General features: G+C 38.2%; 1 protein-coding gene across 1 annotated transcript; it reads left to right on the top strand.

Annotated features, from left to right (window-relative positions):
• The first annotated feature begins 26,030 nt into the window (after nt 1–26,030).
• On the top strand, nt 26,031–52,018 carry TRIQK (triple QxxK/R motif containing). Its single transcript, XM_036337688.1, has 4 exons — nt 26,031–26,074; nt 32,300–32,381; nt 41,575–41,660; nt 48,956–52,018. Exons 1-4 carry the CDS (start codon nt 26,060–26,062, stop codon nt 49,067–49,069), a joined length of 297 nt encoding a protein of 98 aa, XP_036193581.1. The 5' UTR covers nt 26,031–26,059; the 3' UTR covers nt 49,070–52,018.
• Nucleotides 52,019–72,089: the final 20,071 nt, after the last annotated feature.

Below are 72,089 nucleotides of genomic sequence, written 5' to 3'. Positions count from 1 at the left end.
CAGAATCCAACTGTGGCCTCCTGGTTCATAGGTCTGTGCCAACCACTGAGCAACACAGGCTGGGCAAGACCTCTCATACCACTGCTGGAATATTGGCTGTGAGAACACATCCTCCAGCAAAACTAACTCATACACAAACTAGAACCTGGCTACCTGGGCAGTATTTTGTCTCAACACCTTTTTGAAATCTGATGCTCTGAGGGGTGACATCTTTCTCCACTCATGGTTTTCATGAGAAGGGATTTTCCCTAAATGCACCCCCAAAAAACAGAGCCGGAAGGATACCAAAATAGCACCTTTGTTTCTGCCACAATGTTTCCTTTATCCGATTTCTTTCTCTTTCATCTCATTCCTGTCCCAAATGATTTCTAATCCTGGAAATGGACTTCAGGCTCGTCAAGTTCAAAAGCAGTGTGTCTTCAATCAATTTTTGTCATGTGCCCCACCTACACTGTACCACCTACAAGGTATTCAAGTGACTGAGATCTGTTCCTAGCCTACCTTTACCGCTAAGATGATGTCTAGTCTCATACTTTTTGTACAGATATATTCTAAACGTAAAGAAAAATAAAGCAAGTCACACCGAAGAATTTTTCGTGAGGATAGGATTATGTCTACTGATTTAAAATCTCTCAATGCTATCAATACTGCAGGATACAGTGAAAAGCAAGACATTTGTCTCGTTGAATTAGCAAGTGGGCAGTATTTTGTTTTAAAGAAGGGACATTGCTTTGTAAAGTGTATTTTGTTCGTTTGTTGTGTACTTTGTTTATTTAAACTCTAGTTTAAATTATTTATGGTGATGCTTTATACTTTATGTTATAGTCTGAATAAAAGGAGGCCTCACTGATGTTCTTTGCGATTAACTCTTTGCTAAGAAGCAGTCATGATCACTATTATCAGGGAGGCTTTCCAGAATAAGTAAAAGAATTAGCATGCTTTTAGCATACATTATACATACCGAATTCAGTGCTAAAGAATATGAATCTCTATGCATAGCCCAGGGAAGTTTTGTTTTATTTCATTATTTTTTTCGTTGAGAAAAGATGTTTTTGTTTTCTGATGCACAAGGTGTTTTGTGGATAACACTCATTAGGGTTAATGGCATTAAGATGCAAAAAATCTCTCCTGCTTTGTGAGAAGAGCAGGCCTCATAATATTTCCAGGAGGAATACTCTGAAACCTTCATAAAACATTTATATCATTTGGATAAAAAAAAAAGAACAGAGAAACCTCCTTTAATAAAACATTTGCCCCTATTACACTAGGCTGCCATGAGCATTTTACTGAAGAATCATACAATAAATTTACATTACATGTACATTTTGCAAACAATGAGAGCACACCAATACCTTCATGTTAAAGACAATTGCCTCTGCACAATGAAAGTGAGGATTTTGATAAAAACTTGCATATTTCTTCATTCTCCTTGTTTATGTGTATGCCGTTCCTGGTTTGGGTTCTAAAACCAATGTTAAGCTATCTGAGTCTCCAATGAACATGATAAAGAAGAAGAGAAAGCTTATTTTTATTTAATTTTCTGAGTGCGGGGGAAGTAAAACTATAAAACTAAAAATTTATAATGGGGAAAGAGTAAATAAACACTCACAGATTAACCACACACTAAATTTATTTTGTAGTATGATTTTGACGATATGTTAAATGTGATTTAGCTGAAATTTTAGCAATCTGAAAAGAATTTTCAAATGATATTAAGTACTTTTTGGAGTCTCTAAATAAAAAATAAAATGTAAAAGATTACAACAAACTTTATGTATTATTGCATATGCATATATGCATAATTTCATAGGTTCTAACAAAATCTTTCTGGTCAGTTTTTTGGTAGAACAGTATTCAGTTCATATTTATGTATCTTGAGTGACATATCCCACTCTTCTTGAGGAAATGTTAAAGTGTTAAACATCTATGTTCTCCACAAGTAAATAACACATTATATGGTTACATTATGACCAGATTATATCTATTAGTTACTGCTGTGTACCATGTAAATCTCTAGACTCCCCTGGGAAGTGAGAAAATCACTTCAGACTTCAATAACTAACCATCAGTTATTGCTCTGGGCAATAATAAAGCTGAATGCAATTACCTAAAGTGAAGTTAGCAGTGTAACAAATGAAACACAGATTTTTCTTCCTCTCAAAATAAATGTGGCATCTCCTCACCCCACACTATTGTGTGTTATAATAGGATCTTCATTGTCCGAATAGTCTATCTGATATTTGAAATATATGGGATTAAAATTATTAAATTACTTTTCATGGCATCAGTTCATTGGTGCTCAAAACATTAACAGAATCACCAAAAACACAAAAACAAAAATAAAAAATAGCCAATGAGTTCTACAAAACTGCAAAATGTAAAACATTTCCTTTACATAATAGACTCGTGTCTTTAAAAATATTGAGTTTTACCAATAAAAATGTTAAGACTTTTTCCTACTCTGTTTACGTAGCACAATGACCAGGATGAAAAATGATAAAATCATTTTCAGAGTTGGCTGTACATGGGCGTACATGGCTAAAGTGTTTAATGAAACGAATATTAAAAAGAGAGAAGTGGTTCGGAATAATTGCTAATGTGTAAGTTTTACTCAGACTTTATTTTTTTCTATAGCACTACTTATCCAAAATTGATCTTTAATTTATTATTTGTATGTATTCCCTATTTGTCACAACAGAATGCAATTATACTGAAAGAGATTTCCCAGTAGAAAGTTAACCCTGCTGTTTCACATTTTGTTTAACCATTTTTTATGGATAATTGTAGTCTGTGTTTTGGCATAGGCCATTCCGAAACAGTAGAGGTCCTGGCGATTTGGCTGTTAGCGTACATTTGGTGGTGAGTATAACCTTTCATTAGCCCTGTATTCAAATAGCACTGCCAAAGTATTTTTCATGTTCTTTGCTCATTTCTGTTTATAATAAATCCTTGGAAGCTTGAAGCTGACATCTGTTTTCTGAAGTAATCCTTTCTCTTTCCTCTATGTGGGCACATACTGACTTATTATTGCAGGGCTGTTTATTAGAGTTGGGCTGCTAGCAATTATTATTATTAAAGAAAAATGGATTGTTTTGTGGGGGGAAACACACAGGAAAACTGCATGCATACTGTTACAAAAGGATATGTAAAAATTGGCACCTACGCACCCTAACAGCATCTGCTTAACTGCATATTTATATTCTGCAGTTTTATTATATGTTGAGTAATTTGAGGGGTGTTTAATTTCATGGACCACACACGATTTGAGAATGAAATTCATGTAACAGAGTAAAATCTTTATTGAATTTGCTTGTCTGAAAACCCTCTGTTAATTCCTTTATCTCATTCAAATTGGTTCCTCCTGTCTCTCCCTCCTTCCCAATCTCTCTTCCTCCTGTCCTTCTTCCTTTCATCAGCATGTATTGATCACATACTGTACTGTGTTCCAGGATCTGTAAGCTGACAAAGGCAGTTCAGAGGTCAGTAAGACATGGTCCCACACCACAAGAAGCTCACCATCTAATGAGGAAGAGAGACACATTAACAAAAATGTCCATTATTTTTAAGTTACTGAATAAAGCTTTAATTAGGATGTTTCCTGGTGCATGCGTGTGTGCGTGCGCACATGCGCGCGCACACACACACACACACACACACACACACGGTAATCATTTTAATGCATAAAGTTCAAATGATCTTTGCCCTCTCACCAAAATTCTTGGCTCAAGGTGTACAGGATAAGATCGATACATCCAATTTCAAGAGTCCAAAATCAGTCTATATTTCCTCCCACTCATTTCTCCCCCCCCAACCCCGCTTTTTTTAGAGAGAGAGGGAGAGAGTGGTCGATTTGTTGTTCCATTTATTTATGCAATCATTGGTTGATTCTTGTATGTGCCCTGACCAGGAATTGAACCTGCCAACTTGGCGTATCCAGATGATACTCCAACCAACTGAGTTACCTGGCTAGGGCTCTCCCACTCATTTCTGATTCCTACCTAATTCCCCTGGCTTAGAATAAAATTCTTGCCTTAATAATAGTTCTGCAGTAGGTATTTACTCGATCACTCTCTGTATAGTTTTCTGAAGGCTTACAAATATTCTTTCTCCCCTCAACTTTCCATCATACACTTTTCTCTTCTGCTCTTAGCGTCCTATCTAATAAAAGGGTAATATGCAAATTAACCATCACTCCATCACAAAAGATGGTGGCGCCCAGTCCTCTCAGGCCTGCCGGAGTCTCCCAGTCCCAGGGGGGCAGTTGCTGAGAGTGGGCAGCATGAGTGGTGATGAGGCAAGCATTCCACCCTGGCCGCGGATGGGCCTCTGGGCAGAGGGCACGGAGTGGCTGGGGGGTGGGGGGATGATGAGGCAAACGTTCCACCCTGGCCGCGGATGGGCCTCTGGGCTGCAGAGAGCCTCTGGGCAGTGGGCGCGGAGCTGCCAGGCCCCATGCAGAGCTACTGGTACACGGATTTGTGCACAGGGCTACTAGTTTGCCTATATTTGGTTTTGGTGTATTTGCGGTTTCAAGTAGAAGGATAGTTGGAAGATAATGGGCTTTATATTCAGATTAAATTTGAATCCTATCCTTCCTAAATAGTAGTGTGCTACTTGAGTCAAGTTTTCTAACCTCTCAGTTCTCAGTTGCTTCATCTATACATAGGGTTATTTCCCACGGTACAGTTTTGGGACAATGGTTCAATGACCGATGTTTGTAAAGTACAGCCTAGGATTAGGCACATAGTAAATGCTTAATTGATGGTGTTGCTCTTTCTTCTTCTCTTCTCCTCTCCCACAAGTTGTGTCCACACCAGACCTACGTTGCTAGAATCTCCACTACCCCATCCCTTCCACTGTACTTATACACTTACTTACAACTCACCTTACGTTACACATAAAATACCTGCCCGTTTCACAAAATAAAGATGTTTTAATGTTATCATGGTAGTTCTCAAGTTTCTTGACAGTCTTTGATGAATTATCAAGTACAGAAGTTTAAAAAGCATTGATTTAGTTTTATTTTCTACCTTTTTTACTGTGCTAACACTAACTCCTTAGAAATTTTCCAATCACTACCAGTAGAATGCATTCTTATCCAACAACCTTATCCACCAATTGTCTTTCTTAAACTTCATGTAAATACTCACAATGAAGCTTAAAACTATTTCTCTTTCTCACAACGTTTTTATTATAACACTAAAAAATTAATAGAGAGACCAAAATTAATATGGAAAGGGAATTACAATATATCAATATTAAGTAGGCTGAATATTTAATATTTGATTACATAATGTAATTATTAATCATTCATTCTTTATCTCACAAACTCCTATTTTTAACTGTGCTGAAGAGCTTTATTCAGTATCAAAGCATATCGGAGGCAAAAAGCAAACTAGTCTTCTGATTTCTATATTGAGATATATTGCTGTAATACATTCTTTAAATATGACAAAAGATTGATGAACCCACAAAAGATTTGTTTCAATTATTCTTATTTACAATTATTTTCCATCATATCTTCCTTGTGGTGACATATACAAGATAGGTGGCCAGGAGAGAGGGTAGGGATGATAACACAATGTTCAAAAATCAAAATAAAAAGACTGAAATCATGGATAGTATTCTTTGTTAAAATAAATGTTTATTTTTAAATTAGAGTTAACATACAATATTATATTACTTTTAGGTGTACATCATTGTGATTAGACATTTATATAACTTATGAAGTGATTACCCCAATAAATCTGTTACCCATCTGACACCATACATAGTTATTACGAAATTATTAACTATATCCTATATGCTATATTTTACATCTCCATGACTATTTTGTAACTGCCAATTTGTACTTCTTAATCCATTCCACTTTTTCACCCAGCCCCTCAACCCCCGTCCCATCTGGTAAACATCAAAATATTTTCTGTGTCTATGGTTGTTTCTCTTTCATTTATTTATTTTGGTTTATAGATTCCACATATAAGTGAGCTTGGTACTTGCCTTTCTCTCCTTATTTCACTAAGCACAGTTCCCTCTAGGTCCATCTATGTTGTTGTAGATGGCAAGATTTCATCCTTTTGATGGCTGAGTCATATTCCCTTGTATATATGCACCACTTCTTCTTTAACCATCAATCTATTGATGGGCACATAGGTTGCTTCCATATCTTGGCTATCCTATATAATAAAAGGCTAATATGCAAATAGACCAAACGGCCAAACAACTGAACACCTGGTCGTTATGACGTGTGCTGACCACCAAGGGGGTGCACGTGGAACATGGTGGGTGCTGGCAGCAGGCGGCAAAGCACGGAACATGGCAGGCGTCGGCCGCGGTGGGATGGTGGAGCAGGTGAGTGGGGGCACCAGACCAAGTCGAGGCACTGGTCACCGTCACAGGGCGAGCCTCTGGTTGTTACTGAAAATTCTTTGCTCCTGCATGCCGCGGTCCTGCCCGGTGCTTGCACCTGCTGCCGGTGCCATCAGCAGGTGTGAGTGGCAGCTGCCGGCCCCAATCGCCCCTCAGGGTTTCTCCACCTCCCCCTGCTGCTGAGAATGATCGAGCCAGCAGCTGCCTCTTGCACCCACTCCCAGCACTGGAGCCACTGCTCACACTCGCTAATGGCGCCTGGCGCCGGTCCGGATCTCTTGGCGCCATCAGTGGGTGCGAACAGCTGTTGGCCCTGATCACCCCTGAGGGCTTCTCCACCTCCCTCTGCTCCTGAGGGGCAATTGGGGCACAGCCACCACTTGCACCCACTGATGGCACCGGCCCCGCTCGCACCCGCTGCTGGCACCAGCCCCAATCACTTCATACCATCAGCAGGTGCAAGCGGGCCCGGTGCCATCAGCACATGGGAGTGGTGGTGGCAGAAGAGGGTCTGCTGGCAGACAGGGGACTGGGGCCGCAGAGGGAAGAGCCAGGCAGGGGCACAGAGGATGGGCCAAGACCCACCCCTGTGCCCACCGCAGCCTCACGGCCCACAGTTCCTTTCAAGGTGCATGAATTCATAAGAAAATAATATAGGGTATAATCAATGGACCAGATTTTGAAGACTAGAAAAATAGAACAGAAAGAAAAAGTACAGACATGGAACACACTCAGGCTGGGGAAGCAGACAGCGCCTAGATCAGGCAAACTCTGCAGGCTATGGAAAGGACTTCGTATTTAATTCCAAGTGCAATGGAAAGTCATTGAACAATTTTAACCAGGGAAATGATATAATCTGATTTCTATTGTTATGAGCTCATTCAGGGAGATTCCTGGAAAATGTTATTCTGAACTCAAGTTCAGGACACCGACATTCCCAGTATCCTACCAACTAAATGTTTTCTGAAATGCGGGAAACAGGACAAGTAGCTCAACAGAGCGGCAACACTATGCATCTGTTCAAGGGCTTTGCGGAGGAGGAAATAATGTGAAATCCTAGAGGTGGGAGGAGGGGTGCAACAATTCAGGATCTTCCGGGACCCAGAAGTACTGCAAGGAAAGACACACGGATGGACTAAGATAACTCTTATGCCCAAGACTGGAATTGCATTAAGACTTTTAACTGAACATAGGTTGGAGAACCCTCCTCCTGGTGCCTCCTCACAGCTGCTGGTTACACATCACCTATTCACAGGAAGCCAACCTGTGTCCCTACTATTTAGATTTTCAATCACACGAATAATTCAGGAAACCTGGCCTAGCCCGCAGAGTTGAATAAAGACGTGCGTAGGTGAGGGAAAACATTTGTGCTCTCAAAGAGACCAAACGGAACCTTTAAAGGAGATGGGCCCTATGAACTAAAATGGCAACATGCAAATATGAGGACTTCTAAATGAATAAAGGTAAAAACAGGAATAAATGATCTAGCAAAAAATAAGAAAAAGGAAAGAAAAGAAGCAATAAAGTAAACATTTATTCTTCTAAATATCAGCCTGGAAAGAAAAATATGTTTTGTGATTATTTTATATGAAACAATAGAAACAAAGGGATTTTTAAAAAGGTGAAAACAAAGGAGTGAGCAAATAGATACCAGGGATATATAGACACAGCAAGAGCAGTCACGCCTACGAGAGATTCAACTGAGATCCAAGGACACAAAAAGTTTGAAAGTGAAAGTATGGGCAAATGTTTATTGCTTTAACAACCTTTTAATCTGAATAAAAATAAATAAAAATAGAGGAACATTCACCTCAGTAAATTAGAAAAAATAAGATTGAAATGAGAAAACTGTAGGCAGAGCATAACAAATAAAAAATTGAAAGCAAGTTATATAGAAAGACCACTAAAATAGCTAAGTCCCCTAATGAGCCTGATTAAAAAGTTATAAGAGTAAAAATACATATGATTTGAATATTAAAAACAGAATCAGAGATATGTAAGCAAACAAAGATTTAAAAGAAAAAAATTGCAACTTTTGGCAACAAATTTGAGAACTTAGAGGAAATGCATGTTTTTCTAGCAAAATTTAAGTTATTATCAACCCAAGAGGTAGACAGGATCAGTAGATCAGTGACAATAAAATAAGTTGGAAACCATATGTAAAAGGGCATCACACTCAAAAGAACTTCAATATGCTGTGTAACTTTTCTGTGCTTAGGTTTTCTCATCCGTAAAATATAGATAATTATGTGTACCTTATAGAGTTTCTGTGATAATTAACTAAGTTAATATACCTAAAGTGCTTATAACAGTCTGTAATATGTTACTCTTCATATAAATGTTAGCTACGTCTATATTAAAGATATAATCGAAAGCTATTTTAATGATTCATGCCATAGAAAAGATGGAAAATCCCTCATTGAAGTAATCCTTTGATCACTATAAGACAAACAGAAAAATGTAGGCCAATTTTACTTATAAATAAAGTTATAATTCAAGGATATTAGGAAATTGACTATAGCAAATTAAAAATAATCATACATTATTATAAAATATAGTTTATGTCAGGAAAGGTAGGATGAGCTTATATTTATAAATTAATTTCATTAATGAATTAAAGGAGGAAGTCCTTATGAATATATATAATTACATGCTTTAAAAAATTTGGTCAAATTTAGCTGCCCTTCTTAATTTTTAAAAACTGAAATTGAAAGAAAATAAATATAAAAGAGGAAAACTTTCAGCAACAACTACTATTCTAAATCAGGGGTCCTCAGACTTTTTAAACAGGGGGCCAGTTCACTGTCCCTCAGACAGTTGGAGGGCCAGACTATAGTTTTAAAAAAAACTATGAACAAATTCCTATGCACACTGCACATATATTATTTTGAAGTAAAAAGACAAAACGGGAACAAATGCAATATTTGTATTTGCATGTGGCCCGCGGGCCATAGTTTGAGGACCCGGTTCTAAATAGTGAGACTCTATATTCTAAAATCAGTAATAAAATAGGTATTCTCCTTGTTATCATTCTTTTTAGCCACACACAACGTTGTCCATGAACCTCTATGTTTTATTATTATCATCAGCACTTAAAACTGTATAGCACTAACTCTGGCCAGTGTGCTCAGTGGTTAGAGCATTGGCCAGTGCACCAAAGGATCTTTGGTTCAATTCCTGGTCAAGGGTGTGCACCTAGGTTGCAGGTTTGATCCCTGGCCACCCAGTTGGGGCTCATGCTGGAGACAACCAATCAATGTATCTCTCTCATATCAATGTTTCTCTCTCTGTCCCCCTCCCTCCCACCCACCCTTTTACTCTCTCTAAAAATCAATGGAAAAATATACTTGGGTGATGATTAACAGCAACACTAAAAAAAAACTATATACCACCCTGTATATTTGCTTTGTTTTGTTTGTTGTCCGTCATATTGACCTCTAAAATCGAAATTCCATTAGGAGGAGTTTTTTTTTCTTGTTGTTCTCTGCTAACTCCTCTGAGCCTTGAACAGTGCAGAAGAATTACATAAATTTGAAATTTAATTTAAGTAATTTATTTCATTATTCTTTTGAGGTAAGAACTAATGCAATAAGATAAGAAAACCGGGTAAGAAAAGACAAAATTGCCTCTTTCTTCTGATAATTGCATATATCAAGAAAACCTAAGAAACCAAGATAAAAATTTTAAAAATATTATAATTAATGAGCTCTTTGGTAGGAGTTGGATCCTTTCGTCCAGCAATTTAAATCTGGGGAGGAATTTATACCTCCCCAGTGGTAGAGAGAACTGGAATTGAGTTCTTCTGTTAATAGTAACAGAAAATTATACATAGGCTGGTGCTTCTGAGATCCTCTCACTCATATTTCTCAATTCTATGACCCAGCAATAAATTCAATTTTATGGCTTTAGTTAATGAAAGTCAGTTTTTGTTACTTAACATCAATACATCCTACTTGGTGTGATAATAAAAGTAGACTTCAGTGTTTTCCTTTCATTTATAAACCTATAATATACACAGATCTTTGGCAAATCTGACCAAAAAAAAAAAAAATTACGGAGAAAACACAAAGAGAAATCATAGGAAATAAAGCATCACAGCAAACTTGACTAGCGTTCTTAGAGACACAGATGTTCTGGTTAATTTAATTTTGTTATTGACAAATATAAGAGAAGTTTCCAACATTTGAAAAAATCTTTATAAAATATATTCCATTTTGTTGTTTTAAAGAGCAATGTAAAAAGCATAATATCTGGTTTCTTTAGTAATGCCAGCGTTGTTTCACTCTTACCACATTCTGACAAATCCTGAATATTGTTATACCAATATTCTTCTATGTTTAACCTAAGCTAATTTAAACATTGTTTTTTGGAGTTTAATTACTTAGAAAGATGCAGAAAGACTACTTTGCAATACTCATATTCCTATGACTAGCTGGCTAGGGTCCATTTTACAGATCAGTAAACTGTTTTCAGAACAACTTGCTAGGGCAAGCTATTTCATAAGGATCTGTTCAGGGGTAGAAATTCATTATTCACTGTTTTCAGCTTGTTTTCTTCCCACTCTTGATAGAGTTTTAGGATGTATTCCTGTGCATATTCAGCATTTTCTGCTGGATGATTAACCAGATCCCAAGGTGTCGAGCTCCAGAATTCTGAATGCATGCTTCAAACATCTGGAGCTACACATATAGGAATATACAGCTGTGTTTATTTCAATGATTACACATTTACATGACTATAATACATTTACTTAAATGTATAATCTCATATATGTGAGAATATTCAAACAAATGTTTTTGCTGTACTTATTTAAATATGCAATTGAAAAATAATTCAAATAATTCACCACTTTTATTTAATCTTACAGTATTTATTTATATAATGTACTTCTTAATATATATGTTAGCTCTTTATTTTTAGTCTAAAGCCAAATATTTTTTAAAGAAACAGTGGGGTTTTAAGTCATATAAGTAAAAAAAGAAATTTAGATAGAGGTATTCGTAGTTAGCAAGCTTTCAGAAGAATCTGGAATGTTTCTTTTACTACAATAATTTTATAGTATGGTTAATATTCGAATCTCAAAGCAATTCTCCAAAGGTATTTTTGTTTTTCTTCCTTTCTTACTACACTGTATCTAACAAGGTAAATACTTCAGGGTATTGGTTTAATATACAGTGGGACCTTGACTTATGAGTGTCCCGACTAACGAGTTTTTTGAGATACCAGCTGTCTCTCGGCTGATTTTTTGCTTTGAGTTGATAGAGTAATTTGAGTTAAGGAGCTCCTTAACGAGCTCCGTCTCCGAACGAATTAAACTCTAAGTTCATAAGTCAAGGCCCCACTGTAGTTGGAAAAGAGTTTCACTATTTTAACTCCACACCCCCCAATCTGGTGATCACTAAGATAACCTCATTTAACTGTACCTTTGTGTCTCTGAGAGGAACTGGAGACCAGCAAATGATTTAGGAGGAGAGAAAATACACCTCCTACTCGGATTCAAGTCCTGGAAGATTTCAGAGAACCTTCTAGTTAGTCTCTTTGCTCTTTTGTATAGTATTCCCTTTCTTAAGGCATGTTTTTTAAAGCTATACTGGACTGGCCTAAAAGGAAAGCGACATGTGAGCAAGAGAAAAATTAAATTGGAAGTTGTATGCGCTTTTGAAATATTTTTAAATTTAATGCACCACAAGTATAAAAATAATGACTCCAGGCACTTTTCCATTAGTTAAATTATTGAATAAAGGTAACTCTTCTGAACCTCAGTTTCATCATTTGTAGCCTGTGGATAATAGTATATCTCGTTGGGTGTTGTGAGGGTGACATGAGTACAACGTGTACACGATTCAATTGTCAAATGTTTTCCAACGGATTTTGTAGATGTGAGATTAGACTCCTGGGCCTTCCTCCAACCCTCAGTTGCTGGTCATGTTTCAGGAACCACCTTTCCTGTGGTGATGCATCTTCAAGGCTTGAATGGGTGGGAGCCTGCGGACTTGCATCCAGGGTGCTCCCTGGAGACTGGATGATGACAAGCGCTCAATGATGGAAGGAACGTATTTTCGTGTTTTATACTTATAACACAAGTAGGTGTCATTTTTTTAAAATATATTTTTATTGATTTCAGAGAGGAAGAGAGAGGGAGAGAGAGAGAGAGACATCAATGATGAGAGAATCATGGACCTGCAGCCTCCTGCACGCCCCACACTGGGGCTGGAGCCTGCAACCCAGGCACGTGCCCCGACCGCCTGGTTCATAGGGCGATGCTTAACCACTGAGCCACACCGGCTGGGCGGTGTCCTTATCTTAAATTTCTACAGTCTCATTTCCGGGTCGGTCTCTGAGCCTAGGATTCAGGTCCAAAATACGCTCAGGCCTCAGGGAAGACGCATTGGCGTCCTCCAGGACGGCCCAGAGGCGGGAGAGAGACCGGCCAATGGGAGCGCGGGCTGAGGACTGGCCCCGCCCCCGCCCCTGGAGCCCCGCCCCCTTCCGTCCCGCTCTCCGGGGGTGGAAGTGTGCCTGCCGCCGGCTCGTGCAGCCACTGCCTCTCAGTGACAGGACCCTCCCTGGGCACCGTTTGCAGCCGGTGCCGAAGTGTGTCGGCCCTCGCCTCGGCTGAGCTGAGGTGTGTGTGTCCGGCGAGGGCGAGGCTGGGAGGCGGGCAGGCCCTGCCCGGAAGCTCGGGGTCCGGGACTGAAGGCGGGCGCACCTCCTCGGCGGGCCCCCAAAGCGTCTTAGAGACGACCTCTCCGCTCCCGGGGGCGGCGCGGGGCGGGCTGGGCTGAGGGGGCGTCGGGGAGAGGAGGAACCGGGCCTCGGGACACCCCGGGGGGATGGTGGCGACTTAGGGACCGCGGGTGGGAGTAACCGGCGCGGACTCGGGGCCGAGGTGGGCGTGGCCGCCACGGTTGCTAAGGAACGCGCGGCTTCCGCTCTGCCTGCGTGGAGGGGCGGGGCCTGCTGGGCTCTGGCAGCCGGGCCCCGCCCACCTCCCCAGGCCGGCTGGCCGGCTCCTTTGTGTTGTCGGGTCATTGGCGTCGGTTTATTTTATTTTTCCCTTCTCTGGGGTCTAGAGTTCAAGCTCAAAGGCCTTCTTTTGCCATTTTACGCCCCTCCACACTCCTCCCCGCCTTCCTTTCTTAATCAACAAGTATCTGCCGACCAAGACCTGTGCAGAGAGGAGCTGTAGGTAGCGAGAGGTGGTTTTATTGGGGGGCAGGGGGGTGATGATGGGGTTTAGGGGTGTCTTTTCCGGGTGCTGGATGAACCCCTGAGCCCACAGGGTGTTGGTGCCCACGTGGGTGACTAGGACCAGGAGCAGAGTAGGCCTGGTTTCTACTCTCCGGAATTCTTTTCTTGCTGCTGCCCCTTTGTGTCAAAGAGCTTTTCGGGAAGTTGAGGCAATGCATTCGTGGACAATATATGTGTGATCTCCCTTTCGGTTCCTGCTGTGGGGAGGGGTGATAGTAGCTTCATTGGCCCATATTAAATGATTAACTTTGAGATGGTAACCACAAATAACTACCTCTTCTTTGCTCGCGTCACCTGGCCCCATCTGATTCGGCAGAACAAACATTCCCGAGAGAGAACAAAGGAGCTAAAAGTCTGCTGCTCCTTCCTTCTGCTCGGCTTCCTGGATGCATCTCCAAGAAGGAAGCCTTTACAGCATGTTGACACCGGGAAGGACGGTGGCCCAGAGCAGGAAGCTGGCCGGGCTAGGGAATGTCGGTCCTCGGGCCAGAAAGCACAGGATGGTTCTCGATCAAGTGAGGATGCTCGTGTGCCCTTGGTTCCTAAGATGCAAGGGGGACAATGGGTTGTGAAAGTAGCTTCAAAGCAATCATCTACACAGATGTAACGTGTTATTGATTACACGTTTAACCTCTCCATTAGTCTGTATAATCTGAATGTGTAAACACACGCGATTGTGATCCATGTGCTTATAGCATTTCTCAAACTTCATCTTGGAGTTATTCAGAAATGGGGAAGAAAGCCACTCATCCCGCCATTGTTGATCGGTTCTGGTTAGGGAGCACCAGGAATGTTCCGCATGACACCTTTCCCCCCTTGACGTCACTAGTTTTTTTATTCAAGAATATGCATACCCCGAAAGTTTTGGAAAACAGTACTTTGTAATCCAGTGATGAATAGTCTTTTCAGTAACGTATACCACTTTGAGATGCCAAGGAAAGCTAGTGACTCTACTCTTAGACACAATTTGAAGAGTAGGTGGAAGCTAGATTAAGAACATGTGTTTTCTATCAAGTTCGTAAGACATAAGGAAATTACTCTTTCCTTTACTCCACAGAGAGACTGGGTAACATGTCCAAAGCTACATAGCCAGGAGCAGAATTGGGTATTTTTTTCTCTACCATAGTTTATCTTAGTTCAAGGTCTTCAGCCAATCCCCAGTCTGTTTTTTGTTTCTTTTTTAAAAACATTTAACAGCCCTAGCTGGTTTGGCTCAGTGGATAGAGCTTAGGCTCCTCCCGGGCCCCGGCCCTGGTCAGGGCTCGTGCAGGAGGCAACCAATTGATGTGTTTCTCTCACATCGATATTTCTCTCTGTCTCTCCCACTCTCTCTAAAAATGAATGGAAAAATATCCTCGGCTGAGGATTAAAAAACAAACAAAGCAAAAAACAAACAAACATTTAACAAACAGGAACTACCAATGTTCAATTGTTAATCGTCTTTCAAAACCATGTCAGCTGTATTTTATTCCAAAATGCCCTTTGATTATTCTCTGAAACCATATTTCTATATTTAAGAAAGTGAAGAGAGAATGTATCAAATACTTTGGGAAAAGATTAAATTGTATTTTTGAAGTAAACATTAAATACATAAATTTTCTCTTTAATCGAAGTCCGTTCTGGCCAAAGGAAAGTTGGTTACATTTAGTATTTGCCACCGGAATATCCTTACCTGACTCCTAAAACTCTTAAATTTAAGTGGACAATCTTACATAACATTTTAACTTCCTGTGCCTAAAAACATATTAGGGATTGTTCCAGTGTGGCTCTTTTCCTGATTTCTGTTTTAAAATAGAAGACTAAAAATAGTTTTTTTTCTTTGCTGAAGTTCCTTTATCCAGCTTTATCAATAAAAGTGGGCATCAGTAAATATGTCATTAAATAATTGTTTCTTTAACACATAATTTTATTCAAACGGTTTAGTTTGTTAAAAGATAAACTGAGACATATTGAAAATGTTGAGAGTTTATTTGAGCAAAAATTGGTTTGACTTGGGTAGCATTCAGTCTGCAGATAGGAAGAGAGCTCTGAGGGGCTGTACAAAATGAGAGCCTTCTGCGTAGAGGGGAGTGGGAACAAGGGATTTGTACTGGCCAACACATGGGTTGGTCATTGCAAGTTACTCTCCTTTGGGAGCTGGCAGGGGCCTCTCAGGCAGATTACCTAACTAGTTAGTGCTGATCAGGTGATTCCTGATAAGAGGGTTTAAGATTCCATTTCTGGGAGAGCTGAACTTGTATTTGTCTTGGTTTGGTGATGTGGGGCTTAGCATGAGCAACCCCATTTTGGGCCTGTTGTCTTGTTTTACCAAGTATTTAACTCTTCCTTTCTTTACTCCATTTCTGGTGGAGAACGTGGAGTAGGGACAAATAGATGACAGAATTACAGTTTTCCGGGGATTAGTAACTAATAGCTCTTTTCTTCTCTTGGGTTTGTGAACAAACAGGTGGAGTTTGCCATATCAGTTTTGTTACCAAAGAGCCCATTGGGCGTATTGTTTTAGATGGGAGACTAGATGGGAGAACCAGTAACTCCTGCCCTCTACTGCTTCCACTCCCTTTCTCAGAACCTAGACTTGATCCAGCTGAGAGGAAATTTCGTTGTGCAGAACAGATACACTCACCGAGAGTTTGGCTCTGAATTGTCGGGGCTGGGAGTGGGGGATTGGGGGGAGTGGGGAAGGCGGGGCGAGCGAGCAAACCTTTAGTGTTTACAGGTTTATAATCTCTACCTATTGGAATAATATGGACCAATGGATTTCTGCCACCAGTCTGATCATTCATGTTGGGAAGCTGTGAATAAGGAGTGGACGGTCAAGACTGCTCCAGCTTTCCATCCTGGGTGATACCTCTGGGCCATTTGAAATATGTGGAGGTGATCTTAAATAACAATGTCTTCAAAACACTTTACTGGCTTTGAGACCCTGCAGTTTAGGGACGCTAAATATTTATGTTGATTTATGTTGAGATCCACCAGCTCAAAGAATTTTCTCCTACTTCAAGGCCAAAAACATCTCTGTTAAGGACCACACTTCTAGTGGAAGTTCCTTCATGTAGAAACACGAAGCTAGTCTTTCCCCCCTAATCAGTCAGTCTCTCTCTCTTTCTCTCTCTCTCTCTCCAGATAGATAGGTAGATAGATAGATAGATAGATAGATGATAGATAGATAGATATAGATATAGATATAGATATAGATATAGATATAGATATAGATATAGATATCTCCATGTTTTTGATATCAGTAGATTTGGCTCTAAGTGTGAAGGACTTAGTGAACATTCTGCTTAGAATATAGTTATTTTTATTCTTTCAGAATGGCTAAAATGATAATTGAAAATAGTAATACACATTTTATCATATCTGATATCCTCAGGATACTTTTTACTTAACAGATAAGGATCATAGAGCCTTAGAGCCAAGTTTTTTTTTATACATATTACTTACATGTAATCCTCTTGTATACAATAGAAATGGTAAGTCTGTTTACAACAATAGAGATAGATGTATGTTTTCATGAAAAAGAAAATGTGATTTCTTAGCTTACCTCTTACTTTTGAAATGTTAAACTCTGTACTGGGAGGTTTAACTAATACTGTTTTGTTGAATCAAAAGGTGGAAACAGTTTCATAAATGATAGGAGCTTGTGTTGTGTCTAATAAACTGTTGCCTAACCTAAGGTCATGAAATTTTACTACTATATTTGCTTTTAAGCATTTAATATGTTCAGCCTTTGCATCTAGGTCTCTGATTTTTTTTTTTTTGAGTTGATTTTTTGTCCTAAATTTTGTAGATGCTGTGAAGTAAGAGTTCAACTTCATTCTTTTGCAGCACATTTTTAAAAGAAGACTATGCTTTTATATTATGATGCTTGACCTGGATTATTATCACTATTTAATATTAGTCTACAAATGATAAGCTATTATTTAATGGTATGATTAGAATGAGTAAAACTTGTGCTTTCAAATATTTGGGGTTATGTTTTGAGTTGGTATTATTATTATTATTATTATTACATAGTGTTTGGAACCATTTAAATTTGATATTCAACTAGTTGAGAGCAGATGTAGCATAAACAAGAAATAATTTCGTGGCTGTCACATGATAGTTATTTAGTAAATATTCATTGAACAAAAATGAGTAAATCATACATTATTTGATTGTTTTCCTAGTTGCTCTTTAAATGAACATTTAGTTTAAAAATTAACATATACTGAAAAGTTTATGTTTGAATAAATATCGTTATTTTTATAGGTCAGCTCTGTACACCTTGCAATATAGAAAATCAATTTGTATCGGTCTCTGTACATTCATATTCACCTTTAAAATACTGTGGAAGCATCTTTCACTACCTTTCAGATATTTGCTATACAGTGTACCGTTCGTAAAGTATAATGTGCAAAAATAACATTACTATTTATTACAGTAGAAAGGGGTCTTCGCTTAAGTAAATTTGGGACACACTGGATTACATAAATTTAAAGAGGGTTTTCTCTTATAGCACAGCTCAAAGCCTTTTTATGAAAGTGTGTCTTGTGAAAAAAGGGGCATATTATGCAACATTTTCCAAGTATTTCTGGCCGTAGAAACAATCCAATTGACCATGGAACAGAATTAGCACACCTGAAAAGAGCTTTTGGAAAATGCTACCACAGTGATTCTATTTTGTGGACAATTAGGGAACTGCAGATGATCCATTTAATGTTGATGTTATATTCTGAATTCCAGTAAGAGACGGCAACTAAGAGTATTGTTACTGGTATCTGGAGTTGAATTTGCGAGGAATGGGAGCACAGCTTCCTCGGTAAAAATCTTGCCTTTGGAAACACCTTAGCCCTTGGCAGCTTTCCACAGCTCAGACCTGGCAGTGTCAAGAACACAACGCAAGGTGTGTGTATTTGCTTTAACGTTTGGCGAAAGGTTGTTTGACTTGTGGTTTGTTTTATTTGACTTTGTTTTTCTTGTTTTGGTTTGTTTGCTTCTGGCTTCAGAATGTTGTTTTTTCTTATGAAAAGCAGTATAACAGTGTAAAGATGATTTTACTTGTATTATTTTGTCGTCTTTGGCCTTAAGAAAAGATGAAATACTGCTATTTGTGACAACATGGATGGATCTTGGGAATATCATGCTAAGCAAAATAAATCAGAACCAAAATGTAAGAACCATCAAATTTCACTCCTGTGGCTATAAACCTGAAAGCAACAAACGAGTAAACAAGAAAAACAAACAAGAACTCATGGGCACAGACAGTATGATGGTTGCCAGAGGGAAGGGAGGTGGTGTACTAAAGGGTAAAGGGGGTCAGAAGTATGATAAAGAAGATGATTTGACTTTGGGTGGTGGGCACACAATGCAGTATGCATATTATTGTTAGAAATGTATTATAGAAACCTATATAGCCCTAACAGGTTTGGCTCAGTGGATAGCATTGGCCTGCAGACTGAGGGTCCTAGGTTCGATTCTAGTCAAGGGAATGTACCTTGGTTGCAGGCACATCCCCAGTAGGGGGAGTGCAGGAGGCAGCTGATAGATGTTTCTCTCTCATCAATGTTTATCCTATCTAATAAAAGAGAAACATGGTAATTAGCGTACGACCGCTACCCTTCCCATTGGCTAATCAGGGCAATATGCAAATTAACTGCCAGCCAAGATGGCGGCCGGCAGCCAGGCAGCTTGAAACTAACATGAGGCTTGCTTGCTTCAGTGACGGAGGAAACCAACGTTCCCCGCCTGCCGCTGCAGGCCTCTGAGCCTGCAGTTTGAAACATTGTTACAAATATAGAAGCTAAACAAAACCCCAGAAACCTGGTTTAGTCCGCCGGGCTTCAGCCAGCAGGATTGCAACATTGTAAGCAAAGGCCAGAAACCTACTTTTAGCAGTGGAGGCCTAAGAGCTGGAGCCAAGCCTCAAAGCTAAAGCTGGCCCAGAATAAAAAAGAAAAAAAGGAGCGGTTGGGAACTTCAGTCACTCCCAGCCTGAAAACAGCCCTCAGCCCCTCACCCAGGCTGGCCAGGCACCCCAGTGGGGACCCCCACCCTGATCCGGGATACCCTTCAGGGCAAACCAGCCGGCCCCCACCCGTGCACCAGGCCTCTACCCTATACAGTAAAAGGGTAATATGCCTCCCAGCACCGGGATCAGCGTGACGGGGCAGCACCCAAACCCCCTGATCGCCCTGCGGCTCTGTGTGTAACGGGGCGGGGCCACAACCTCCCTATCCACCCTGCTCTGTTCATGACAGGGGAAGGCGCCCCAACCCCCTGATCAGCCCTGCTCTGTGCCTTATAGGGGGGAGCTCCCCAACCCCCTGATTGCCCTGCGGCTCTGTGTGTGACAGGGTGCGGCGCCCCAACCCCCCCCCCGCCCCCCCGGGTAGAGCCATAACCTCCCCATCGGCCCTGCCCTGAGTGTGAGAGTGGCGGCGCCCCAACCCCCTGATTGGCCCTGCTCTGTGGGTGATAGAGGGCAGCGCCCCAACCCCCTGATGGGCCCTGCTCTGTGCATGACAGGGGGCAGCACCCCAACCCCCTGATTGGCCCTGCTCTGTGTGTGACAGGGGGTGGCGCCACAACCTCCCCATCGACCCTGCCTTGAGTGTGACAGGGGGCGGTGCCCCAACCCCCCAATCGGCCCTACCCTGAGCGTGACTGAGGGTGGCATTGCAACCTCCCCATCGCCCTGCTCTGTGTATGACAGGGGGCGGCGCCCCAAATCCCCAATCAGCCCTGCTCTGAGCCTGACCAGGGGCTGCACCTAGGGATTGGGCCTGCCCTCTGCCACCCGGGAGCAGGCCTAAGCCAGCAGGTCGTTATCTCCCGAGGGGTCCCAGACTGCGAGAGGGCGCAGGCCGGGCTGAGGGAGCCCCCCCCACCCCCGAGTGCACAAATTTTTGTGCACCGGGCCTCTAGTATATATATAAAACTCACTCTCTATCCCTCTCCCTTCCTCTCTGTAAAAAAATCAATAAAATATATTAAAAAAGAAAGAAACCTATATAATCTTATTAACAAATGTTACCCCAATAAATTTAATAAAAAAACAAAAAAATAAAAAGTGACAGAACCAGAAAGGAAAAGAGTTAATTAGGCTCATATTCTCATAAAAGAAAATTTATGGTAATATTTTAAAACTCAAATTGTTTTTATTTTTTATAATAATTTAGCATAACATGAATGTTTAAGTTAACTGTCTTATGGAGAATATTTACTTAAAATTGTGTATCTACTATATGCCATATTGTTTGGATTCTTCAGTGAATGAAACAAAGATCCCTGCTCCTGTGTTACTACATTCTAGTGGAAGGAAGTTAGAAAATAAACAGTAGACTAAATGTAATATGAAGAAAAGCCTTTTACTTTTAAGCTAATAGTTGATAGGTCTAAGGTAAATTGCTTTTCTATTGTAACACCGATAATCTAATTGTTCAGTCATTTGTAGTGCCTACATCAAATTACAAAAAAGATGAAATATTGATTGCTGTAAAATGGTTATTTTAAATAATTAATTTGAGATTAAATATTATTGACCATTACGTTGAAGAAATCTCCTTCTTTCCTCCCTCATACACTGAAGTTTCAGCATTCCAAGAAAGCAATTAAATGTCATTTATCATTTGTAAAATAGCATGTATGTATAATTACAGGCCTAGGTGGTCCATAGTTAAAACAGAATGAAATTAAATTTAAAAAATGTCTTAGGACATATTTTTCCTATGAAGGACACACTTAAGTGCAGTCTTAGCCCTTTAAAATAACTGCAAATGCTCATGATTAAGTGATTTAATTTTTTTGTTTTGTTTGTTTGTTTGCAATATAGAGAGAGGTGTGTCTTTGTGTGTGAGTGAGAAAAAGAGGCAGGGGGAGAAGGAGGATGAAATATGCCCTAGATGCCTTTGTTTCAGTAGCTTTTCAGTCCTGCCACTGGAATTGAGAAAATGGACTAAACATTTACATTTATGTTTAAAATAGAGGATGCTATTTTTCTCTGCCTTATGCTTCTTCCTCTTTCTTTAAGCTACGGGAGTGTCACCATACTGCATATTCCTTTATGTAGGCATAGCTAGTGTACTAGTCTGAACACCTCTACTTGGATAACCCATCTCGCATTAATCCACTTTTTGTGTGTGTGTGTGTGTGTGTGTGTGTGTGTGTGTGTGTGTTTTATTGGTGAATGCTTTTAGGAGTTGAATAATGAATATGGTTTATGGACTTAATTACTGAAGTAGTAATTATGTGGTAGAGAAAAAATTAAAATGTTCAATCACAAGGTCATTAACAAAGAATGAAAAATAATCAAGGGCAAAAGAAGAAAGAAGGTTTTAAGATAAAATCCAAACTTGAGTATTAGAACCACTTCATTGAGTGAGGCATAGGAATGATTTTTGCAGAGGATAGAACCTGTACTAACAGAAGAGTCCAGTTCTGTTAGTAACAATTTTTTTTGTACTTAAATACAGTGACATGAGCATATTTGAATGGGCTGTAATAAAGTTTTGGAAAAAGTGGATATAAGAAAAGCCACACAATTGTAGTTAAAAAATCAACAGTGGTATGTGTGGCACATTACAGAGAATACTCTTTTGGTCTTTGTTCATTATTTCAGGCAGGTTTTACATGGAGTAAGAGTTGTTTACTTTCATGAAATCCCACTTTCTGATCTAAGGTAAACAGGACAGTTTCAAAGATAGGGGCTCACAGTCATTCATAGCCTTTTTACTGCATTCATTTTTAAATGCCTTATTTCAAACAATGTTCTGGTTTATGATTTTCCTATGTTTTCCCTTTTAAAAAGAGGCAGATGGTATGAAAACTGGACTCCCTTATTTAAAGGGAGTGTTGATATTTATAACAGGCTTATCTCCAACAAGATTTATTTTTTTGCAGCTGTTTTAGGTTGGAAAAAAATATTATATTAAAGCCATGGCTTGTTTTTCTTTCTGTAGCTGGGGAGGTGGGGATTGTTAGAATGTGAAAGAGTGATGTTTGATTTTTCATGTGAATACAGTGTAAACAGTTTTTTCTTTTGCTTCTGTCTGTGAATTTTTCTGTTTGTATGCTGTTTTCTCACTGAGCTATTTCCTAGATATATCACAGTTGAGAAATAATTTACTCATCATTTTCATTTTATCAATGTATTCTAGGTATGCAGGAGATTTTCATTCTGAGTTAGCCTATGTTATTGAATAAACCACTTTCTAATTTTCCATTTTGATAATTTAGTCATTTTCGTTCTTGAGCATCTGTTACATTGGGAAATTAACATTTTCTGTTCTCTTATATAATTACACTAGAGGCCCGGTGCACGAAATTCGTGCACTCGGTGGGGGGGTGTCCCTCAGCCTGGCCTGCACCCTCTCACAGTCTGGGAGCCCTTGGGGGATGTCCAACTGATGGCATAGGCCTGCTTCCTGCGGGGAGTGGCCCTAAGCTCGCAGTTGGACATCCTTAGTGCTGCTGTGGAGGTGGGAGAGGCTCCCACCACCGCCGCTGCGCTCACCAGCCGTGAGCCCAGCTTCTGGCTGAGCGGTGCTCCCCCTGTGGGAACACACTGACCACCAGGGGGCAGCTCCTGCATTGAGCAGGATTGGGTCAAAACCATCTCTCCGACATCCTCCAAGGGGTCCTGATTGCGAGAGGGCACAGGCCAGGCCGAGGGACCCCACTGGTGCACGATTGAGGCCAGGGAGGGACTGAGGGAGGACTCCAGGGCGTGTCCAGCCTGTCTTGCTCAGTCCAGATTGGCTGAACCCCAGCAGCAAGCTAACCTACTGGTCAAAGCGTCTGTCCCCTGGTGGGCAGTGCATGTGATAATGATTGGTCGACTGATCAACTCTCTGCCCCCTGGTGGTCAGTGCACATCATAGCGAGTGGTTGAGTGGCCTTAGCATATCATTAGCATATTACACTTTGATTGGTTGAACAGACCACTGGACACTTAGCATATTAGACTTTTATTATATAGGATTATTTACTATAAGATATAATTTTCTTCTTTTTATTTTCTATTCTTTGCCTCTATATTTTATCACAAATGATGCTATTTCTCTGGATATGTTTTAGAACAGCCATGGGCAAACTACGGCCCGTTTGAAATGAATAAAACTAAAAAAAAAAAAAAGACCATACCCTTTTATGTAATGATGTTTACTTTGAATTTATATTAGTTCACACAAACACTCCATCCATGCTTTTGTTCCAGCCTTCCGGTCCAGTTTAAGAACCCATTGTGGCCCTCGAGTCAAAAAGTTTGCCCACCCCTGTTTTAAAAACTTTATTATTTAACTGAAAATTAATTATACTTTATGCTCTAAACTTAATGCATGGAGCTATTTCTTTGACCACAAGATAGCACTAGGATGAATATCTGTGCCTGTACACACATACTATCTTTGTATTTATATGTTCTGTATATGTGCGTACACATAACAAATTTTCTAGAGTATTTTTATAATAAATATATTGATTTATTGTGAATATATGTGATAATGGATTCATGTAGAGACAACTTATATAGCTTGCATGTCAAATTAAATAGTTTCACTATTTACAGATATTACCTTCCTGAATATGAAATATGATTATGTCAGACTTGTGTATTTTTCCTTTTTAATAATGGAAACCAAAAATATTATTTAAAAGTTTATGTTGCTTTTTAGCGCTCACATCTAAATTATTTACAGTATCATCATGAAGACTAGAATATTGCTTAAATCTATGAAACCTACCATTAGGTTTCAGGTGTGTATTAGCTTCTATTGCCACATAACAAATTATCATAAACTTAGTAAGCCCGGACTGGTTTGGCTCAGTGGATAGAGCCTTGGCCTGCGGACTGAAGGGTCCCGGGTTCGATTCCGGTCAAGGGCATGTACCTTGGTTGCGGGCACATCCCCAGGAGGGAGTGTGCAGGAGGCAGTTGGTCGATGTTTCTCTCTCATCGATGTTTCTAACTCTCTATCCCTCTCCCTTCCTCTCTGTAAAAAAATCAATAAAATATATTTTAAAAAAAAAACCTTAGTGGAAACAACTTACCACTAAGTTTATAGATCAGTAGGCCAACATAATGTCTTCTGCTCAGGGTCTTACAGACCTGAAATCAAATGCCAGCCAGGCTGTTCAAGGCTCTCTGGAAGAATCCACTTCTAAGCTCATGTAGGTTGATGGCTGGATTTATTTCCTTGTGGTTGTAGGACTGGTGTCCTCGTTCCCTCCTTGTCTGACTAACCTTTTCCAGGCCATACACATTTCTTGCAATGTGGCCCCAATCAGCAGTAGAGCATTTCTTGTGCATCATATCCCTTTCACTCTGAATATCTCTGACTTCTCTGACTCTGACCTCTAGATTGAAAGTGCTGATATTAGATCAGTCCCACTTGGATGATATCCCTATTTTATTTTACTTCTTTAAATATGTTCTCTTTCCCACACTTATTATTGTTTAATTTCTTAACATTTTTATTGAATTTATTGGGGTAACATTGGTAAATAAAATCATATAGGTTTCAGGTGTACAGTTCTATAATACATTATGTGTATACGAGGGGCCCAGTGCATGAATTCACGTACCTTGAAAGGAACTGTGGGCCACAAGGCTGCAGTGAGCACAGGGGCGGGTCTCAGCCCATCCTCCGCGCCCCCGCCTGGCCCCCAGTCCCATCTGCCTGCAGTAGGTGCGATTGGGGCTGGTGCCAGCAGCGGGTGCAAGAGGCATCTGTTGCCCCGATCGTCCCTCAGGAGCAGGGGGAGATGGAGAAGCTCTGAGGGGCGATTGGTGCCGGCAGCCACTGCTTGCACCTGCTGACAGTGCCGAGCGATCGGGGCCATTGCTGGGTGCCGGCAGTGGGTGCGAGCGCCTGGTGGGACCTCAGCGCATGGGGGCAAAGAATTTTCAGTAACCACCAGCGGCTTGCCCCGATGACAGCGACTGGCGCCCTGCCTTGGTCTGGTGCCCCCACTCACCTGCTCCATCATCCCACCATGGCCGACGCCTGCCATCATCCGCGCACGCCCCCTGGTGGTCAGCGCAAGTCATAGCAACCAGTGGCTCGGTTGTTCCGCTGTTTGGTCTATTTGCACATTAGGGTTTTATATATATAGGTATTGTATTGCGTGCTCACCACCCAAAGTCAGGTCTCCTTCCATCACCATTTATATCCCCTTTACCCTCTGCTACCTCCTTACCACCTTTCTCTCTGGCAATCACTGTACTGGTGTCCATGTCTAGGAGGATGTTTGCTTGTTTTCTTTTTGCTTAACCTCTTTACTTTTTCACCCAACCCCCCAAACTCCTTCTGAAAGCTGTCAGACTGTTCTCTGTATTTATGAATCTGTTTCTATTTTGTTTATTTTGCTCATTAGATGCCACATATAAGTGAAATCATATGGTATTTGTCTTTCTCTGACTGGCTTATTTCACTTAGCATAATACTCTCCAGGTCCATCCATGCTGTCACAAAAGGTAAGATTTCCTTCTTTTTTATGGCTGAGTAGAATTCCATTGTCTAAATGTACCACAGTTTTTTTTTTATCAACTCATCTGATGGGCACTTGGGCTGCTTCCAAATCTTGACTATTATAAATAATTCTGCAATGAACATAGGGGTGCATACATTCTCTTGAATCAGTGCTTCTGATTTCTTTGGATATATTCCCAGAAATGGAATCTCTGGGTCATAAGGAAATTCCATTTTTTAATTTTTAATTTTCTTTTATTATTTTTTAATAATGTATCAGAGTTTCAGTTGTTTCACATCCTCCCAATTATTTTGTGTATAGTTAATCTTTATTTGAACCATTCTAGTGGATGTATAGTGGTACCTAAATTTTAATTTTAATTTGCATTTTGCTGATTACTAATGGTGTTAACAACTTTTTAATGTGCAAAACCATTTTAAGAAAGGATATTAAAAACAAAAACACTTTTTTTTTATTCCTCAACTGAGAACATGTTTATTGATTTATTTTGAGAAAGAGAGAGAAACATTGATGCGGGAGAAATATCAATTACCTCCCATATTTGCCCCATTAGGGCATCGAACATACAACCTCTTGGTATTTGGGATGATACTTCAAAAAACTGAACATCTAAATGATATTCTAAAAAACTGAACCACCCAGCAAAACAAAAACACTTTTTAATCTTAAAAGTTCTAAAGAGTAGAAAGTTTTAATTAAATAAGAAATTATGAATTATTTTAATATGCAGTTTTAGATATTTAATAAAATTAGTACCTTCTTCCTTAAGTATGTGTTATCAAGTTTCAAAAATGTTAAAATCTCTGATGATTTAATCAAATTATTCCTACAGCAATGTCCATAAATAATAAATACTTTCTTATTCATATTTTAGTTGCTTTAGCTATCAGAGCAAGTTAGTTCCTCAGGGAATGTAGTGTTCTTTGTAAAAGAAGGTGATGAGATGTCCTCTCCAAGGAATCAAATTGTGAAAACAATCTTGGTATTGTACATGCTAATATAAATCTGTTATTCCCTTTCCGCCTCTATCAGAGCACATTTTAAATTGTGCCGATGCTGTATGCAAATAGATGTCTTATTAGAAACTGGGGCTGTATGTGCTAATGTCTCCCTGGATTTCTCGGGAGTTTGCTGTCTAACCATCACAGCAATAGAAAAGAATGGTGATTACTGTAAGGCTTTGAAGAACAAAGAAAAGTCAGACTATTTTAGAGGTTGTAGATGTCTGAGGCACTGACAGTTGTCACCATCACATGCATGGGTATCTCTTTTCTAACTTCTTGTTTGTTGTAGCTAATAAATTGTGAATCCTTTGTGCATGCCTGCATTCTCTAGGCACTTTCATCTTAAAATTTGGTAGAATGTCATTTTGCTCAAAGAATCTATAATAATAAAAGCATAATATGCTAATTAGACCAGACAGCCAACTGACCTTCCAGACGAAGCTCTGGCAGCGGGGCCGAGGTAGAGGTGGTTTGGGGCAATCAGGCAGGCAGGCGAGCAGTTAGGGGCGATCAAGCATGCAGGCAGAATGGTTAGGGGCAATCAGGCAGTCAGGGGAGCAGTTAGGAGTGATCAGGGAGGCAGGCCAGCGGTTAGGGGTGATCAGGCAGGCAGGCAGGCAGAGGGGTTAAGGGTAATTAGGCAGGCAGGCAGAATGGTTAGGGGTGATGAGGCAGGAAGGTGAGTGGTTAGGGGCAATGAGACAGGCAGGCAGGCAGGCAGGCAGGCAAGCAGTTAGGAGCCAGTGGTCCCAGATGGTGAGAGGGTGCAGGCCGGGCTGAGGAGAAAACCCCTTGCCACCCCCCCCCCCGACCCCCCGCATGAATTTCTTGCACCGGGCCTCTAGTAGCATATAATAATTTCAAAGACAAGATGAAGATTTTACATTTTTTGACATTTTGATTAGGGATTACCAACCACTAAAAAAAAATAGGAACAAAAATTTAAAATTTGTTTCTCTTGAATTAATTTCCTAGGTTGAAATTCTTTTAAAGTTTTAATATTCACATAATATAAAATGTGTTTGTTCATAGATGGTATATCCTTATAAAAATTTAGGTTCTTAAGATTTTGGGGGTATAATTTTTTTATTTAAAGTGCATTTTAAAATAAATAAAATTCAATTTACTTTGATGAAAAGATATTGTCTGTGGATCCCTTATTTTATTGTTTATTACATGTAATGAATCAGTAAAATACTGGCCTCTAAATGTTATCTTTGGTAGGATGTTGGTTTAAATGACCAGGAAGGAATTGGAGGAAGAATAGTGAGTGACTGTTTTAGTGGATAGTGTAAGTAATTTTTTTTTTAAAATATATTTTATTGATTTTTTACAGAGAGAAAGGGAGAGAGATAGAGAGTTAGAAACATCGATGAGAGAGAAACATCGATCAGCTGCCTCCTGCACATCTCCCACCGGGGATGTGCCCGCAACCCAGGTACATGCCCCTGACCAGAATCGAACCTGGGACCTTTCAGTCCGCAGGCCAACGCTCTATCCACTGGGCCAAACCGGTTTTGGTGGATAGTGTAAGTAATTTTTAAAAATTTAGGTTATTCTATAAAGGTGACAAGCAAAACTAAATTGAAGAGGAAGTAATGTTTTCTGTGTTTTATTCATTTATCCTAACTTTTAAAATGAAGTGATATATTTTTTTAGCTCCACACAATGAATTAAAATGACTCCTCTTTACAATTAAGAAATACAAAACACTATGCAAATAGTTTCTATATGAATAAGTATATATTTTGACATTTTTATGGTATTTATATTAACAGTATTAATTTTTAATGTTCTGAATTATTAAAAGTGAGACAATAGGATTAGGTGATGTCCTGGTTTCATTTCTGGAATTTTAAGGATGTGTTAGCTTGTATTTAGTAACTACATGGTTTATGAGGAATGAAAATGTAATTTGACTTTTGTCTTCATTTGTATATTCTTAAATATTAGCATAATATTAAATATGAAGATTTTTATGAATAGGAAAATGGATTTTTGCTGAGTTTATAATTTTCTTATACATATGTAAAAATTATTAATTTGGGAGTGCCTTTTACTGTACTAGGTGGGATCATTGCTAACATTGCTCTGTGTGACCATATACATATGTGAACAGTACAGTTTGGTCTGAACGTATTCAAATTCATTTGGCATTTGAGAACCTTAATAATGCTTATTAGTAAAACTATACCTTGACAATTACATCAGTTTATATGGAGACATTTAACCATGTTTGTTTTAATTAGGGTGATACTACTGACTATAATTAATAGATACAAAAAAGGACAGAGGCCCGTATGCTACAGTTTATTTCTTGTTCTCATGTCAGCATGAAAGAGGAAAACAAGTTGGTTGAATAGCCCTTTTCTGTGCAGTCACTCAGGATCCAGGATGTAACATTTGCCATCTTCATGACATTTTTTTCAGTGTCACTCTGGAGGTCACCTCCATTTGAGCCAGATGAATGAGGAGCATATGAATAAGTTGCAGGCATTAATTTACTCATATTTCATTGGCTGAAACTCAGTCACATGCCCACAACTAGCATCAAAGGAAGCTGGAAAATGTGGTCCAGTGTGCTCAGTAAACAAAAGAGAGAACATGTACTTCATTGAGTAGCCAACAGCTTTTCCTATAGTCCATCTTTCTTGTCATGAAATAGCCATGCACATCCTCTTTCCTGCCTTCCCAGAAGGGAAATCCTAAAGTTCCCATCTGTTGCATCCAGGAGAAAGTCAAAGATCTGAAGCCAAGGTGGTCTCCCCTCTCAAACTGGAATGTGGTTCCTTGAGGTTTACAGACTATGAAATTTACCTACTCTTTCCCAGTCTCACCAATCTATATATGTAAAGGCTAATATGCTAAGTGTCCTTCCCTCCATCCAGGTAACGCCCGGCTTCCTCTCCCTACCAACAGCTAGCCTCGCAGTTTTTTCATAGCCAGGTGCAAACATTTCATACTTTAACCAAATGTCTGTGAAGCATTTTCCCATGCCTCATCTTATTTGATCCTCACAGAATTCCTGGAGTAGGTAGGTAGGACACTCGGTGGAATCCTATTTTCTTTTCATTAGCTGGAAAACAGAGACTTAAATAGCTTAGAAACTTGACTTGACTAAAAAGAAATAAGAAATGGTGGAACTTGAAAATGATTTCAGGTTTTCTCACTGTGCAGAATATAGTCAAACACTGCTGCAGTTAAATATTTTATTCTTGTTCTCCCTGCGTGATCTACAATAATAATCTCCTTCGTGTTTATATTTACTGCTGTGTTGCTGAAAATTACCTGAAAGAGAAGTTGGGGTGGAAAAAGTTTAGCTACATCAGAGAGTAGGTCTAATTAAGCAAGTTTATTCTTATATATATAAGCAAGTATATATATAAAAGGCTAAGTTGACTTGCGCATGCATGAGACATATAAAGCTCTCACTGGCACCAGTCGCACGCATGTATTTCGATCTGTCATTGTCAATCATGAATTTGGTTGACACTTCTATTGTAGAGAAAGGGCGAATAGCGATATTAAAATATTTCTTCTAATTTCCTGCCAATGTGCATGAATCTGTGCACCGGGCCACTAGTCCCCTAATGAATAATGGTAAAGCAGAGGATAACTGCATCTTACCTCCAGCAATTACTGCTGTTTTGAAAGAGAAGAATGGGAAACACACAGGAGTCTTGGTTCATTATGATGATGAAACCTGCTGCACAGGAGACTACTAAGAAGGCCCATTATACTGACAGTAGAAGTTATTTGCTTGTGTTACTGAACAGAGAGTTAGTCTACGCAGCACACAAGAGCCAAGCACTAAACACTGAGAACTGCAGCGAAGAACTTAGAGTCACTTTATTGGCAGAGCCCTAAGCAAGGAGAACGGGAAAGCTATGGCTCAAAAGCCTGAACTTCCCAGTCAGGCATTCAAGTGAGTTTCTAGGGGGTTAAGGGGAACAGGTATGTGGAAGTGCTGGTGGGGTGGGGGGCAGGTTTTTGTTTTGTTTTTATCCTAACCCAAAGGTATGCTTTTATTGATTTTATAGAAATATTTGGCTTTTACAAGTTGGCTTTTCCAACCTTGTTAGTCTCCAGATTCTCTGGCTCTGTATTCCCTTGCTTAAATACAGGTCAGTTATTGTCAGACCTCGTCTTTATCGAGTAGCATCCTTACTAGAAGCAGAGCAACAACTTCCAGGCCACTTGGGAACTCTTAGGTCTGCAGTGAGACCCCACCAATGAATGTAAGGTGCTCAACCATAATAGAAGTTCATTCCATTTTCAGCAGAGCACTATGATGGTAAACAAGTTAGAACTCCCCTCCAGCCCAGGCTGACCAAGGTTCTATGTTCCTGTAAATGTACCCTTAGGGCTTGTCTGGGGATCATTTCCATTCTAGCTAATTAGATGGGGAAGGGAGATCTCAACAAGGGAGGTCTTAATGCTCAGGTCTGCAAGTGACACACATCACTTCCATTCATACTCTGCTAACAACAACTCAGTTACGTGTTTGCACTGAGGTTAGGAATTACAGTGTAACTCTGTGCCAGGAAGAAAAGGGGAATATGGATTTTGGTGAGTAGCTTGTCTCTGCCGCAATATTTAAACTCAATAAAACTAATAGGATTTGAAAGATATGTGGTAGATTGAATCAAACAGGGCTTATGATGTAGTAAGAATAAGAATATTAGAATATGCAGTAGTAGTTTAAACTGTTTACTGAAGAAAGGCAGAACTAGAATTCAAAGTCAAGTGCTTTTGTTACCTGTGTCATGCCTTATAAAATAAAATTTGAAGTACGTGGGATTCAAACTTCAGCCTCGTTGTGTAGCAGAGGAGGTAATTGGAGAGAAACACGCTGTCAAGAGCCTGCCTGCAGCTTCAAACCATGTGAATAAACACAGTACTACGTTATTTCCACATTTACAGACGTGCCCTCTCTGTGTGGTTTAATTAGCATTGATAGTTCTGGATAAAATGAGTGTTACCAAGAACAAATGATTGGGAAGTTTAATTATCAGCAGTTGTATCCTTGATAATTTTTTTGAAATAATTTTGTGTTCTTTACTAATATCTAATGGGAATAAGTCAAAGGCACTTTTACCCATTGCTTTAGAGATGAAGTTTATGGAATAAATTATTCCTGAAGTTTGTAGACAGTGCTTTTGATTTTTTAGGATTTCATCATAATTTTTTTCTTTTCTTTGCAGAAGGCATTTTGGAGATCAAAGATGGGTAGAAAAGATGCCTCCACTGTAAAACTTCCTGTTGATCAGTACAGAAAGCAAATTGGTAAGCGGTAAATTTCCCTTTGATACATTTCTGCAAATTAAGATAAAGAAAAAAAGCAATTATATGTGGTATTAAGAAAATAACTTTCCCCTAATACTTATAACATACAGAATGTGGTTAATAAAAGACTGTATAGAGTTTTTAAGGAGCAAAAATGTGCAGTCCTGCCTACTAATGGAGAAATACATTTTGTTTAACTATAATTTTTTTCAAAGCTTTTATAGTTTTTATTAACTTAATAAAAGCAAAAAATACATTTATTCTTAAGGCTAGGTGCTTTTATATAGGCACTATTTTTAATATTATCATCTATTTAATCTTTTTTATCCATGTAACAACTTGTAATTCTCTTGTTTATTAATGGTAATAATTTGATAACCTCAAAATGCTCCATTAAACTTTTACGTTAGTAAAATGGTGTACTGCCACTCATCAGCATAGGAAGATAAGAAGCTTATCTGTTTTATACTATACTCTATGTAGTATTTTCTACCCATTCTTTTCAAGGATGTGTGGAGTATTTATAAAAAAATTACTTACACACTAGTTACAAACCAAGACCCCCGATTTTAAAGAATCAATATACTACAACCACAACTCTGAACGAATTGTAATAAACTAGTAGTCAGAAGCAAAAAAGGTAACTTCTCCTTACCTAACCTCTATTCTCTTCGTTCACATTTCTTCCTATTCCACTTTTTTAAAAATTAAAAATAGTTAATAAAAAACCTTCTAAATAACTGAAGGATAAACAAGAGGTTGCAATAGAAATCAGAAGATAAGTAGAAATAATTGATACCAAAAGAATATATACCTATTACATAAATATGATACATAAGGTGCTCTCCATAAAAGAAAATATATTTCTGCAAAACAAAAGAGATGTAAATAAAGTGAAAAAATATTTAGAATACATAGAACCAATAAAATTTATATGTAGAAAAATAAAATCCTACTACAAATAAATAAAATAGTCCTGAAACTCAGTAGTAAAATGGTCAAAAAAAAAAAAATAGTTCATGCAAAAGGAAACCTAAATAGACAAAAACAAAACAAACAACTATTATAATAAATAATGAAAGGATCTTATGTAAATATCTAACTCACTTAACTGATAGATAAATGCAAATTACAAAACAGTATTTCTATTTGGATAATTTCTTGAGGGGAGGTTTATGATGTTTGATTTATTGTGTATTATCCTTTCTTCACTTGTAGGATGGCTGTGGATAAATATTGTGAGTTGTTAGTTATTGATTTGTTTAAATCTGACTGACCTACTAGACTGAAGTCTCTGATCAAATGGGATGGGCTAACCACATAACTGAAGAGTAACCATATCGGAAATCGATCCATAATCCAACTCTTCAATACACAGTTCTTAGAATTTAGACAATGTAGAACATTTCTATCTGCTCACATAGTCCCCCATCTCTGCTTGCAGGCAGTCTCTACCCAATCTCCAAGCGCAACCACTCTTCTGATTTCTATCACCATGAGAGAATTCTTTTTCTGCACAAAAAAGGCTAAGATTTGAATTAGTCTTAAATGTTCTGTTGTTTCTCTTAAAATATTAAGCAATATCTTTAACTGACTTGAAAACTTACTTAAATATGCTGTTTAACTTTCCTGAAGTTTTTTAAATCTTCCTTTGATACTTTCGTTGCTTTCCTTTGATTTTGTATCCGAACCCCCAAGGGTACATTGCGCACAGCAAGTATTTTTTAAAAATGTTTGTGAAAATTTTTTGGCTAAGTGCAAAGTAGACTTTGATATATTTTTATACCATCTTCTACTTAGTTACATTTCCCTGTGTACATAATAAGTTGTTGCTTGGTTAGCATTTTTTAATATGATTATTTTGGAAAGTAATTTATATATCTCATGAGCAACTTGTTGCTTTACCTTTGTAGCAAACTAAAGCATAGTACTTGTTTCTTAGTACTTAATGTGGTGTTAAGTGATGGTGTATCCTTTACAATTTATGACTAATATTAAGCTGTTCTGACCAAGCATTGAAAAATTATTAATTTGAGTTGCCTCTATAACGTAATATTAAAAAGTTTGCGTGAGATTTTTATTTATAAGGGTATTTATAATTTACCAGCTTCCTCTCATCTGCCCAGGTATTTCTAAATAATTTTGAGAAAAATACTTTTTGCAAGTTTTACTTCTATAGATACACCCCCCCCCTTTTTTTTTCTTGAGTGACTGTGTGGCATCATTTTGTATGTCTTGCTGACAATAAAAGTATACTATGAATTTTTTATTGTGTTTCTGGTTTTATAATTTTCTTTTTATTAACTTGACTAACATTTTCATTATTTTTTGCTTGTGAACATGCCATTTATTATTTTTATTCATCTTGTAGCCATCAAAAAGCAGACCCTTTGTTTATTAACATAGCTACTGAGTTTGCTATAGGACTCCATAAGAAAGACTATTGACCCTTGCTTTTGTAATGAGTTTTCTACAGTTATTTGTAGTATTTATTTTAATGTAATTTTATTGATTTCAGAGAGGAAGGGAAAGGGAGAGAGAGATAGAAACATCAATGATGAGAGAGAATCATTGGTAGGCTGCCTCCTGCACGCCCCCTACTGGGGATCGAACCCGGAACCTGGCCATGTGCCCTGACTGGGCATTGAACCCTAACTTCTAGTTCATAGGTTGACACTCAACCACTGAGCCACACCGGCCAGGCTATTTGTAGTTTTTAATGTAGTAACTAAAATTGTGTTCATATGGCAGTTGAGAAATTACTTTATATGCCAATTGTACTGCCCTTTCATAAGTAATTTTGGTAACATGAGAAAAATAAGATGCTAAATAGTGTTTTGTTTTTTGAGGAAGGAGGTAGGGATTTAGAGCAGTTGATGAGAAACTATTCTAAAAAATGTTGAAGGAAATATAAAAGTTTTTACTGTTGATTACCAAATTTTAATTTTTTTCAATATTTATGGCATGCTGTAAATAACTTGACTTCCAGTAATTTCTTTGAGCAATTAAATTTAGACTGCAGATTTTTTTTCAAATATTTTGACTCATCTCTGCTTTTCTATTGTATCTTAATTGGTGTGGTCTATATAAATGGACAATAAATTATATATCTGTGTTATAGCGATCAGACAGTGAATAGAACTCAGTATTCATCCCAAACAGAATTATGATTGAATGTATTTGCAAGATTAAAGCACTGAGTTTACTTTTTCCTAATTAAAGGCAATTAAAGATTTCCAGACACAAATAGAAGACAATGAATTGAGGAATAAGTGTAGAAGCAAGTCCATTTGCAGGTGAAAAGATGTGCCTTTGAAGCAGAACCAGCTGTATTTTCACTGAAAGAATAACAGTTTAGGAAGCTTTTCTGCATGTGCTTGCTTGATAGCATAATGTACTCATAAGCAGCTTATATAGTATTCAGAAAATAACCGTGCATTAATTTTTAAAGCAGCTAAGGCAGAGGAAGAGCATTGCTGCCACATGATGATAATGAGTGCGGTTGGTATAAAGTCCACTGACGAGAAAGAAAAAAACGGGTCTTCTGAAAGAGGAACATTTATAAAACAATAACCAGATATTCACATGATAATGAACTTGGGTAGCAATACCAACCCAGGGCAAAGATGCAGTCTTATATGTGGGCAAAGCTAAGGAATTGAAAAGCAAATACATAAAGCAATTAAGTAATGTATTTTTTCATTAAGCAGTGGCATAGGTGTAAATGAGTATTGCATTAAATATCAAATAATGACATAAACATAGGTTTTTATTTTGTATCAAATAGAGCATATAAATTCTATTCTTTTCTAAATGTAACATAAGAATAGTAAATGATAATATTATGGTACCAACTTATTTATGATCTTTATTAACTATATGTTTTTATAGCTACTTGTGGTTCTTTATAGAAACAGTGCCTATGCTAAAGTTAAATATATTAAACATACTGAATAAGAAAGGACTTTTAAAACAGATAATACCTGCTTATTAGAAATTATTACTGAAAATGGCATTTTAAAATATTGTTTGAAAAGCAGATACTACATAGATTGTCTGCAAAGTATATGTAAATAAAAAATATGAACATGTGTAGTATCATCTTTGCTATAAAAAAATCCAGGCATAATTTGAAAATTCTTATGCACCAGTGTTTTCTTTTTAGTTATGATTTTGCTTTTAGTTGATACTCATACTCCCTGTTTAAGACTGAAAATTCTGTTGATTATGTACGATGCGTTTTCAAGTATATCAATCTGTGTTTAACAGGAAAAATTAAAGACAAACTACTTTGATTTGTTAAAGTTGGTTGCAGTGGGAACTAGACACATTATCTTATTCTTCTGTAATTGGAAGAAACTTGATAATCGTTTGGGTATAAGAATAATTAAAATGAATCCAAGGAAAAGTACCCATTACACTTTGGTCTTAGTTTTAAAGGGGTGTGAGCCAGAGCTGGATATAGCCATGATTCCAGAGTGAAGCAAGAAACAGAAACTGGTGGTGGGAAGAGAAAGTTCTGCATAGTCAGTCAAGACTTGAATTCAGGTCAATCGCAACTAAACTCCTATGCTTAACTCCTGGAATCAGTCAATAATCAGTTAACCTTTTCATCTCTCCCTCCTCTTTTCCCTCCCTCTCCCTCATATTCATGCTATTTCAATTTGGATTTTTGTCTTTCTTTTATCATGAAAACTAGAGGCCCGGTGCATGACTTTCATGTACTCGGGGTGGGGGGAGTCCCTCAGCCCAGCCTGTGCCCTTTTGCAAGCCGGGAACCCTTGGGGGATGTTTGACTGATGCCTCAGGGAGCAGGCCTAAGCCTGCAGTCAGACATCCTTAGCACCACTACGCCACTGCTGCTGCACTCACCAACTGTCAGCCTGGCTTCTGGCTGAGCAGCACTCCCCCTGTGGGAGTGCACTGACCACCAGGGGGCAGCTCCTGCGTTGAGTGTCTGCCCCCTGGTGGTCAGTGTGTGTCATAGCGACCAGTTGTTTTGCCTTTCCGACGATTTGCATATTAGCCTTTTATTATATAGGATAAACCCGAAGAGGATCTAAGAAGATCCTCAACAATTACCCAGGTGTTTCCCAACCAAGCCTAGCACTGCTGTTCTGTAAGGCCAGGATCTTGAATGATACTGAATGATACCTTTTCTTTCTTTCTTCCTCCCTTCCTCCCTTCCTCCCTTCCTCCCTTCCTCCCTTCCTCCCTTCCTTCTCCTGTTGTGACCCAGCCTAAAGGAAGAAGAAGAAATATTTTTTAAAATTTGATAATGCTGATTTTACAGAGTAATTGGTTGTCTGGGGAAATGGGCATTACACTCTAGGAGCAAGCAAATAAATACACTTTCAGGTTATCATCATCAGTTCTCTGGTTGGTCATTGTAGTTGTAATTTATGACCTGTCTCCTCCAATATTCATTCTAGATCTTCTTGTCTCTGTTAAGTATCTTGGTTTGATGAGCCTTTTGCCTTTAGTGAGTAATCCAAGTCTTTATTTCTGAACGTTGTGCTTTATAAAAGCAAAACAAACAGTGGCAACAAATTCTTAAAAACAACTTTTTCAGATATTTGGAAATTAACAAAAGTCTTACAACAATCCATAGAATGTTTATTCAAGAAAAACAGCTGGATTTCAGTAAGAATGCTGTGCTTTGTTTTGTTTAACTTGTTCTAATTCCATTTTCCTCTCCTTCGTCTTGCAACTATAGTGGTTGTGAAAAACCACATCCTGCAGGCACTGGAGAAGGCAGAAATCCTCTGAGAATTGTCACTGTCGGACCTGGATAGCAGCCCACTGAAAGCCCATTCTCAGAACTTGTCTTTATTTGACCTGATTTAGAGCTCAGTCTTTATGAAAAGCCCCTTTCCCATGTCATTTGACAAAAACAATGAGTATGGGGCATTTAACATTACAACTACCTGAGTCAGCATTACTAGTTGGGGCTAGTATGTGGCTGACCTAAAAAACCTAAAATAAAACAAAACCAGGCAATAAGATGTCCATAGAGTCTTTAAAAATCTTTGACACACATTCCTGGGAATCATAGAAAGTCATAAGGCTGTGCACAGCTATACCACGGCCAAGAAAGACAGAAAGGGCTATAATCTCTTCTCTTGATGATCTTGAGGAAGCTAGCGGGAAGTGAAGGCTAAGACAGATCCAGGAAAATGTATACGCCTCCCCCCCAACTGCCCTATACACACACAGCCCCTCAGTGAAGCCAGAAGACTTAATGTTCAAGGCATTTATGAAAACTATCGGTCAGTCAGATGAAAATTAAGCTAAGTGCCTGTATATGACAAAGAACAAACTTTACAGAATTAGACCATAAAAGTAATTAAATAAATAAACACTAACATCAACAAAAGAAGATTAATAGCAGCAAGAAAAATTCCTAAGGAGATGTGATTTGCAGAGTTGCCCGTGATTGGCTTCATAGGCTTGGGTTATCTAGGTTTTCCCATAGATAAAATGTAATGAACAATTGCTAAATAGCTACTTTGGTTATTGCATTATTAGTATAACCAAAATCAGACACAATGTAGTCAAGAAACCATCTATATCTAAAATCTAGTATTTTCTAAATGTAAGTACTTAGAAGAAGGTGGGGCCTTCTAGATGTTATATATATTTTTTACGACCGTGAACATATGGCATCCTTTATTTTTTTAATCCTCATGAGGATATATTTTTATTGATTTTAGAAAGAGAGGAAGGAAAAGGGAGAGGGAGAGGCGGGGAGAGAGAGAGAGTGAGAGAGAGGAGAGAGAGAGAAACATCGGTGTAAGAGAAACATTGATCAGTTGCCTCACATATGTGCCCAAACCAGGCATTGAACCCATGACCTTTCTCTGCACAGGACGATGCTCCAACCAACTGAGCCACATCGACCAGGTGGTTTCCTTCTTGAAGCCATAACAAAAATAACATGTTGAAAACCTCTTTGGATATAATGGAAAGATCTGGTTTTAGTTATAAATAACTTAATAGATGGCTGCTGTAAATGTTTTCACTGAGTAGACTGAAACCATGTGTTGCAGTATATACTTTTGGATATCATAGTCAGCAAGGAGAGTACTGAATTAATGACAGATTCACTATGTGGAGCAGTGCCAGATGTACAATAATTTTAAAAATCATCTACTTATAATACGGTTTCAAATGTTCATATCAAATGTAATATAAATCTGCAATATTCTCTGAGATTATAGGATTTGAATCGAAATAGAACACATTTAACCAATGGTTATATGGGATGTGAAGCAGAGTGATAAATTCTCACTTTAACATTTACTCTTTGAGGTATATTTGAATTTGTTTTATGGCAGACACACCATCCAGAATATTGCATATGTGTATGAAAAGCGTACTGGTTAATGTAAGATAATCTTTTTTTCATTTGCTTATTTTCCCCCTCTTGCATCTAGAGATTATTATAGGGCACATATGAGATAGAACAAGAATGCCTGCTTAACCTCAAATCTATAATCTGTAAACTTGTCTGTAGATTCTCATTAGAAACTTGCTTTGTAACCGTGGTTGTCAGAGGCAGTTGATATGTCACCATTTTCATTGTTCTGGAAAGTTTCATATCTCAGCAGGAATAATGGCATGAATAGTTTGACCATTGAGATGTGAAATCAGAGTGAATATTAGTCAGTGAATATTACTCTTTTTAAAAAATATACCTCTAGCCAAACAAACACGTTTATGTGTCTAATGGACACAACTATAGCATTTCTTCATCGCTCCCATCCAGTTGACTCCTCTCTGCCATTTCTAATTTTTAAAAATGTTGTTTAGTTATTTATATGTTTATTTTTTTCCTTTTTTATTGAATTTATTGGGGAGACACTAGTTAGCAAAGTTATACAGGTTTCAGGTGCACTGTTCAACAACAGATCATCTCTACACTGTATTGTGTGTTCATCACCCCAAGTCAAGTATGCTTCCATCACCATTTATCTCTCCTGTTCCCTCCTCCATCTACCCCCAACCCCATTTCCCCTGCAGTCACCATGCTGTTGTCCATACTAGTATCCATGAGTTTTTTTCTTTTATTTTTTTTGCTCAATCCCTCTACTCGCTCACACAGATACATTGAGAAATATATCATGCATTGCATGTGCATGATGTATTTTAGTTTAGATCAACCGCTTTCGAATTTATTTTAGTGTGTGGAAGATGTGGAAATTAAAGAAAAAAGAGGTAATTTTTGGAAAGAACTGATCATTGAAAGGAAAGAGAGTAAAATGGAAACAACATGGCCGCATAACAGAATATAAAACAGCTGAAGCGATTATATGGTCAAATGTTCAGTCCCACTCAGAATAACATACTGTTATCTTTGAGACTCATTTGACCCAGTTCTTAGTTAAAAGTGTGGTTAACAAAATATATATTATTCTAGTCAGTGATTTTGTTGTTATTGTTAAATCTATTTTCTTTACAGACTAATAGGCATTACTCAGTGGCGTCATGAGATGGTCCCCAAAAAAAGATATTTGGTGGCACTAAGTTTTGTTCGTTTTTGGCTGTGAAATGTGGTAGAGGAAATGAAAACTAATATCTAAATGTAGCTATCCTATATCTTTTATCTAGCCATATTTATTCTGTCTTCTATTAAAAGAACCAAAAGTTAAATGCGTATGTTCTCTAAAAGATTCAGTGACTAAAAGTTATTTATTTATCTTTTTGAGTTTCTTACTTGGAAAAGCTTGACAATATTTCTCAAGTTAATTACTTAAATACTTAAAATATCCATAATAAAATAATAAAATAAATTTATAATGAATGAACTTCTAATCAATTATGAAGACTAAGTTAGCTTTACCCATTAATGGGACCTTATGTATACTCATTTATTTACACATTTGTTTCCAAATGTTTCCACAAGGTTTACTCTCTGTACTTTAAACATCTTATTCGCTAAAAGAAGTTTTTGTCTTTTCTTATAATCACTGCTCAGCAAATCAAAGATGCCTGTCAAATCTTCTTCCTGAAAAAGTAAAGGAGGAGGAAAAGTTGATCTTAGGGAGACAAGTTTATGGTTTCCATAACTGGGAACTACTTTGCAACCGTGTCCGAATTTTACTCTATTTAAACGTTCTTTGACATTTCAGATGGCTGTTAAACTGGAAGTATACATAAGCATAACTCATTGTCTGAAATTATTTCTTTCTAGGTAAACAGGATTATAAAAAAACCAAACCTATTTTACGAGCAGCCAAATTAAAAGCAGAAGCAAAGAAAACAGCAATAGGCATTAAGGTACCTATACTTGATTACTTTAAGATGTGATCTATTCATGCCACTTTGTTTTCTATCACTGGATTGCATAAATGTTGAGTTCTAAATGTTTTATGACATTTCAGAATCTAAGTCGAATGCCAGAATTGAAGGTTTTTATAAAGGATTTACTTAATGGGAAACATCCTTCTTATCCCGAGATTTTACCAGGTCTTAAAATAAAACACTGTGTCACTTGCAAGAACCAGTTATACTTAAATTTGCAATTTATTTTTCCGACTACTAAATATACATTTCAGTGATTTATGTGGCCTAAATAAAAAATTCTCATTTTCAGTAAATTTCATTTGACAGTTGTTTAAATTTTAGTTGTAATTATATATTCTTAGATCATTAATATATGTCAGTTTACTCTTTGAATTATTATTGTTGTCAGTTCTCTCTATGATGGAATTCTAATCATGTTCCCAAACTTGTTCTCTCAGAAAAGGAACTGAGAATGATATTAGCAGATATTAATCCATTGTGCTAGCACAATGAAATTCAACAAAATTACATTTCCATTATTACCCATGTCAATTCTTTGCCAAGTATTTATACTCAAATCAAACTATTAATAGGAAAATTAATTTGGTGGCTTTACTGTCAAGTGTGTCAAATTGTAATGACTAGTACATATATTTTATTTAAATATTAAAATGTTAAAAGAAGATTTTGGGTATTTTATCTGGCAGATGAAAAATCAATTTTTCAAAGTTATAGCTTATAGCAAATGCCAAGGTATTACTACCAAGCTGTAACAGCTGTTGAACTGCCAGATGATATATTTGGTTGTCTTCCAGAATTTGCTATTATGATGAAACACTGCTTCTTTTTACTCCTGATTGCTGATTTTGATCAAGCATTGCCGTGTGATGTGATATGTTTTTATAATACAATCTCCTCAGTTAGTGCTGGGTCAGTTTTTAATGAAAATAAAAAAGTAGATTGCCCTTTTGTTTAAAAGAGAGATGATTAATCTTTTGAAGTTTTCTTCTAATTTCATATGAAATTTCATTTTAAAAATTATTTCCATAACATAACCTTTCTAAAAGCAGTGCTTAGTTTTTTTCTTTTACAATTAGTTACCCGATTGTTGTCTTTTGTAATGAGAACATTACAGAAGTCATTTTTCACCAAGGTAATATGTTATGTACTTTGACTTTTCACAATGTTGTGTTTTTGTTTTTAGAAAATATTGGGCCAGCTAACTCCACATGTGGCACAATAAAATGAACAACTGTAATGTAAAACTTGAGAAATAGTGCAGCCATTCATCTATAAATATATGCCACTTTCTCATACACATCCTCCTTTTTATTTGCTCTTATAATTTTTTTTAGTTCTCACCCATGTATATGTTTATTGAGTTTAGAGATAGAGGAAGAGAGAGAGAGAGAGAGAGAGAGAGAGAGAGAGAGAGAGAGAAACATCATGTGAGAGAGAAACATTGATCTGTTGCCTCCTGTATGCACCCCCAATGGGGATCAAACCTGACACCTAGGTATGTGCCCTGACTGGGAATGAACCCTCAATCTTTTTGTTGTATGGGAGGATGCTCCAACCAACTGAGACACCAGGCGGGCTGCTCTTATTATTGTTGTTGTTTTAACTTAAGGAAATAACTATGTTCCCGGTGTGAGATGAGTCTACCTTATAGTGCAATTATTTGTCTTTTTAAAAAGCAATGTGGAATTTGTTTATTTATGAGAAAATTTTTCTTAGATTTCATTTACAGTTTGAAGTATGTGCATAAGAGTTTCTGACATCAGAACATAACTTTTTAAAAATAAGCTAGCATATCATTTTGGTTTATGAGCGTATGGGAGAAAAGCCTTAACTTTAAATATTGTTTACTTTGCTTGCAAATTTATGTAAAGAGCTCATTAAATAATATGAAACTTTTTAGAATCAGAACCGTGGAGGTGTTTTACATTTCAAATCTGGCATACCAATTAGTTTGCCCTGTCAAAGTTTGATTACATTGTCATTTTAGCATAGGATTTTAAATAACAAAGTTTCTTTTAGCACTTGCTATTTAATGCTATTAATTTCCCCAGCGAGTCATTTTATCCATATTGATAATGTCAGAGAAGCAACTAGGGACTAATGAACATCAAACATGTTTGACTCTTATCTGGTTGATACAGGATGGCCATAATATGACAATAGTTTACCACTTCACTGCTTATTCTTTAAAATGAATTATAGTTATGGTCTTAAAATAACTTAAATCTACAGAAACTATGAGTAGCTGCATGGAATAGAGAAATCACAGAAATGACAACAATGAACACAACATAAAGAGGCCCAGGATCAAATCCCTCCTGCCTCTAGCTCTTACCGTGATCCAGCTGAATTCAAGCTGGCACATTTGTAAGTGGAGATTATTCCATTTACTTCACAGTGTTAGGAGAGTTTAATATTAAAAGGAAAATACTTAACATTGAACCTAGCACATAGAAGTCCTTTATGAATTGTTAGCAGATCGAATAAGTATTTATTTGTGTTAGTTATTACTGGTTTGTATAAATAAGAGTTTCCTTGGATGTTTGTCACTGGCCTGATGATCCCCGATTTCAACTAAGTCTGCATTGTGTGACTACATTATATATTACAAAATGTTCTCAGTTTTGCTGTGGAAATAGTGTTATGTAGTAGTATTATTACTGATGTGAAGTTTCCAAAGCATTACATAATTTTAATAAACTTTACATCTAAATTGTATAAATCTTAATCCTTTGTTATTAATTTAAAAATTACTATAGTACCATGATGTTGTAGAACCTGTGGAAAGATTAATAAGACATGATTATCTTAGAGGAATGTATACAAAAAATCATTTCCAGATTTTAGTACCATGGAAAGTTATCAGTATTTATTGAGAAATCACGAGCTGGAAATATAAAGAATTTTACAATAGGGTCCTTAACTTCAGAGGCTCTAGCACTTTCTGTAAGTGTATGTTTAGAAATAGAAAATGTTTTAAGGAAACAGTCATTATTTAGAATAAGAATAGCAGTCAGAATCTAGGATTAATTTCTATTGAGAAGCTATTTTTATTTCCTCTGTCTTACCAATGTAAACAAAATGTCCTAATGTATGGCCCACTAATGCAATGAATATCACCTAAAATATATCTGCACAATAATATGTGCTATTTGGCTGCTGTCCAATTAAAAGATTATATTTCAAAAATTACAAAATCACTAAAAATATTTTTAGAATATAAATACCTATGTTTCCTAGTATTTAGAAGGAAAAAGATAAGCTGAATTTGTTAAATAAATAGTTAACTAGTTTATTGAAATGTTTAGTTGAAAGGTATAATCATAATAAAAGAATAAAAATAAAAATTTAGTATCAAAAAATTCTTTTATATAAACAAAAATATCCAAGTGTCAACCAGATCCTTCTAACAACCCCTTCAGATGAGCCAGCTGGAAACATTTTTTATTTTTTGTTATTTCTGATTTAAAACTAAAAATGGCCAGGGGGTGGAGCCATTAATGCCTACAGGTTTCTAAGTTAAGGTTAGTGCACCCTGAAAGAAGTATCTTCTAACTTTACCGTGCTTTAACCCTCCAAACATGCAGTTTCTATAATACGCGTCTTCTTAACAGAATAGGACATTTGGAAAAAAACTTATTTGCTATACCTCTCCATCCAATACTTTTTAAGCCCTCCCTCCCACACCATATATTGAATAGACTTAATTGAATTAATGGGTCCTCTGACCTTGTATCCTATGAATGTTCTCTGCTTCCTACCCTTAAGGCCTTTTATAATGCCTCTGGATATTCTGAAAATGTACAGTAAGATGATATAGAGTTATGTGAAAGGACAAGAAGAGGTTGAAAAGCACCGATCAGAGGCGATTATCAATGAGATGAGAATCATGGCCTCCAGTCAAGAGCACAGAAGTTATTCTTCCGTTAAATACATGTGAGTGGACACCAAGGCTGTTGGATAGCTTTGTTGTCCACTATAGAGAACAGGTAGACTTTGCAGATGTGGGCCACTTGTCTATACGTCCTTTTAGAATTGGTCGCTGTGTAACCAGATGGGTCTGGGAGCACAGCTGTGGCTGTAAGAAAATGAATGAAACCTGTCTGATGCTACCATGCCCTTTGGAGATGCCAGAATGTTCCAAACTGCAGCAAAGAAAAATTCACTTTCATTTGACATTATATATCAGATCAGAGAAATCAAATCTTAGAAAAATAGTTGACACTGAATCTTTTAACCCCATGGCTTTTATTAATATTTATTCTCACAGTTTGGAAATCTAAGTAAATGTAATTATGAAGTTAAAAATCTGTATAAGGTGTCCATTTATAATTTCAACAATCAGGTAAACATTTCCTGTTGACTATAAACCATGTTTGTTAGCATAGGCAGCTAGGCAGCTAGGCAGCTAGTTAGAAATTAATGAAAGAAACGGGAACGGGAACAGAACTGGCTATGCCTAGGCCTGATTAAGTGTGGAAGTTATAGCTTCAGATACCCCAGGAGATTGCTGAACCCCTGCCAAGAGGATTCACACCTCCCCCTCCCCTATACCCTTCCTCCCCCCCGCCCCCTCCCCGACCCCAGTGGGTAGTGGGGAGGGACTGGCTTTCCAGTCCTCCCGGGGGACGACCAGTTCCCTCCCTGGGAAATTCTTTGCTAGGCACATGGGCAGTAGAAACCAAGATGGCACATGGGGAGAAAGCATGTGTGCAGTGGAAACCAGATGAGGAGGCAAAACTCCGAGGCATGCACAGTAGGAGCCAAAATAGCCACATAAAGGGCAGAGCCTAACCTGGGAAATCTCAGAAAAGGATCCGATTGGATAAGGGACAGGAAACCCAGTAGATCCTGAAAAAGGATTGGTTAGGGGAAGGGCCCAGCATAGACCTGGGAAGGATTAGGAAAGAGATTGGTGAGTTTGAAAGAAGGCCTGCTCTCTCCCAAAAGCAATGTCATATACGCAAAGCTTAACAAAGGCCCTTGGGGGTAGCACATGTGCATTCATTCATTCATGTGCTTGCTCTCTCTCTCTAGTACTCACATGGCCCAAGCTGAGGCCCAGGTGTGGCCCCAGTGCAGCATTGGTGGGGGATGAACAGGTGGAGAAATGAGGCACAGAGAATTCGGCATTAGTGGACCCTGGCCCTCCTGGGCTTGGGGACCACAGGTGCAGGGCTGAGACCCCAGAAGCAGGACTGCCACAGAACAGAGCTGTGAGTGAAACACTGACATCTGGGCACAGTTTGTTTTTGCTCCAATAAATCTTAACATTACACCTTATCCACCCGCCAGTGTGTGGTTCCCCGAAATGCTTTTCTCATGGCCCCCTTTTCACCACAACATACTCATTTTAGTGTTTTTAACGTTTATTAGTTGGCATATGTTGAATTATTGCTTTTGCATTCTAATGAAATGTAAAATGCACTCATGTGAGTGCAAATAAATTACTGTATCGTAAAATAATGCCAGGAAGGGGTGTGAGAAATGAGTGAAAATTAGAAGGCAGTGGTTAGGCCCTTTAGGATACGGAACTGGCACTATTTGCTGTTTTTTGTATTTAGCCAAGTGATATGTTACTATTGAGGAAATTCCTTGATGGTGTGTATATATTTTAAAATTTTATAGACTTTTTGAGACATAGTATGAATATTGCCATTTATATGTAGTATTTTTTTTAACTATTATTTCAACATAATTGATTAATATGACCCACATTAAATTACCAAGGAAAAATCCAGGGCCATTCTTCACAGTTGTGATGAATTATACTGTATCATGCTTCATGAACTGAGTGTTCAGTTTGTCTTACCACATTATATAATCTATAGGATTTAGAATATAAAAATTAGAGGTTCAACAAAATAATCTATCCTATATAATAGAAGGCTAATATGCAAATTGACCCAACAGCAGAACAACAAGTCGCTATGACATGCACTGACCACCCAGGGGCAGACGCTCAATGCAGGAGCTGCCCCCGGGTGGTCAGTGCACTCCCACAGGGGGAGGGCCACTCAGCCAGAAGCCCTGAGCCGGGCTCATGGCTGGTGAGTGCAGCAGTGGTGGCGGGAGCCTCTCCCGCCTCCGCGGCAGCACTGAGGATGTCCAACTGCCGGCTTAGGCCCGCTCCCCACTATGGGCTCTTGGACTGTGAGAGGGCACAGGCCAGGTTGAGGGACGCCGCCCCCCCCCCCTCCCCAAGTGCACGAATCTTATGCACCGGGCCTCTAGTCCTATATAATAAAGAGCTAATATACTAATTACACTGCATGGCAGAACGACCTTCCATAACGACCGTCCAGATGACCTTCTGGAATGACCAGTGGGCTGGGACGCGGGGCCACGAGGCAGCCGGGGCTGTGAGGGCCGAGGCAGGTGGGGCTGTGAGGGCTGAGGCAGCTGAGCCAAGCCCTTGCACTAATTTCATTGGGCCTTTAGTATATATGTAAAAGCCTAAGAGACCATTCGACCATTTGACTGGTAGCTAGGACACGCACTGGCTACCAGGGGGCAGATGCTCAGCGGACAGGCATGGAAACATGAAACAGACTGATGAATCTCAGAGGGAAGGGGAGAAGGGGGAGGGCAGGAAGAGATTAACCAAAGATCTTATATGCATACTAGAGGCCTGGTGCACGGATTCCTGCACCAGTGGGGTCCCTCAGCCTGGCCTGTGGGGATTGGGCTGAAACCGGCTCTCTGACATCCCCTCAGGGGTTCCGGATTGCAAGAGGGCACAAGCCAGACTGAAGGCCCCACCATTTGTGCACTGGGCCTCTAGTATTTAATAAAGATGTTAAAGAGGCATAATCTATTAGAAAAGAAATGATCATTTAATTTTTAAAGATCTGTGACTTAAGTGCAACTCTAATAATAAATTTATTGAAGCAAGAAATAAAATTAAACATAACTAAATAGAGAATAGATAAACTTTGTAGGCGCAAACAACATTTCTTGTCCCCAACATTTTGATATCCAAACTATGAAGACATATTTAAAAGTATAAATGTTAATTTCACTATTAGTGAAACGCAAACAAATTAAATAAAAATAATATAGAATGACGCACTCACTGATGTACTTGCCATTGAAATGGATATTGTCAAATTATGCTTCTTAATGGCAAAAGTGTTCAAATGAATGTGATTATTAGTTTCAAAATGTTCATTCGAGACTGGAATCGTGGTTATTTTATCTGAAGAAACTGATAACATTAATGAATCTCATTTTATCAATTTCAAGTCTACTTTCTTTTTCTTCCTCAGGAAGTTGGCCTTGTACTCGCAGCTCTGTTGGCCCTCCTCCTGGCTTTCTATGCTTTCTTTTATCTCAGACTGTCCACAGATGTTGACCCTCATCTGGAACCGGATGAAAATTAGCTGAGCAGCAATCAATGCATTATAAGAAAATATTTATAAAAGGACCTTTGGGGAGCAGTGCTTTCTGAATACTGAGACTACAACATCTTGAGTTCTTCCTGCTAGTATTTTCACTTTGGAGAAATATTTTTTAAATAGTTGCGTAGTGTATCAAGAAAAGAACCTTACCCTAGCAATGTAGTGTAATGTATGCTACTGAATACTTTCATAAATCCTCCTACTTACACAGGAAACCTGTTCATGGCGCATTTAGATAAAATGGGAAACAGATCCCAAATCCTTCAGATGTTTTACCAGTCTACATGGATAACTCCATCACTTGCAGATTCCTAAACCTATTTTTGTTCCATGCATACATCAGAAGCCAAAGTATATATCCTTATTTACAGAAACATACTCAAATCACATCCAGGGCCGAAGAAGGAGCGAAAAGTCATGGGAAATTTTTTGTTTTACAAAGAAGTCTTGCTTTCTTTCCAGACATATTTTGTATCATTAGAGAGACTATCTGCACAGACAGCTACAGTAATCTTTTTCCTTCTTTGCCAACTGTTCAGTGCACATGTGCTCCATCAGAAGTGGCACCTGGATGACAGAAGCGCAAAGAGCCACATATGTCTCTGAAATAGAGTTCCTTTCCTCCTAGGCCGTCTAAGCTGGTGTAAATAGAAAGTTCAGTTGATCTTGATTTTAATTAACTTATGAGACTATTAATATAAACTTGGAATTCTATTTTAATTATGTTGTTCTGGCTGCTTGCGGTATCAGTTTGCTTCTCTTGTTCGGGCTTTATGCAGCAATCTGTCATATAATTGTGCAGTCTTTTTCACGTACGGTACTAGGAGAAGCCCTACCTATTCAGAGTAATTTTCGTGGGTCATGGTTATCTTTTAAAGCTGAACGATACAAGGTATTTTACAAAATTACATTTTTTTCTCTTGACAGATAACCAATTAGAACTCTTTTATGAAAAAAAAGTAGGAAATATATGTCTCATTACTGGCATATACAGCTTTTTGTTTATATAATTTTTTCAAGCTATTTTGCATTTGTTACACTATAATGACAAATATATTCAATATTTTTATTGATAATGGAATTTCTTCATATTTTTAGAACACATGAATACATAAAGGTTAGAAAATGGAAGAATATGTGTTTACTGTTTACTGATAGATAACTACTTTCTTATATAAAGATTTATAGAAAAGGAATAGTTTGAAACATGTGCACAAAATGTTTTATAGTATATGCATTCTACTTATGAAGAATAAATAAAATGTTAAAATTGTTTCCATACTTGCCAAGGGAAGAAAGCTTTCATAAATACCCTACAGATTCTTTGAGACTTTTGCAAATAGTGGATGTGACTATAGCATTATGTTCTGCAGAATGTTTTCAAGTTGCATAATTATTCATCAGTGTGAAAACAGCCAAAATTTCCAATATTCTCACAAATCATTTATGCCAAACATTTGAGGGCAAAATTTAGACACTGTTATTTACTGGATTCTTCCCCTTGAAATCACAAACTTAAGAGGCAGACCAAGAGTTCTTCTACACTCACCGCAGCAGACCAACCCAAATGGCATTTTTAGGAAAGGTTACAGCATTTAATGCCATGTGGTATGTCTGTCTGTGGAGTGGGTGGCAAAGGAATATCCAAGCTGGCATTTTGGATCTGATGGGCCTTTTACTTTCCCAAGTGACAGGCCACATGTCAAGAAATACTTTTTTCTCCACTCCTATTCCATTTACGTGAACAGTTTTCATGTAGTTATTCCCCCTCCCATATGGCATTAAAAACAGTCTTACTAAAGTTATTGCTAATTTCAGTGATAATTTAAATGAGAGGATATGTAGTAATTGTTTATTAAATACCAATCCAAGTGACATATAACAGAATTCGTAATATATAAAATAGATGATTATACTCTTGGAAATGTTTGAATATTATCGTGAAAAAAACAAAACAAAACAAAACAAAACCCACTAGGTAATAATAAAGTGTCATTACCTAGTTTTCTGATACCCTGAACCTATGGCTAGTCCGTATGACTGATTGACTTAGGATAGCCACAGACAACCGTAAGTCCCAAAGGCTAAACTCGGATTTTAATAAATAGCAGGTAAAATGAGACAACATATGCTTATATAATACTGTTTTTGTGAAGTGCAAATATTGCATACTCACGTTAACTGGGAAGCAGCCAGTCCTCTGCAGAGAAATCCCAGATCGTAGTCTGGTTTCAATCTTTGAAGAGGTAGGTGGTAGTCAGCCTGCAGCTCCAGGGGGCTACACGTTTGAGTAGTAAGTGGTGTTTGGCATAAATCTGCGACTGGCACCAGATACAAACTTGAAGCATGGGTTCCCCCCCCCCCCCCAATAATTGACTGCTCAGAGTAACCCAGAAGACAAATACAGGAAAATTATAATGACTTTTCAGAATGTTAGAATCTGCTCACATATTCTGCAGAATAAATTGCAACTAATGCAGCAGACTTAATATATTGCCTATGTGAATGAACCTTGGATATAAAATAAAGATTAAAATTCATTTGAGAAGAAATATTGTAAAAATATAACCTCATCTAGAATTTCTTTTAAAACAAATGAACAAAAAGTCTATCTTAGTAGCAGCATGGGGTTTGTTATTGTTTTAAGGTGGCAAAACACTTGAAGATTTTCTGTCTTTTCAATATTTCATAAAGATGGAAAGAGTACCCCCATCCCAACCAGTGATTGTAAGATACTGATAATATGTTCTTATGTTCTTATTCATTTTTATAATTTCAATAATATAGTGATCTACACGTATTTAATAAATGCATGTTAAAATTTCAGTTAATATTTTTTAGTCCTCCTAGAGTCTGGCACAGTTTTTGTATGTATTAGATGATCAAATTTATGTGCACCTAATAAATAAAATTTAAAAATTACAATATTCATCAACTCTTAACACTTAGCATTTATGGTCATTGGTTGAATTGGGACGTATATATGTTTCATCCTGGTTCTCTTTAATATCAAGAAACCAGCATTACATTTACTGTGGAGAAGACAAATTCCTCTTTTCTATACTCGAATGTTTTTAATATAACTCAGTATGCATCTTCATTCCTCATGAAAGTAACGCTAAATTTTCATTATGATGTTTATATTTATATGAATGCTGAAGCACTATATTTTCCAGGTTCTAAAATATATAGTCAGTGATAATTCAGTAGTGCAAAGTATGCTTTAGATAAATAAACTTCAAAAGTCAACTTCTATAAACGTAAATTTTAATGTATTTTTTTTCTTTCATAATAGAAGGTTGTCGAGGCAGAGACTATCTAAAATAAGTTTGTTTTCTTTTTACCAACAGTTAGTTGACACTTATCTGAAACTTCTCTGGGGAGATTTCTACCCTTCGTTCGCCCTTAGCAGCACTGCCTTCTTTTCTGTGACTGGCTCCCATGCGCCTCTATAGAATGCTGTTTGCTAGAGTTTGTTCCATTGACACCATATCTAGAATCACTGCAACCCACAGTAGACAAACAAACAAACAAACAAAACAACTGTAACAGATGAATTCAGTACCTACATAAACATTCTTACTATTTTGTACAGGGTCTATATAGAGGGAACCGGAGGAGTCACTTAAATAACTATAGCACCGGGGCAGTATCCATAGTGAATCAGTAAATTCATGCAAAAACATGGAACTGCTGCTGTATTCTGCATTTGCCTCTTTGTTAATTTTTTTTTTTTTTTATCACCAGCAACAGACTCGAGATCCTTATTTCTAGAAAAAGAAGATCCTTTAAATGCTAGAAGATTTTTTGATGACAGCACCTCCCTCTATTCTTTATTTTTTAAAAACAACAACCAATTTGGTGGGGAGGCAGCCAAAATCTGAGGTACCAGTGCCTCTCGAACAGATGTCACACCATTATTTTTTAGCTCGTTTGAATGAGTAAACATGTTAAACTGTGAAGTATTACATTTTAGATTTTTTTTTCATTAAAAAAAAAGAGAGACAGTCTGTTTACTGTCCTAATTGAGACAACAATCCTGTAGTTGCCAGTTTTGGCAGTCATAACAATGAACTGTAAATATTTGGACCAACCAAGTAAATGGTGACTATAAAGGCTATAGCGTGTGTAAAGTTCTGTTTTTACGGACACCCATTTTAGCACGGCATTTTCCCCTGACTTCTTTCAATGCAATTATTTGTGTAAATCTGAAATTTCTTGATAAGCCTGGAAGAAATATATTTCAATATCTAGTTTCATTCTAGTTTATCATCCGTTTTAGTGTTGAGCTATCTGTCTGCTTGTAAATTGCTTCTGCTGCTGTTCTATGGAGTGTGACAAGGCAGGTCTTCATTGGTGTGCCCAGCCTGTACCTACTAGGATAACATGAAATTCAGAGGATCCTTTTTCTGTTTTCATATTTATAAAGTGAGATTAAAAACATTCAAAAATCTCTTAAATTTCAGCAATTCATTTGTTTTTTTAATATACATAATTTTATTACAAAGTTTAAAAAAATGCAAGTCCAGAAAACCTAAAATTTACTATTGTTGCTAATTCCTATGCGTTTGCTGTGCTACCATACACAAGTCAAGAAAGTACAGAAACCATGAAATATTTAGAAACACCTAACAGCAGAAGCCTTAAAATCTAACTGTATGTGGTAGCCCCTCAGAAAGCTACAACCTGTAGCTTTTTAATGTTTTAATAAAAGTGCATGCCTGGCTTCAGGTTGTGCCTAGTAATGAGCAGATCAAGAGGTGGCACCTTTTTAAAAAAAAAAAAAAAATTCTAATAAACTATTCCATGAGCCCTCTTCTGTGAACATGGTTACCCCCTAGGAACATTCTGAAAAGCAGAGCTGACATGATTAAAACCTCACAAGTAGGTTTTTAAGGATGAAATGGAAAGCCACACTTGGCTTCCCGGCTAGATCTGAACAGTAAAGAAGTAATTTCAGATCAATCTGTAGAAAGATTTTACCTCTGATCATGAGCAAACAGAGGCCCCTCCAGTAGGTGCCAGGAGTCATGTGATGGGCACTAATGATGTCTGCTGCCTTTTATCATCTGTTAGGGACAAGTCACATCTATGTCCACACAGGCCGGGAGGGCATTTAATGAAACAAAGCAGCATTGTTGAGCTCCACGTTTCCCAAACTTCTTTGGTCCTAGAAATGAGGCTCCAGGTTCATTAAATTGTAGCTCATGGAGGTATTCCACAATTTTATTTTACTGAACCACAACTATAATGATTCCAGCTCAAAGCTTTAATAATGCACTTACCCACTCTCTGTTTCAAAGAAAGTTCAAATGCAGAAATGTAGTTTTAATATATAATTGTATGTTTATTATAGAAAAAATACAAACTATAAGTCCTGGCTGGGTGGTTCAGTTGGTTGGAGTGTTGTCCCGTACACCAAAAGGTTGCAAGTTCGATTCCCCGTCAGGGCACATACCCAGGTTTCAGGTTCAATCCCTGCTGCAGGCACTTCCTGAAGGCAACCAATTGATGTTTCTCACATCAGTGTTTCTCCCTTTTTCCCTCTCTCCCTCTTTCACTTCTCTCTAAAATCAATACAAACATATTCTCAGGTGAGGATTTAAAAAAATACAAAAAAATAATTAAAAATTCAATCCAAGTCATAGTATCCAGAAATATGCCCTAATAATGTTTACATATTTGTTATTTTGCTTTTAGCTTTCTAAACTTCATGATACCTTCATATTGTTATAAAAATATGCAATTTACTTGTTCTTAGGCCTCAATGGCTTGTGACTACAGTAATACCCAAATTTTTGCTATTTTAACCAAAAAAATGCATACATATAGAAATTACTATATTCTTATTTATTCATTCACTCAACAAATATTTATTGCACTTCTACTATCTACAGGGTACTTTTTAGCACCTGGAAATATAGTAGTGAATTAAAACTAATAGAATCTTTGTCAACACAGAGCTCATATTCTGGAGGAATAAGTAAGCAGACATGAAATAAACATGAAAAAATGCAGATATATACACATAATATGTCAGGTGGTGAGAAGTGCTACTGAAGAAAAGGAAGGGAGGGAGGCGGAGAATAAGAGTCCCCACTCATCCTGGTTGCTCAACCACAGCACAATTCAGACTATTCTCGATGTCTTCAGATCTGCTTGACTTTTGCCCTGACTACCTCTGTGACTCACTCTTTTACTTCTTCCTAATCTTTACTCAGATGTCACCTTCTCAATTTAAAATTGCAACCCAATGCCACCTGTCCTACCCCAGCACTAACAAGACACTTACTATAGTCTTATTCACTACTTAGCACTTTTTACTTTTGAACATTGTGCATATGTATTTTACTTAGCTATTATCTGTGTGTGTGTATATATATATATTAATAAAAGGGTAATATGCTAATTAGACCGGATGTCTTCCAGCCAAGCCACAGTGGTGGGGGCCAAGGCAGAGGCAGCTAGGGGTGATCAGGCCAGCAGGGGAGGGCAGTTAGGGGCAGTCAGGCAGGCAGGGGAGGACAGTTAGGGGTGATCAGGCTGGCAGGCAGGCAGGCGAGCAGTTAGGAGCCAGCAGTTCCAGATTGCGAGAGGGTTGTCACAGATTGGAGAGAGTGCAGGCCAGGCTGATGGGCCTCCCTCCCCTACGCACAAACTTCGTGTACCGGGCCTCTAGTATATATATATTTGTGGGATGATTAAAGTGGAAATGTTGTATCCATGGTTGAATACCTAAGATTTGAGTTTAGGAGGAAAAGTTCATGCTAAAAATACAAATTTTGGAGTTCTATGGAGTGACACTTTCAGTCAGAAAATTTGAAGTCCTCCTAGGGAATGAGTGAAAATAGAGAAAAGGAGAGGTCTCTGGAAAAGCCCTTAAGCATGCCGATGTTAAATCTGCCAGAAAAGGAACCTTTAGGGAAGAGGGCTTAGAAAAGTAGATAGGAAAAGTAAAATAAACAGAGCATAGCTTCCTATAATCCAAGCGAAGAAAATGTTTCAATAAAGAAAATGTGAGCAAATGTGAAATATTTTTGTGTTTGTCACTCTTTGGTACTACACTGCAAGATCACCTCTGTATTTCTAAGTCATAAATACATTTTATTGTCATTCTAATCATATTACAACGTATTATATTCTAATTGTCATACAAATACAATTAGCCACATGCAACACATGCACATAAACTGCAGGGTGTCCCAGTCAACGAATAACAAACATCGTCAAAGTCTTAAGATGCACAACTCTACTTTGGAGACCATTGATCTACAAAAGAAGACTCAAAGGGACCTCAGGTTGAGACTGTCTGAAGAAGAGTTCAATACCTGCTTTCTCAATTGTCTTTGCTCTCCAATGTTTTCTACTCCGGTCAATGGCACATCTTTGTATAGAAGCCTGGCTCTTCCCTCCCTTCTAGCCAAGGGACTAGCTGTTGGCTTCACATCCTGGCCTCTTCCCCTCTGCACTTTCACTTGCCTTCTGTCTTCTCCTTCCTTACTGCGGACGTCTTCTAGGCCCTTCCTATTACCCTTTCTGTCTTCCCTTCATAACCCAATGCATCTCTCTTAAGGTTCATCTGTATTCACTCACTCTCCTTTTCACTTCCATTTCTTTACTCCTCTGTTGCATTTGACTTATGTCCTCACATCACCACCAGCTCTGATCTAGCTGAGATTACTAAGAATCTCCTAACTATCCAAAGCAATGGACAATTTTCAGTCTTGACTTTGCCTATCGGTAGCATTTGGCACTGTTGGAAGCTATCTTCTGCTTGACACCCTTTATTCTCGTGGCTCAGTCACACCATATTACCTCCTTCACGTCTCCTGATTCTTTGCAGCCTCCTGGGTGTTCCTCGGAGTTCAATCCATAGTTCTCAGTACTCCTTAGTCTTTAATCTACACGAACCCTTGTTCCAATCTAATTAAACTCATTCATTCCCCAGTGTTCACTTGTATCTTTCTTTTTGTTTTTTAAGAAGCTGTCCCGATTCTCCAGGTTCTTTCCTGACTTTCACCACCAACCCGCTCCAAGATCTACATATAGAACTGGGGGGTTCAAGACTCAACTGGAGGGCATTTTCCCTCCCTCCCAGAGCACTTCAGCTGTACCTTTCACAAACACTTACCACAGCGCTACATAGATAATATAGCTGAAAGTCAATAAATGAACTGAATGGAGAATAGATAAAGAAGAATGTACTAATATTACAATGACATAATATAGTCACTATGAAAAGGTCATTTAGTTAGCAACTTCCAGAACTGCCTAGCACACTCCCAAATTAAGGACTGAGCAAACGAATTCCTTTCCTGTTTTAAATACTTAACAAAGCATCTCAGTGAGTGATGGGTATGGCACAGTTTCACTTAGAAGTAGACATCTTCCCACAGCTCTGAATGACTGGATGCTAACGTATAGAAACACAATTACAAATATGCAGATCACAGTCATCTTCAGTCACTTTCACCGAGCCATTTATATGTATATCAATACTGTTATTTCACGTTTTTATAATGTTTTAGACATTTATTATGTATGACTTCACAGTTCTCTGAGTATCTTGGCAAACCTCACTCTGAAATAAAATTAACATTAATGATTATTAATTATATTTTAATGGAGCATTAATATTAACATGTGAGATTAGAGCTTATTAGACTGATTACTAATATTCCTCATATGATAATTCCTTTAACAGTTTTAAAATTTATTATGCCATTATATTGGCCCCTTTCCCTTGAGCATCCCTTGGGCTTGCAACTACCAAAACCATTACATTTAATTAGCTAGGAATAATAAAAGCAACAAAAGCTACCATTTACTGAGCACTGTGCCAGCCTAGGCTCACTGGTGAACCGTTTATGTATATCATTTTCTTTGATTCTCACAGAATCCCTGGAGGTAGATGACACTGTTTTTCCCATTTTACATCAAAATCGAGGCTTAGAAAAGTAAAGTGACTTTTTCAAGGCCATAGTCTAGAAATAATCGATCTGGGTGTCCAAAAATAAAGATGTCTGATCCCAGAGCCAGTCTTTTAACCATGCCTATTTTGTTTCTAAATCTGTTTACTTTCAGCAAGACATTATCTGAGTAGATGATACCATTTCCATTTTCATATTTTTTCAGTTTTCATATTTAACATCCATAAAGTCATGTTGTATGCTCTAGAAAAAAAAAATAAATGTTCCTAAATAGGGAACTCATTAAACATGTTATGGTAGGCAGTATGTTTACTGCATTTTCCTAATCTTTTATTTGAGAAACACTTGTGTACAAGAAAATGAGCCTGAGATAGGTTGGCTTCACTTTAAGTGTTCACAAGCTATAGTTTAAACAGTCCATTTCAGGTTCTTGGCTTCAGTCAAGTTCTCTGACCTGTGTTAGAATATCAGAGCTAAATTTGTTCACTTCCAGTCTTCCAAAATTTCAAATCTTCATAATCTCTTAAGGATATCCACACCAGACTAATGAACTGATATTACGTGTTCTTTGAGTTCCAAATAATATTTGAAAGCTAAGAGACAGGTGCAATTGATACACATAGGAGTTCTTCCAGTCTTTCATTGATTTCTGGCTTCCATTTCCTCTTCCCAGCATTTTTCCTACCTTTCCTATCTGAAGACCGCTGGGCAACCCAGGCAGGAAAACAAGTCGGATTTTATCACATCTGTCATCAACTTGTCATCTGTCTATATTCTACAGCCAGACCTGAGCAGCAGCAAACATGGACCTTCCTGGTTGTTATTTGAAATATAAGTAAGTGAAACTTTTCAATATTTGTCTTTAACGATTTTCACTAACCTCAGTTCTTTTAGGAGCTAAGACTCCCTGATGGTATTCTGTAGAAATCTCTGCTAAATTTTCTTCTTCAAGAAACCCTTTAACATTGAAATGTATTAGAAATTTCCCTCTGGGGACATATGCAACTTCTAAAGAGATGTTTCTAGAACATTTTGAATGAACAAACTTTGGGAATCTGTTGGAAGCTCTGGACATCCCTCCCCTACACATTCACATTTAATTTAAGTTCAGTGACTTTATTTTTATTTTTTAATTAAATGTATTGAGATGAATTGGGTAACAAGATTATAAGGTTTCAAGTTTATAATTCTATGACACGTGATCTGTATATTGCTTTGTAGGCCCATTACCAGAAATCAAATTTTCTTTCATCACCATATATTTGATCCCCTTTTCCCTTTGTTACACCTTCACTCCCTTCCCCTCTGGTAACCACCATATTGTTGTCTGTCTATGAGTTTTTGTTTGTTTTTCTTGTTTGTTCATTTGCTGCTTTCAGTTTTATATCCCACATATGAGTGAAATCATATGGTTCGTAACTTTGTCTGACTTATTTGCTTAGCATAATATTCTCAAGATCCATTCATGTTGTCACAAATGGCAGTATTTCATCTTTTCTGATGGATGAATAGTCATTGTATATACCTGCTATATCTTCTTTATTCAATCATTTATCAAAGGACACTTTGGTTGTTTCCATGCCTTGGCTATCATGAATAATGCTGCAATTAGCATAGGGGTGCATATATGTTTGTGAATAAATGTTTTCAAATTTTTGGGGTGTATATGAAGAAGAAGGGGCCATATGATAAATGTTCTTAATTTTTTGAGGAGCCTACATACTCTTTTTCACCATGGTGATACCATTTGACATTCCCACCAGCAGTGAATGAGAGCTTTTCTCCACAACCTCATAACCTTCACCAACACTTGTTTTTACTTGTCTTGTTGATAACAGTCATTCTACCAGATGGTATCTCATAGTAGTTTTGATTTGCATTTTCCCAGGAGCTAGTGAAGTTGAGCATAAGACCTGAAACAATAAATTACATAGAAGAAAATATAGGTGCTAAATATGGGCCTTGGACTTAGAGAGAATTTTACAGTTCTTTCTTTTTCAATTACAATTTACATTCAATATTATTTTGTATTAGTTTCGGGTGTGCTACATATAGGTTAGACAGTCATATATTTTCAAAAGTATTCCCCCTGTTATTGCTAGTATCCACCTGGCACCACATATAGTTATTATAATATTGTTGACTATATTTCCTATGCTATACTTTACATCCCCATGACTATTTTGTATCCATCAATCTGTACTTTTCAATCTCTTCATCTTTTTCACCCAGTCCTCCAACCCACTCCCCACCCCTCCCACCGGCAACCATCTGTCTGTTCTCTGTATCTATGGGTCTGTTTCTGTTTGTTTGTTCATTTATATTGTTCTTTAATTCCACATAGAAGTGAAATCATATGGTATTTGTCTTTCTCTGACTGATTTATTTCACTAGCATAATACCCTCTAGGCCCGCAGCGGTTCTCAACCTGTGGGTCGCGAACAATGAAAATACATCCTGAATATCAGATATTTACATTATGATCCATAACAGTAGCAAAATTACAGTTATGAAGTAGCAACAAAAATAATTTTATGGTTGGGGGTCACCACAACATGAGGAACTGTATTAAAGGGTCACAGCATTAGGAAGGTTGAGAACCACTGCTAGGGTCATCCCTCTAGGTTCAGTTGCTGTTGCAAATGATAATATTTCATTCTTTTTTTATGTCCAAGTAATAATCCATTGAATATATGTACCACTTTTTCTTTATCCAATTATATATTGATGGGCACTTAGGTTGCGTTCATATCTTGATTATTATAACTAATGTTGCAAAGAACAAAGGGGTGTGTATATATTTTCAAGTTAGTGTTTTGGATTTCTTCAGATAAATATCCAGAAGTTGAATTGCTGGGTGCTAAGGTAGTTCTATTTTTTAATTTTTTGAGATATTCCATTGTGGCTGCATAAATCTGTAATCCCACTAACAGTGCACAAGGATTCCCTTTTCTCCACATTCTCAACAACACTTGTTCATTGATTTATTGATGATAGCCATTCTGACAGGTGTGAGGTGATATCTCGTGGTTTTAGTTCACATTTCTTCGATGATTAGTGATGTTGAGCATGTTTTCATGTGTCAGTTGGCCATCTGCATGTCCTTTTTTGGAGAAGTGTCTATTTGGGTCCTTTGCCCATTTTTTTTAAAATGGATTGTTTGTTTTTTGGTGTTGAGTTATGTGACTTCTTTATAAATTTTGGATATTAACCCCTTGTTAGATGTATCAGTAGTGAATATGTTCTCCATTCAGTGGATTGTCTTTTCATTTTGTTGATGGTTTCCTTTTGCTGTGCAAAAACTCCTTAGCTGAGAACAATGGTATCACCATGAATGTCAAATGGTATCACCATGGTGAAAAAGAGCATGTAGGCTCCTCAAAAAATTAAGAACAGTTATCAGATATAGTCCCATTTGCTTAAGTTTTTCTTTTGTTGCCCTTGCCTGAGGAGGTGTATCAGAGAAAATAATACTAAGAAAAATGTCTAAGATTTTCCTGTCTTCGATTTCTTCTAGGAGTTTTACGTAAAATAATGACTTTCATCCACAAACCCTTATGGACAAAGTTCTAATTAAAACCTCCATTATTAAATACTTTCTCATTTTTGTCTTCATTAGGATTATCACAACTGTATTAAGGCAACTAAATTTTTAATAGAAATAATTTAATGGTATTTATTTTAAGATTTCACATCACAGGTTTACACCTGTCTTTACTCTGAATATTTTGAAGGCTGCTTTCATATGATTTAATTACCACTTGCATCTTCTACTACAACTCTTTTTATATTATTGGTTTATTTAAAGGCAGTGTGTATGGTAGCAAAATTCAAGAGTTTGAAATATGTTAATGAAGGTATTTAAATCTCTAATATTGTAATATTCCCATCTGCTGAATATGATTAGGATATACTTCTTTGTTTTTTATTTTTAAATTGATGAGAAATAGATTAATGGGAATATCAGCTCCCCAGTAGCAGATATGTTAATTGCTATTTCCTAGTAGAGTCCAGAACAGTGCCTGGCTTATAGTAGGTGCTTCATGAATACATATTGAATGAATCAATAAAGTACCCAAATTCTTAGCAGATGGTATGTCCTTAGTAATGATTTTTTAATCCCACAGTGGTTACAATATTGTTTCAGAAATAAAATCATCACCAGGCAAGTTAAGAATTCTTTGGAACATGCTTTTTAGCTATAGTGCAGTCACAGCAGTTACTTGACTCATTGTTAATTCCCTTTCCTTGTAGTCACTTCCTCAGAGTTGCCTTTCTTGGCAAAGCTGGTTAAGGCTTCTTGATCCTGTTCTAAACCAGGAATTCTACTATTTTGCACCATTTCAGTTTCTTTATAACCTAAAATTACTTTGTGTTTAACTTGCTCACCATTCTGATGGAGAGTAAGGACTTTGTCTTGTTCATGTGTCATAACCAAAAGTCAACTGAAGTGCTAGGCACATAGTAAGGACCCAATCAACATTTATTAAAGAACATATAAATGATATGTAACTCTTATTCCTCCTAGGATAAGCTAAGGTTTTCCTCACACCTGTGGCTATTAGTCACACAGAATATGAGACGCCTTCTCTAGAAGGTCCAGCTTAGTCATTGTATTCTTCTGGGAACAATCCCATGTGCTCTTTTATTCAGAACCTGTTCTACTCTCTCTGCCATACTCTGAATATTGCTTATGAGCCTCATTAGCAGATGCTATTGTTGCTGACTCAGCGGCCATTTTCCCCTTTCTCCTTTCTAACAGACCTGGAGATCTGTTTAGGTGTCCTCACATCCACACAGCCATTGCTACAGGGGAAATCAGGCCAATCCCAGTCCCAGAGAATGGGGCATTATAATCCAATTTACTCATATGGTTTCATTCCCTTTTCTGATGAATGGCTTTAATATGGATATGTGACTCAGTACTGGCCAGTGAGGGGCATTTCTTGAAGTTTCCATTGATATAACAATATAGACCAGTGATGGTGAACCTTTTGAGCTTGGCGTGTCAGCATTTTGAAAAACCCTAACTTAACTCTGGTGCCGTGTCACATATAGAAATTTTTTGATATTTGCAACCATAGTAAAACAAAGACTTATATTTTTGATATTTATTTTATATATTTAAATGCCATTTAACAAAGAAAAATCAAATCAACCAAAAAAATGAGTTCGCGTGTCACCTCTGACACACATGTCATAGGTTTGCCATCACTTATATAGACCATATTATAACCTTCAGAGAGCACTAGCATGTGAGAGTACAAGAGAGCAACAGTGACAGAAAGAGAAACAATGAACAGATACAAGAAACAGAGAATAAGAAGTGAATGAGAGGAGGAGAGAGAAGCTAAGAGAGAGAGAGAGAGAGAGAGAGAGAGAGAGAGAGAGAGAGAGAGAGAGAGAATGAGTTTGAGAATAAAAGAGAGAAAAGCGAACATAAAGACCAAGCAACTGAAAAGACCTAACTCTATCCTATTTTCTAAGAGGATGTGCACATAATAAAAATTTACTCTCCTATTGAGCTGAGAACAAGCAGCTTCCTACAGAAGCAGCACATTCAAAGTGAATCTTTCTAACTGCTGCTTACTATTCAATGACTATGTAATAAACGATTCAATTTATTAGATTATCACAGAGACCCTAAATATGTCTTCAAAGTACTTATTGAAATAATTGAACAAATAAGCTATGTCTTAAATAGCCAGAATCCTGGAGTTTCTATGGAAATTGTATTATTTATTTATTTACTAAAGGCCCGATGCACGAAATTCATGCAAGAGTAGGCTTTCCTTCGCCTGGCTGCGGCACCGGCTTCCCTCCAGCCGCCGGCAGGCACCCAGGACCCGGGCTTCCCTTGCAGCCCCGGCTTCATCTAGAAAGTCATCCGGAAGGATGTCTGGTCTAATTAGCATATTATGCTTTTATTATCATAGATTTATAATTGTCAGTATCTGCTTGAATAACATCATTATACACCTCTTGTGGAGAATGCCAAGGAATGGCCACAGGTGTCTGGCACGTTCTGGCTATGGCCAGGAGAGCCACATCGTTAGGATAATGACCATGAGTCATCTTACTTGGACTATGTGTTTGAAGTCAAAATAAGAGGCAAAACCCAACATAGGTGGAGTTAATTTAAGACACTTCCTATTTACTAAAGCTAATTGCAATTCTGGCTTAATTAATAATTGCCCAAAGGATTAAAATGCTCATGTCACATGGCACTGCCGCCTGGATTTAATATTTCCCGGAATGCATTTGATTGCCTGTGAGGTTATAGCTGGAAAGAGTCTCGCTGCAAAATAAGTAGCAACAATATTTTGGCAACACCGTTTAAAGCAATTTATGATTTCTGTGACAGTCTATACTGGTGTCTAATACTAAAGCGATACTGCTGGAGGCTAATTAATAGATGCAGGTAGGATGTTCCATTCTGTCAGAGGGAGGGAGGTTGCCTGGTCCCTCGCCGGCTGCTGGCTGCCACTCTCACACTGATGACATGTTGCCAGCGTTGCCACCTCATTAGAAAATTAGCTTTTAATTAACTTTGGAAGCTGTTGCATGGGTTTCAATAGGAGGCATACATTTGTACACATCTTGTTGCAGAATGAAACCACCCCATTCACGGTTCTAATGGGCCTCCCCTGCCTTGCAGAGAAGCAGCCATCTAGCCGCCTCTGGGCAGCAGCTCCGTGGCTCTGGTGGCCACGCCGCTCCAGCCTGCTCCCAATTACAAAGAGATGTCCTTTAGTGGCCTCCTGAGCAGCCACTTACTCCAAGGCCACTTGAGATGTTAAACAGCAGCAGAGAGGACCACAAACAGACCCAGATGCTCCCCTTTCATTCTTCTGACCCCCAACCTGGCTTTCATGTCACCTGGCCTGGGAAAGGTGCCTCACCTCATCTTTCTATGCAGACGTGGCTGCCTAAGCACCGTGGTGATCACCCTGCAGACAAGATAAATAGCTGGATGATTACTCTCCTCCCCAGGGAAAAGTCATGCTGACAATTAGGCTAATGGGGCTTCTGGGTTGAGCTCTGGCCTGACCTAACACCAGGGAAGGCTCTTTGCTCTGAAAAGCTGCAAAGCCCAAAGATGGGTTTGGAAAGTGGCTGCGACCCTAGGGTGGCCAGCCAGAAAAGGGGGAAGTCAAAAACCTGGTGATTAATCATCTGCCACGAGGAAAATGAAGCCCATGAGACCAGGTCTTTATGATAATTCTACCCGCCCTCTTTCAATACCATTGGTTAGCTGACAAAGAGATGTGGGTGCTTTCTGCTCAAGAAGTGAGGCTCCATCTTTTACTGGAAATGCGTTCTTCTGTCATACTTTTTCAAAGCACGTACTCTGACATTCTCATTTGATCTTATTACCAGTCTCTGAGGGACTTAGGGCAGGTGGCATTTTCTCATTTTGCAGCTGATGCAGCCGGGTGACACAGTAGAGCATAGTCATTTCCCTGTGATCACACAGCCAGCTGGTGATGGCACCAGGCTGAGAATCCGAGGGATTTAACTGTCCTTATTTACGGCTCTCCATGGCATCATACGTCACCCCACAACAACAGAAATGAAATTATGACCTGCTAGCCACCAATTTTTGTAATTTTTATCCGTTGTAGTATCTGTTGTGCCGAGGTGACAAATCTGTAACGTAACTTCGCCTGGCAAATACAGTCTGTTTAACAATGAGATAGTTTATTTAATGCAAAATTGAAAAGAATAATATTAGCCCTGGTTTATTCTACAAGTGGGGGAAATACAGGGATCATTTTTTTTAGATACCAGCAGAAGATGACAGACTGTGCCATATTGGGAATTTCCATTTCAAAGACAGGCTCTTCGCAGTATGGAGGTTGGACTATAAATAGGGTAAGTCGTATAGTCTCCTGATTTTCCTGGGAAGATCCCAATTTTCATCTGTTGTCTAGGCAGTCTACTGGTTTTAGAATTTGTCTTGGACAAAAAAGGCCCGGTTGGATAGCAAATTTCACGGCACCCCAATTGTAGGTCAAAAATTTATTTTCTAGTTATTGTCCCGCTGAGCAACTAACCCTTCCACAGTTTCACTGTTGGATGTGTTCAAGAAACGCTTTATTAGTTGAATACTTCCAGTGCTTTCCCGAGAGCAGATGACAGTGATGACTGATGAAAATGACAGCCATTTACTGGGCAATCCTTCTATTCCAGGTGTCATACTTTGTACTTGACCTGCATCATGATCTCCTTTAAGCACCCCCAAGCCTCTGAGGTAGCTATCATTAGTACCCACATCTTACACAGGAGGAAACTGAGGCTCACAGAGATCGAGTAACCTCAGGGTTCAACAGCAAGGAAGTGGCAAAGCCAGGACTCGAGTTCAAGTCTTTCTGTCTTGAAAGCTCAGACTCGGAATAGCTATGACCTTTCAGAGGAGTCCAGGTCTCAGCCCAGATCTGTTCACCAGCGGGTTTGACTCCTGCAAATGACAAAAGCCCGAGCTTTGGGGGCTCCCAGGCTGTTTTCACGGGGTTCAACTAAATAATGGCTTCTCGTGTTTTAAAAAGAACAAGAGTCACGTGGTCCCTTCCTCAAAGACTGATTTAGTAGAATCTAGGAATTCCCCTTTTTTACCAATTTATTTTTTTATTACAATTTATATTAAAAATTTTTATTTTAGTTTCAGGTTTGCAGCATAGTGGATAGACAGTCATAAACTTTACAAAGCATTTCCCCTGGTATTTCAAGAACCCACCTGCCACCATACATAGTTATTACGATATTATTGACTGTATTTTCTATGCTGAACTTTACATCTTTGTGACTATTTTGTAACACTAATTTGTACTTCTTAATCCCTTCAACTTTTTGAATCGAGCAGATATACAAGGTGGGGCAAAAGTAGGTTTACAGTTGTTCACATGGAAAATAATACAATCCTATATAATAAAAGGCTAATATGCAAATTGACCAAATAGTGGAATGACTGGTTGCTATGATGTGCACTGACCACCAGGGGGCAGGCAGTCAATGCAGGAGCTGCCCCCTGGTAGTCAGTGCGCTCCCACAGGGGGAGCACCGCTCAGCCAGAAGCCGTGGCGAGTGCAGTGGTGGTGGCAGGAGCCCCTCTTGCCTCTGCAGCAGCGCTAAGGATGTCAAACTGACAGCTTAGTCCTGCTCACCACATCCGGACTGCGAGAGGGCACAGGCCGGCCTGAGGGACCCCCTCCCCAAGTGCACGAATCTTGTGCACCGGGCCTCTAGTAATTAATAAAGAATAATACAGGAATAAACTCTGTGTTTTACATACTCACAACTGTAAACCTACTTTTCCCCCATCCTGTATAGCATTTTCATCATTGCAGATATTTCAATGAGACAGTGACCCTAATGCTTTTTAACAAAAATTTCTACAAGGAAATAATTTTTTTCTGGCTTCCCTCCTTCTTCCACAACCTAACAGAACTGTCAGTACGTTAACTAGCAGACACTGATCTAAGATGATTTAGCTCGAAGCAATTTCCTATCTAATTTAACCTCAGCACTTTGAAAACATTAGAAAAAAATAATTTGCTCAAGTTTAAGTATATAAATAAATAAATATAAATGTTGAAATTTAGGGAAGGAGCTAAAACTGGCCTAGCTGCCTAAAACAAGTTTACCTAAAACGAGACATAGGAGCCTGCATATATATTTTGTTTGGCCAGGATTTTGTTTGAGTTTTTGTTACTTATTCATTGAGCTAGTGTCCAACATTTAAAAATGAGAGATTTCCTTAAAAACAAAAAGCTGTCTGGTTTCTCTTAAAAAAAATAGAAAAAGCTAGAAAACTGAGATTGCATCTTTTGATAGAAAAGCTTTGCTCGTGCTTAATAATGGCAGTTCCTTTGGGTAGGACTACAGGTTCCTTAGCTGACCACTGTTCTCCACCACTTCACTCATTTCCGCCATCTGCCGGGCCCCTGTAGCCTTTTGAGTTTGTAACTCCTGCTCCCGGTCTAGAAGAACGATTTTATTTCATTCTAGCATGCCCAAACACTCTAGGGCTCCCAGTTATCTTGTATTTGCATGTGTTTGACTGTATCAACCTGCCTCAGAATAGATCTTTGACAATTACTTGAACTTGAAAAAGCTAAAACCTCAATTAATTGAGTTGTGGTAAGATATTTTATTATGAGCATATGATTCTCTGCATATGCTTATTTCTGAGGTTTTATTTATATAGACATATTTATGCATCTGACAACTGTTATTTTCAGGAATTCAAGTAGAGGTGAAGGTCCAGTCATCTTCAGCTGTTAGAAGCAAGTATTCTCATAACAGATGCACCAGAAATGGCTAACACTTTATCACTTTGTTTACACACGAATTGGGGAGGTGGAGTGGGGGAGCACATGTAAATAAACATAATGTTTTAAAAGGAATATAAATGTTAAAACCAAGTGGCTAATTGCTTTTAGGGAAGAATACTTGACTGTCCTTCACCTCTGACCTGGATTCCTTTTCTTAATTAATTATGCAACAAAAGCATTAACATAACCAACTATTCAGACAAGGCAAACTGGCCATTCTTTGAGGGATATTGTCATAAGAACTGCTACTTTAAGTTTGGGCATGATTTACTTTAATATTTGGTTTCTTGACATCTTGGGGATAAGAAAAAAAGTCAACAAGTTTAACATTTTGGATGGTTAAGGGCAGGGCTAGAAAGAAGGGTTGATATCAGTGGGAAGATTCCAACTAATAGGACACACTAAAGACTTCTTAGGAAAATGAGTGAAGAATAGAAAGGCAGGAGGTGGGGGAGGAATTAGAACTTCTTTGGACACCATCTCTTTAGAACAGTGTGTTTAAACCTTCATTTTCTAATCCATTTGTAGGTCTTAAAATAACATCAAGAGATAATTTTAAGCAATATTTAAACTTTCTGTGGATTGGCTCTCGTGTTTTCTTTTGTTTGTTTTTTCCTATTCTTTGTTTTTATTCTATTTTTTAAAAATATGTTCTCTATGACTGTTCATTCTCTCCTACAGTCTTTCTCTTTTCACTACACACAAAGGGATGAAGCAAAGTAAGAAGAAGGAAAAAACGCTACAAACAAACCATTGGTTGCCATCTTATCTACTGCCTCTGTTGCATTTGTAAAAATTTATTCAGTCCCATCTTTTGCCAGTTTTTTTGAGTTTAAAGAGAAGTCAAACCCTCTGCCACTTCAGTAAACAAACAGCGAAGGTACACATTTTCATAAATTGGGATGTCTAAAGTCTAAAATATTAAGGAATACTAAGGTGTAAATGATGTGGGCTGATTCACAAATGCCAATAACCCATTCAACTCACAAGAGTATCAGTAATTCAATAACAGAGAACCAATCCACTCCGGCTTCTTTAAGCAGGAAGGAGTTCTCTACAGGGAATTCGATGGGTTGCAAAATTATCCTAAGAGTAGAAAAAATGGACTCTTGGCTGAGCTCTCAATAATGACTCTTAATAATGACCCGTGTACCACAGAACTGGGTCATCAAAGATGCTGCTGCCATTAGCAAAGTAGGTGTAAGGAACTTAGTCTTTCTTGGTGTCCCTGTGTCTAGTCCAGAGCCTGGCATATTATGGTGAAGGGCACTGTGGGGACTGGGCCCTAGGCCTGTCTCATTCTGTCTGTCTGTGTAGCCACCACTCTGTTTAAGAGAACTAGACCTGGCCTTCTCTGTGTTCTTTGGCAGCTGGCTTGTTCTCTGAGCTTTTAATTCCTCTTTCATAAAATGAACCCAATATACATGCCCATAAATTTCTTTTAAGATCAAAAAAGCAAACTCTTGTGTAAGAACTGTTATAAGGAGTGTTAATGCCATTTCGTTGTTAAAAAGATTACATGAATACGCAACACTTTATGTAGCAGTGTCTGATTCTAAAGCAGAGTCAACTTGATAGATTGGAAAAAATGGAAGAACCTTTTTGAATCCCAGAGTTTTGTTTTTTTTATCATCATATATCCTTTAAATCAGCATGACTGAGTTGACATTAGTGTAGTTTCTCCCTCCAGAAATAGTGCTGGTAAATGGCAGTGGACTAGAATCTGGATAGCTCAGAACTTCTGTACAAATTAAACACTAATGATCAATTTGATGAGTGTAGCTTTTCTCTCACATGACAACAATGTAAGCACACAGAAACTTTATTTCTTTCATACGAACTTTTCTCTTTACCTTCCTTTTGACTCTGCCTGGCCTTATCCATCCAGCACCTTGACTCACCCACCTCCTTCTCCCCTACATATCCACTCACTTAAGCATTAAACCCTCAACACAATGAGGTTCTGGGTGGTTGGGTATCAGTGAGTCTGAACTATTAAGCGAATAAAAGACGCACAGCCTATATTTTCCTATGGAATGAATAGTGCCAAACACAAATATTACAGCATTGAACATAAAACACCCTATGCAAAAATATAGACTTTGTTAACTCCCCTAATGCTTTAACAAAGCTTACATCAAGAGTACTATAAGCACTTTTTTAAGAATCCAATTCAATTTAAAGGGTTCTACACTGCCTATAAATTTTTCTATTGAATTACTGCCTGTTTTCAATTCAAGGCAATTCATTGCTCTATGCCAACAAACTTTATTAGGTACTTAATGATAGCAATGATATATAAGGATTGATTAAAGTGCTTGTTGAAAAATTAGTCATTATTAGTAATTAGTAATTACTGGCAACTTTTTCCCATTGGAGTTCAGACATAGTAGTTAAAGCACTATCCTTACTTTTAGACTAATTGTATGTAATACCTACTATGTGGATGGTTATATTTAGGAGCTTTCCATGTATACTTCATTTAATCATTTTACCAGTCCTGCCAGGTAGGTTTTTAAAGGAGGAATCCTTTATCTTTATACTAGAGTCCCGGTGCATGAAATTCATACATGGGGTGTGTGTGTGTGTGGGGGGGTGGTCCCTCAGCCTGGCCTGCAATGACACCAGCGTCCCTCACCCCGGCCTCTGGCCTGAGGCCCCTCCCTCCATGCGGCTGGGGTGCGGATGCTGGTCTCGTATTGCCAGGGCGACAATGCCAGTGTCCTGCCCTGGCCACTATGGGCGCTGCTAGCTTTGTTGTGGAGTGACGGTTAATTTACATATTACTCTTTTATTAGATAGGATTCCCATACAAGGGGCCAGTTTGGGGAGTTTTGAAGGGACTATTTCTGGCTTTATAGTCTCTACTCCATACTTCCTTCTTCCCAAGGGAGACCAATAGGTCATATGACTGTTGAGAACCTGGCGGCCAGTAGATCACATCACACATATCCCAGGCACAGTTGCTCCTGAGTCATGCCAGGCATTGAGCTCAACACTGGTGAAATTATGGTGAGCTAGACAAACAGTAGTGAACTCTGGCTGAAGTGAAATCTCAATGAGGGAAGAGGCAATGAGTCAATGTGTGAGTTAAGAAGCTACATTACAAAGCTATGTCAGAGGGATCTCTGGAAGCAGTTGAGGGAAGAAGATACTTCAGCGTTCTATTTTATGTATTCCAATTTTTGAATTACTGGTGTAACAAAAATTGTGCATTTTAAAATTGTTATTGTTTCTCCTTTTGTTGTTTTTGTCTTTCTGATTGTGTTACTCTAATATTTGGGTATATTATTTTATTTCTAATTTTAGGTAGTTGGTATTTGAAAGACCTTTTCTGAGAGAGTAGATTTTTTGGGGGACCAAAAATAAGAAAAACCTTGTGTGTGCATGTGCATGCATGCACACATGCTCACGTGTGTGTGCGTGGGCATGCCTCGTGTGTGTGTTTATGCATGTCAGTAGCAGAAGAGATGCCGTGGCCATAGTTCTTACAGCCTAGAGTTTTAGTAGAATTCAGATGGTGTTTATGCTTATTGAGTGCTGAGGAGGCGGGATGTGCTCTTGAACATTTTCTGTTTCTTAAGGATGTTCTCCTTCAGTTGGATGCTGAGCGTAGACCACTGACTTTACGCAGCTCAGTATTTCATGGGTAGAACCAGGTCTCTACACTAAGACAGACTGCCCGGGAACCCAGCTGACAGGTGAGGCCCACCGTGTTCCCACAGCCGCCGTACCCTG

Source organism: Myotis myotis, unplaced genomic scaffold, assembly GCF_014108235.1.
Source record: "Myotis myotis isolate mMyoMyo1 unplaced genomic scaffold, mMyoMyo1.p scaffold_m19_p_16, whole genome shotgun sequence".
Lineage (NCBI taxonomy): Eukaryota > Metazoa > Chordata > Mammalia > Chiroptera > Vespertilionidae > Myotis > Myotis myotis.
This window is presented reverse-complemented; position numbering and strand designations above follow the sequence as displayed.

What these genes read in the sequence shown, in the direction of transcription:
- TRIQK (XM_036337688.1), top strand. An exon ending in TCAGTACAGAAAGCAAATTG is followed by an intron (nt 32,382 to 41,574) that starts GTAAGCGGTAAA and finishes ATTTCTTTCTAG; the next exon opens with GTAAACAGGATTATAAAAAA. An exon ending in AAACAGCAATAGGCATTAAG is followed by an intron (nt 41,661 to 48,955) that starts GTACCTATACTT and finishes TTTCTTCCTCAG; the next exon opens with GAAGTTGGCCTTGTACTCGC.